Below are 71,735 nucleotides of genomic sequence, written 5' to 3' on the forward strand. Positions count from 1 at the left end.
CCCCTTTTTTGTTTTGCTGAATGTACTGGTAGAAGACAGAGGGAGGCAGCGAACTTTCTGCTTTGGAATATCGGATTCTGTGAGTTGGATTTACTGCTCCAGTTCCGATTTTACAAGCTATGAAAAAAAAAAAAAAAAAAAAAAAGAGGAATGGTTAGTTATCTGGAATGTGTAGAGTGTGAGTACACTCCAACAATTGCTCAGCTTCATCATCATCCCCCAGGTTATTCCCTGGGCCATTTGGGTCCAGGGACGGTGCATCATTTGGGGCTGTGGAGTCTCCAGGCCCAAATTCTTTATTTCTGGAAGAGGATTGGTCCCATGCTGTGCCATGGCAGGGTTTAATCTGGCCAGCTGGAATCCACAGTGTCTTATGGGGGTAGAAACGCACGCATACCCTCTCCCCCATGTTAATAATTCCTTACAAACTTTCCCATCAAGTCTTGTGTGCTCCCCAACAGGTTATGAGTCAGTTGTATTTTTAAGTTTAGAGGAAACTCCATACTGACACTTGTACTTTGTGCCTTTATTGATGGCTAGAGGCCCAGTGCCTGAAAATTGGCGGGTGGGGGGTGGGCCTCAGCCCAGCCTGCCCTCTCTCACAGTCTGGGAGCCCTCAGGGGCGGGAGCTAATCCAGCGATCAGGGGAAGGCGACGCCCCCATCACACTTCTGCTGCTGCCACTGCCAGCAGCTCAAACCTCAGCCAGCTCTGCTTACCTGAGCCTTGGGAGGCCCTGGGCGGCTGGGTAGCTGCCATGCAAGGCTTGCCTGTGCCTTGGTCCGGCCCTGGGCAGCTGGGAAGCTGACATTTGATGCTTGCCTGCAACTCAAGCATCGGCTGGGCAGCCACCATCCAAGGTTTGCCTGCGCCTAGGGTCATCCCTGTGTGACTGGGCAGCCAACATCTGTGGCTTGCCTGCGCCTCGGGCCAGCCCTAGGCGGCTGGGGGGCTGAGAGGACTGGGGTACTCTGGAGGCAGGCATTGCCTGGCTGGGCTTGCTCCCCAGACCCGCTTGGGGGTGGGTCTGGCTGTGCTGCATGCCTGCTGCCCCAGCTGGGATGAGGGGGCTGGGCACCGCCATATTGTGGCTGTGGGTGCTGCCATCTTTGAGGGCATGGTAGTCAATTAGCATATTCCCTCTTTATTAGCTAGGATAGCCATTCTGACAAGTTTGAAGTGATTTTTCAGTGTGGGTTTAATTTCATTTTTCATATGTGTATTGGCCATCTGTATGTCCTCTTTGGGGAAGTATCTGTTCTGGTCCTTTGCCCATTTTTCTTTTTCTTTTTAAAATATATTTTATTGATTGTTTACAGAGAGGAAGGGAGAGGGATATAGAGCTAAAAACATGGATGAGAGAGAAACATCGATCAGTTGCCTCCTGCACACCCCCCACCAGGGATATGCCCGCAACCAAGGTACATGCCCTTGACCAAAATCGAACCTGGGACCTTTAAGTCCGCAGGCCGATGCTCTATCCACTGACCCAAACTGGTTAGTGCTGCCCATTTTTGTTTTTATATAAGCTGTTTTCTTTGCTGTTTTTTATTTCATGTTTTTAAATCAGCACTGTTGGGTATGTTTTTTACTGATTTTGGAGAGATAGATAGGGGAGGAGAGAGAGGTAGAGAAAAACATCTATTGGTTGACTCCCATTCACACCCCAGTTGGGAATCAAACATAAAAACTGGCCATGCGCCCTGATCAGGAACTTAACCCACCACCTTTTTAAAATTATTTTTTTAGTGTTCAATTGTATAAATTCTTTTTCTAAAATAAATCTTTATTGTTCAGATTATTACAGGTGTTCCTCTTCCCACCCCCATAGCTCCCCTCCACCCAATTCCCCACCTCACCGCATGCCCTTACCCCCCACTACTGTCTTTATCAATAGGTGGAAGACTTTTGTCCAATCTCTTCCCACACCCCTCAGACCCCCTTCCCCCTGATAATTGTTAGTCCACTCCCTTTCTGTGTCCCTGATTCCATTATATTCACCAGTCCATTCTGTTCTTCAGACTTTTTATTCACTTGATTTTTAGAGTCACTTGTTGGTAGGTATGTATTTGATGTCTTTTTGTTGTTCATAATTTTTTCTTTACCTTTTTCTTCTTCTTCCTCTTCTTAAAGAATATCCTTCAGCATTTCATGTAATCCTGGTTTAGTGGTGATGAACTCCTTTAGCTTTTTCTTGTCGGTGAAGCTCTTTGTCTGACCTTCAATTCTGAATGATACCTTTGCTGTGTAGAGCAATCTTGGTTGTAGGTTCTTGCTGTTCATCACTTTGAAGATTTCTTGCCACTCCCTTCTGACCTGCATAGTTTCTGTTGAGAAATCAGCTGACATTCGTATGGGTACTCCCTTGTAGGTAACTAACTGTTTTTCTCTTGCTGCTTTCAAGATTCCTTCTTTGTCTTTTGCCCTTGGCATTTTAATTATGATGTGTCTTGGTGTGGTCCTCTTTGGATTCCTCTTGTTTGGGGTTCTGTGCGCTTCCTGAACTTGTAAGTATATTTCTTTCACCAGGTGGGGAAAGTTTTCTGTCATTATTTCTTCTAATAGGTTTTCAATATTTTGCTTTCTCTCTTCTTCTGGCACCCCAAAAATTCGGATGTTGGTACGCTTAAAGTTGTCCCAGAGGCTCCTTACATTATCTTCATATTTTTGGATCCTTTTTTCTTTTTGTTTTTCTGGTTGGGTGTTTTTTGTTTTCTCATATTTCAGATCTTTGGTTTTATTCTTGGGGTACATTGATCTACAATTGAGTTTCTGAATATTCTTTATTTCAGACAGTGTATGCTTAATTTCTGACTGGTCCTTTTCCATTTTTTTTGGCATTCTCATTAAGGTCCTTGAAGGTCTCATCAAGTTTCTCAGCAGTTTTTAGAAGATTCTTGAGTAACCTTATAAATGTGGTCCTGAACTTCATGTTGTCCCACAGTTTGCTTTCCTCCATTGCCCCCTTTCACGACATGCCTCTGTGTCTCCACATTTTGGCTGCTTCCCTGTGTTGATGGAGCGGCTTTGTGTGGTAGGTGACCCACAGGGGCCAGTAGCTCAGCCTCCCCAATTACCCGAGGTGGACGGTCTTGGTACACCCCTTTGTTGGCTGAGTGCAAAGTCTTGGTTTAGTTAAGCCTTGATTGTTGTTGGTACCCTGGGAGGAATTGTCCTCCAGGCCAGTTGGCTCTGGGAACCCGCTGTGTTTATAATGGAAGAACTGCTGCGCTGGAGACAGGCTTATGGTGCAGGACTTGTTTCAGTGGGGCTTTGGTGCTCATTGAGTCTGCCTCGTGAATGTGTCACTTATGGATGTGAGGAGTTGAAATATGTGTCTCACACTGACCACTAGGTACACTGGCTCTGGATCTCCAATGGGGTGCAGGTCAGCTACTGTCTGAGGTCACTCTGCAGGAGCTACAGCAAGAACTACAGTCCTCTCCTCCCTGCTTGGGATTTGTAGATTATGGAGCTGTCTGAACCGGTTTGCAAGTTAGCAGCGATAGTGAAGGCCATTCATATGCAAAAGCCACTGCTTGGAGCTTGGGTGAGTTTGTAGGTTGTGTGGGGCAGGATCTGAGGGCGTCACTAGGCTAGGGCATGGCAAACAGCTATGGCTGGCAGCCAGCCGTCCAGCACCTACGACAGCGTCCCTGCATCTTGCGCCCCAGCGCAGCAAACAATTATTCCTCCACGCAGCTCTACAAGCAAGCTACCCTCACTTTCCAACCCTATGGCAGCCAGTCCAGCTTCTCACCGTAGGAGTTTGGGTCTCGCGCGTCTCCCCTTCGGGTTGAAGAAAGCAACCCCTGCTGCCAGCCGGGATCTGCTGCTAGCCAGTATCGCGTGCGCGCCACCATACCTCAGCTTTTCAGCATTTGTGCACTGAATGCTCCCCTCTCTTTCCGACTAGTTGTAGAACTTCCACTCAGCCAGCCCTCCCGTGCTCTGGGTGATAGGTGTTTTGTCTTTTAGTTGTAGTTTTGAAAGTGTTGTGCACGGCCACAGTTTAGGTGTGTTTACCTATGCTGCCATCTTGGGTTCCCTGTATAAATTCTTTATAAGTTTTGGGTAATAACCCCTTACCAGAGGTTTCATTGGTGAATATGTTCTCCCACTGGGTTGTTTGCCTTTTTATTTTGTTGACTGTTTCCTTTTAGTTTGATGCAGTCCCATTTGTTTATTTTTTCTTTTGTTTCTCTTTCCTGGGGAGACATATCAGAAAAAGTATTGATAGGAGTAATGTCCACAACTTTATTGCCAGTTTTTATCAGCTAGGATATTTATTGTTTTGAGTCTTACATTTAAGTATTTTTAGTTTATTCTTGTGTATGGTGTAAGAAACTGTTCTAGTTTCCTTTTTTTTTTTTTTTTTTGGCATTTTCCCCGCATCATTGATTGGATGTGTTATATTTACTTTATTGTGTATTCTTGCCTCCTTTGTCAAGTATTCCGTGACCATAAAGGCATGGGATTATTTCTGGGCTCTCTGTTCCATTCCACTGATTTATATGCTGCTGTTATGCCAGGACCATGCTGTTTTAATTACTATAGCCTTGTAGTATAGTTGGATATTAGGTAGTGTGATTCATCCACATTTGTGCTTCTATCTCAAGATTGCTGTTGCTATTCGGGGTGTTTTGTGGTCCCATATAATATTTTTGAATATTTGCTCTAGTTATGTGAGATTCAGCATTGGTATCTTTTTAAAAAATATATTTTTATTGATTTCAGAGAGCAAGGGAGAGGGAGAGATAGAAACATCAATGATGAGAGAGAATCATTGATCGGCTGCCTCCTGCATGCCCCCTTCTGGGGATCGAGCCCACAACCCAGGCACATGCCCTTGACCGGAATCAAATGTGGGACCTTTCAGTCCACAGGTCATGGTCTATCCACTGAGCTGAGCCAGCTAGGGCCAGCATTGGTATCTTGATAGGAATTGGATTGAAGCTATAGATTGCTTTGGGTAGTGTGGACATTTTAATGATATTAATTTTTTTCTATCCATAAACACCACATATGCTTGCATTTATAGTTTACATTCCAATTACAGTTTACATTTAATTTTATTTTGTATTAGTTTCAGGAGTAGAACATAGTGTTGAGACAAATTTTACAGAGTTTTCTACCTGATATTTTCATTACCCCCCTGACCTCTTATGCACTTTGTAAGCATGTGCCATTTCAACATGAAAATATTCCAGGCTTCAATAAAGACCCTGTACATGCCAAGTGTTAAATTGTTCCTGAAGGTCCAGGCCACAGTTACCGTGTTACAATTCTGCTAGAATTTTGAGTGTGATCTTATGATTTCAATATACGTGTCTATGTGTCCTAAAAATCAATATGAAATAACCCTCAGGTTCATGAGTAGAGGACTTCTGTAGAGGGCTAAGTTTCCCTGTCTTGCTCATGCCTGAGCTCTAACTCTAACTTCTTATTTCCATGAAATGAGAGATGCAAAAATAAGTCAACCTGAGTTACTAACAAATATTATAAAAACAAATGACCATTCATACTCCTCCACAAGAATATTTTCATTCATTCAGGTGTATCTCCCTACTTCTAATAATCTGGAGTACTTCAGGACAATATGGCCACGTACATTTTGTTCTCATTGGAATTTCCACACGCTGACTGGCCTCTCCTGTTTGGTGATGAGAATAGAAGAGAAAGCTACCAGGCCTTTATTGTAGTTACTAAAACTTTATGCAGATGTGACAGTATGCTTCATGGACTGCTGCATCCAATGGTGGTTATAGTAGAGATGAATTTTCTCACAGAAAATTGATGGGCTTAAAATAGAAGTATTGTAATTTATTAATATAGAAGTTGTTCAAGGTTCTCTTTACCCTGACATTAGAGAGCAAAGAAGACTTGAAGTTATCACAGTAAAATCATATCAATAAATTTCATGTGTTCTTGAGAAAATGAGTGCAGCAAATTAATAATAGTCTTACAGTCAAGTCATAGAGTGAATGTTGGGGACCACGTGTCCTATGTGGACTTCCTATGAATTATGTATAGGTCCCCAGTTCTGTCTGTCTAACCCATTCTCCTATATGTGCATGTGGGATGTTTTAGGACTCGGTGGCCTTTGAGGATGTTAATATTGAGTTCACCATGGAGGAGTGGGCTTTCCTGAATCCCACCCAGAAGAAACTCTACGCAGATGTGATGCTGGAAACCTTCTGGAACCTGGCATCAGTAGGTAGGTTTCACAAATTTTTTTGTTTTAAATATGTGTTTATTGATTTTAGAGAGGAAGGAGTTGGGGAGAATGCTAGCATAATCAATGATGAGAGAGAATCACTGATTGGCTACCTCCTGTGCGCCTCACACTGGGGACCTAGCCTACAAATGGGTCCCACTGAGAATTGACCTTTCCTCCCAGTTCATACTGGTCCATAGGTTGATGGTCAACCACAGAGTGACTCTGGCCTACACCAACTTGTTACTTATTTAATCAATTAGAAAAGTACTATTGCTTGCTAATCAATGCTGTTTCAAGAACTGAAATACAGAAAGGGAATACATTGGTAATTAAACTAGGAATATCACAGCTCATTGTGTACCTAAAATCTAACCATTTTTTATATTCCATAACACATTAAGCTCCCAGCCTGTTTTGTCTTCCAGACGAAAAGTATAGTGTCACTCACTGGTGACTGACTGGGTGCTTAACGTGTTAATAGTTTACAATGCTTTTTCTAGCATGTATTTTAGAAGAAAAAGGTGAAGACCATGACACTGAAGATAAGTATGAATATCATGGGATGAATCTTAGGTGAGTCACTTTGACATGAGAAAGCATTAAGAGCATCTTTGTTTTTTTAAATAGGTTTTTATATATTTTATTTACTTATTCATTTAATTTAAATTTATTTCAGAGAGGTAGGGAGAGGCAGAAAGAGAGAGAAACATCAATAATGAGAGAGAATTATGAAGGCTGCCTACTGCATACCCCACACTCGGTATTAAGACCAGAACCTTGGCATTTGCCCTGACCGGGAATTGATCTGTGACCTTGTTCAGAGGTCTGTGCTCAACCACTTGGCCATGCAGGTGGTGAGAATATATCTTTTTATTGATTTTAGAGTGTGGAGGTGTGAGGGAGATGTAGAAAAATCAATAGGCTGCCTCCCGCGTGCCCTGTACTGGGGTTAATAAGTCTGCAGTCTTTCCATGTTCCCTTTTGGGGAATTGAACTGGCAACCCCCTGGTGGATGGGTCCATGCTAAATCACTGAGCCACAAAACAATCTTAAAAACAGGTAATCAAAAAAAAAAACCAAAAACAAACAAACAGGTAATTCAATTGTATCAGCCCAGTTTTAAATTTATTGTCTCTTAGAATAATCTCATCAAAATGTTTTTTCTGAAATGTGACCTAAAGTTTAGTGTATAAAAACTAATTATACTTGGAAACAATATACAGATGTTCCATTAGTGAATATAAGTGTTTTCATAATGTCTATGATCCAGCCTATATCAGAGGTTTTAGAATATGCAATTTCAAAAATCAGACTGTACAGAAATCCTGAACTTTTCTTGAAAACGGTAAAAATGTCATCATCATACTATTAATAAATATTAAAATATTAACAGAGTATTAATAATATGCTTTTGATTTTTACAGCAGTCATACGGTAGAGAGAGTCTGTACCAGGAAGGATGGTATTCGATGCAGAGAAAACTTCAGCCAGATTCCAAGTCATAATGAAAAGAGGGAAACTCCCACTGAAATAAAGCAACCTAAAGTCACCTTGTGTAGGCAAATATTCATGCTTTACTTATCCTTGAATAATCACCTGAGCTCTCATATTGGACCCAACCTATACCTGTGTCAAGAATATGACGAAAACCCTTATGAAGGTAAGGAAGCTGAAGAAGCTTTCAGGCATCCCCACAATATTCGAAGCAATGAAGGCAGCCCCTGTGGGAAAGCTTTCTACTATTCAACCTCCCTTAGAAATCATGAAAGAACTCATACTGGGGAAAGACACTATGAATGTAAAGTTTGTGGTAAAGTTTTCTCTTATTCAACTTCCCTCCAAAATCATAAAAGAACTCATACTGGGGAAAAACCGTATGATTGTAAACAATGTGGAAAAGACTTCTTTACTCTGCGTACCTTCCGATACCATGAAAGAATTCATACTGGGGTAAAACCCTATGAATGTAAGCAATGTGGGAAAGCTTTCATGGTTCTAAGTACCCTCCAACGTCACGAAATAATTCATACTGGGGAAAAACCCTATAAATGTAAGCATTGTGGCAAAGCTTTCTCTTATCCCACTTACCTCCAATGTCATGAAAGAACTCATACGGGGGAAAAACCTTATAAATGTAACCATTGTGGTAAAGCTTTCTCTTATGCATCTTCTCTCCGATGTCATGAAAAAATTCATACTGGGACAAAACCCTATGAATGTAAGCAATGTGGGAAAGCTTTCTTTGCTCTAGGTGCCCTCCAACGTCATGAAAGAATTCATACAGGGGAAAAACCCTATGAATGTAAACATTGTGGCAAAACTTTCGCTAATGTATCTTCTGTCCATTGTCATGAAAGAATTCATACTGGGGAAAAACCCTATGAATGTCAGCAATGTGGGAAAGCTTTCATTGCTCTAGGTAACCTCCGACATCATGAAAGAAGTCATACTGGGGAAAAACCCTATAAATGTAAGCATTGTGGCAAATCTTTCGCTAATGTAACTTCCCTTCGATGTCATGTAGGAATTCATACTGGGGAAGAACCCTATAAATGTAAGTATTGTGGTAAAGCTTTCTCTTCTGTAACTTACCTCCAATGTCATGAAAAAATTCATACTGGGGAAAAACCCTATGAATGTCAGCAATGTGGAGAGGCTTTTTGTCTTTCCCAATCTCTTAGAAGTCATAAAAAAATGCATACTGGGGGGAAATTCTATGAATGTAAGCAATGTGGGAAAGCTTTCGTTGCTCTAGATACCCTCCAACAACATGAAAGAACTCATACTGGGGAAAATCCCTATGAATGTCAGCAGTGTGGGAAAGATTTCAGTTGTGCCTCACATCTTCGAAGACATAAAAGAACTCACAATGGAAAGAAGACTCATGAATAAGAAATGAGTTAAACTGTTTTGCCAACCCTTTTCTCTTAGATACCATGGAATGCATACTTGGAAGAAACCCTAAAAATGCAAGCAATGTGAGAAAGCCAATTGTCATTCCAGTTCCTTATTAATGCACAAAAATTCTCATAGTGGAGAGAAACCACATCAATGCAAGGAATGTGGTAAAACCTTCAGCTTCCCAACTGGTTTTTACAGACATGTGAAAATAAAATGTATTGGTAAACACTGTTAATGTAAAGAATAGCCAAGAGCCTTCATTCATCTCTCAGCTGTGCCATCATGTATGATTTTCCATATTGGGGATGGACCCTAGAAATGTAAGAGTGTTAGAAAGCATTTGTTTCTTACATTTTATTGTAAAGGATGAAAGAACTCACTGAAGAGAAGGCCTGTCATGTAAAGATTGTAGAAGAGCCTTTGGCTATCCTAGTTCTTTACCAAATCATGAAGGGACTCACACCCAACAATAAGTGTACAAACATAAGGAATGTCGCTGAGCCTTTCTTGGACATGTGAGAATGCACCTGGAGAAATAGTGTATATGTAGAGAGAAGGTGGGAAAGCCTTCAGCTGTCCTTTTTCCTTGGAAAGATCATTAAAAAAACCTCAAAGTTGAGAACTGTATTTAATGTAAAAATGTAGGAAAACCTTCATGTTGCCTTATTGCCCCTGCAATAATACAATGTGAAAATATACATTGGATAGATACTGTATAATTTCCTATTTTTAAAAATAACTTTAAATTTTAACAAATACTTTCAGAGTATCTTGAAAATTTCACGGGAAGGAAATCCTATTAGTGTAACTAACTGGTACATGTAAGCCTGTTCCAAATTAAGTCATATACTTCCCAAAACTCACAGCATTGAAGTTTTATGAACTTTGACAAATTTGGTCATTATTAGTACTCATTGCTTTTTTGTTAGTTTCTTTAAATTGATGCTTTAGAGTGAGGAAGGCAGAGGGAGAAATGGAGGGAAACATCGATGTGAGAGAGAAACATCAATGGGTTGCCTTCCCATGTGCCCTGACCAGTAATGCTCCCAGATGGGTATTGAATGACTAGGCCCTACACACATAAATATTCTTTTTTAATATTCAGTTGCTCTTGAAATTCACTATTCTTTTAGTCAGTAAGTATTTGCCATATATTTGTACATATTACTGTTCACTGTAGAGTCCCCCTGTGTAATATTGTCATGTATTTTTGTGTGTGTTGCTTTTTGCTGGGAATTGTGCTATGGAGTTCACATTAAGAAGATAATATTTTAGTTTGTTATTTTCAATCTTTGCCCTGCCAGCCAAGAATATCCTCAAAACTGCCAGCCACTGCTTTACTTCCATTGATGTCGGGTGTAAACTTTACAGATGTTCACAATTCAACATTAAAGATCCAGCATAGGTTGGCTTTTCCTGCAAGCCCATAGGTGTCCACCAAGTAACAAATGTGGACTGTCATGGTTGAGGCTGTTTTTGTACGCACTGTTCTCTAGATTACATTTGCTTGAGGTCTAATTTGACTGGTAATCATCTTGTCTTGTTGATACTACTACTGACTGTGATTCAGATCCCACGGTGACAGCTACAATGGTGCAGTGCCAAGGAGCCTTGTGATAGTTGTTCTTGTTCCACCCTCTGCAGTGAGGATCTGAGCCAGTCCTTCCATGTGAAAATCGGCACTTTCCTCATTTCAGGTAGACTCTGATGTGTGCTGTCACTCAGAGCTGAGCCTAATCTCTCAGTGTTTTCAGTTACCTTGGGTTGTATGTGATTAAAATTATGTGCATTTTTTCCTAATAAATGCTTCTGTAATTTTTAAAAATATTTTTAATTGATTTCAGAGAGCAAGGGAGAGAGAGAGAAAGAAAGATAGAAACATCAATGATAAGAACCATTGATCAGCTGCCTCCTGCACGCTGCCTGCTGGGGATTGAGCCTGGAACCTGGGATCCTTCAGTGTGCAGGCTTACACTATCCACTGAGCAAAACCATCTAGGGCAATGCTTCTGTAATTTTTAATGAAAAATTAACTGTTTGCCAACCACTCTTATGCTAAGCTTACTTACCCTACTGACTGTATCTTAAAGATAAACTTTATCTCAAACTGTTGTTACAATAAAAGCCTGAAGAGGCAGGCAATCGGGGATGTCTGGTTTCTTTAGCCAGGCAGTCCCTTAGTCCTCCCTTTCACAGCAATCCTGTGTCACAGCAATCATACCTCTGTCACTCTGGGCCTGCTAGTCAGCACCGGCAGATTTGGGCTTTATTTGTTGTTGTTTTTCAAGTTTCTGTATGTGTAAGGTTAGATTTTTTTCTTCTTCTTCTAAGGTTAGATTTTTAAATTGAGATTAACTTGTTTATTAGCTTTGCCTATAGTGCTGTAAATTTTTTTTCTATTAGAACTGCTCTGGCTGTGTCCCATAGATTTGGGGTCCTTGTCTTTTCATTTGCCTTAAGGTATCTTTTGATTTTTCCCCCCTTGATCTCTTTGTTAACCCTTCATTGTTTAGAGTACTACTTAACCTTCATGTGTTTGTGGTTTTCAGTTTTTTTTTCTTGTAATTGATTTCTACTTTTATCCCATTGTCATTGTTGAACATTCTTGATGTGATTTCAAATTTTGTAAATTTATGGAGACTTCTTTTGTGACCCAACAGGTGGTGTGTCCTGGAACATGTTCCATGTGCACATGAAAAAATGTATATTCTGTTGCTTTAGGGTAAAATGTTCTATGTAAATCAATTAAAATTATGGGATCTCTTGTGTCATTTAAGACTTCTGTTTCCCTGTTGATTTTCTGTCTGGGTGATTTATCCATTGACTTCAATAGAATGTAAAGTACCTTACTAATACTGTCTTACTGTCAATATCTCAATTTATGCCCCACTTCTATACTTGCTTTCTATAGCATTTAGGTGCTTCTATGTTAGATGCATAAAAGTTTCCAAGGGTTATATTTTCTTGTTGGATTGATCACTTTATCATTATGAAATGTCATTCTTTGTCTTGTTGTAAAATTGATTTTGTCTGATATAAGTATTACTGGACCAGTTTTTCTTTCATCTCCAGTTGCATAAAATATCTTTTTTCATCTTCTTACTTTTAGGTAGTGTGTGTTTCTTTCAATCTCAAGTGGTTCTCTTGTAGGTGGCATATATATATGTATATATATATAATCAATTTAGCCATCCTATGTCTCTTGATTGGAGCATTCAAACCATTTACATTTAAAGTAACTATTGATAAGAATGTTGTTATTATCCAGCAAAGCTATCATTTAGAATTGAAGGTCAGATAAAGAGCTTCACAGACAAGAAAAAGCTAAAGGAGTTCATCACCACCAAACCAGGATTATATGAAACGCTGAAAGGTATTATTTAAGAAGAGGAAGAAGAAGGAAAATGTAAAGATAAAAATTATGAACAACAAAGTGACAACAAATACATACCTATCAACAAATAATCTAAAAATTAAGTCAATAAAAAAATCTGATGAACAGAATAAACTGCTGAATATAATAGAATCAGGGGCATAGAAAGGGAGTGGACTGACAATTCTTGGGGGGAAGGAGGTGTGAAGGGTGCGGGAAGAGATTGGACAAAAATCTTACACCTATGGATGAAGACAGTGGCAGGGAGTAAAGGCATGGGGTGGGTGGGGAATCAGGTGGAGGGGAGCTATGCGGGGGGAGAGGAACATCTGTAATAATCTGAACAATAAAGATTTATTTTTTTTTAAAAAAAGAATCCACCTGAGCCCTAACTGGTTTGGCTCAGTGGATAGAGCGTCGGCCTGCAGACTGAAGGGTCCCAGGTTCGATTCCGGTCAAGGGCATGTACCTTGGTTGTGGGCACATCCTCAGTAGAAGGTGTGCAGGAGACAGCTGATCAATGTTTCTCTCTCCAGTGTTTCTAACTATCCCTCTCCCTTCCTCTCTGTAAAAAAATCAATAAAATATATTTAAAAAAAGAATCCAGCTGATATATATATATTTTTAATATATTTTATTGATTTTTTACAGAGAAGAAGGGAGAGGGACAGAGAGTTAGAAACATCGATCAGCTGCCTCCTGCACACCCCCCCACTGGGTATGTGCCCGCAACCAAGGTACATGCCCTTGACTGGAATTGAATCTGGGACCCTTCAGTCCGCAGGCCGAAGCTCTATCCACTGAGCCAAACCGGTTTCGGCTCCAGCTGATTTTTTTTTTTTTTTGTCCTAAGAAAACCAGCAAATGACAATTTATTTTTTATTTATTTATTTTTTTAAATTACTTTATTGATTAAGGTATCACATATTTGTCATCAACCCCCTCCTCCCGTTCCCCTCCCCCTGTTGTCCGTGATCATTGGTTAGGCTCATATGCAAGCACACAAGTCCCTTGGTTGATCTATCTCCACACCCCCCACTGGGGATGTGCCTGCAACCAAGGTACATGCCCTTGACTGGAATTGAATCTGGGACCCTTCAGTCCGCAGGCCGAAGCTCTATCCACTGAGCCAAACCGGTTTCGGCTCCAGCTGATTTTTTTTTTTTTTTTTTTGTCCTAAGAAAACCAGCAAATGACAATTTATTTTTTATTTATTTATTTTTTTTAAATTACTTTATTGATTAAGGTATCACATATTTGTCATCAATCCCCTCCTCCCGTTCCCCTCCCCCTGTTGTCCGTGATCATTGGTTAGGCTCATATGCAAGCACACAAGTCCCTTGGTTGATCTATCTCCACACCCCCCACTGGGGATGTGCCCGCAACCAAGGTACATGCCCTTGACTGGAATTGAATCTGGGACCCTTCAGTCCGCAGGCCGAAGCTCTATCCACTGAGCCAAACCGGTTTCGGCTCCAGCTGATTTTTTTTTTTTTTTGTCCTAAGAAAACCAGCAAATGACAATTTATTTTTTATTTATTTTTTTTTAAATTACTTTATTGATTAAGGTATCACATATTTGTCATCAACCCCCTCCTCCCGTTCCCCTCCCCCTGTTGTCCGTGATCATTGGTTAGGCTCATATGCAAGCACACAAGTCCCTTGGTTGATCTATCTCCCTTGTCCCCACCCTCCCCTACTTTCCCTCTGAGGTCCGACAGTCCGATCATTGCTGTTCTTGTTCCTCAGTCTATGCTGTTCATCATTTCCCCTAGATGAGTGAGCTCATGTGATACTAGGAATACACTTATAGGGACTGAAAACGAGACAAGCAATAATAGTTATGCTGAGAGGCAAATGAATCAGTCTGTAGTGAGCCTCCCTCTGGGCCAACAGTTCTTTTGAGTCCCGGTTTCCATGTCCAGCAGTTGTTAATGTGTTCATAACAGCAATGATATTGCAGCTCTGGATGGTGGACAAACGGTGGTATTGCAGGTCCGACCCTCTCTGGTTTGGTCCTGGGCAATCTGCAGTGACGCTTATCTGCTGACTGCTAGTATGGTAAGGCATGGTCAGCGTCTTCCATCTCTGGACTGTTTCTCTTCTGACTTCATGGCTGGAGCACTCCTGTTAATTCCTCTCTGTTGCAGGAATCCACATGTCTCGGAGTTGTTTTCTGAAAATATACAAACATATTCTCGACCAAAAGTTAATAAAGGAATATTTTCTATAAATTTGACTTGCGATCCTTTTTCATTTTTTTGCCCAAACGATTTTCCTTTGGCTTGTTTTGATACCATGTATGTTTTACCTGGGTGACTTGCTGTTAGCATTACAAATGAAAGTTAATTTTCTAAAGTAAAAATTTTCTAGATGTAATTTATTTGCAGGATATTTTTCCTTACATGATATTCTTCTACTATCCCCCCTTTTTTGGTTTAAATATTGGGAGGCTTTTGGAAATTTTATGCTGTAATCTTGATAGCTTTTAAATTTTACTTTGTTGCACTAAAATGTGACTGCTTTAGGTTCATTATATGTTACGCAATTTTACCATGAGATGAACTACCAATAAAAATTTTAGTTAACACTTTAGTAACAGCTTTTTTGTCCAGTACAATTGATTTTTCTAGAGTATTTGCTTATTTTGATTGGCCAATTTAAATAAGTCTGAAAACTTGACTACTATTGCAAATGACATTTTATTAGTCCAATCACCAATTACACTGCCATGATATCTCCTGTCATCGTCCAGCTGATGTTTTAATGGGATTTCCCTTGTATGTAACCAGCTGGTTTTCTCTTACTGTCTCTAAGATTATCTTTGATCTGTGGCAATTTAATTATGATATGTCTTAAAATAGGCTTTTGGTTCATCTTGTTTGGGACTGTCTGTACTTCCTGGACTTGTGCCTCTTTTCTTTTGCGAGATTATGGAAGTTTTGAGTAATTATTATTTTTAAAAGTGTTCCAATTCTTTGCTTCCTTTCTTCTCTTCTGCTGTCCCTATGACACAAATGTTGTTTTGCCTGATGTCATCGTACAGCTCCCTTAAACTATTTTCACTTTTCAAATATTGATTTTAAAGAGAGAAAGACAACATTGATTTGTTATTTCACTCATCTATGCATTCATTGATTGCCTCTTGCATGTTGGGGCTCTCACCTGCAACCTTGGAATAGCGCGACAACTCTAACTAGCTGAGCTACTTGATGAGGGCTACATGTAAATTTTTCTAATAAAGGAACGCTTTTCCTGTTTTATAAAAATATTTTATTGCCCTAGCTGGATTGCTCAGTGGATAGAGCATGGGCTGAAGACTGAAGGGTCCCTGCTTAAGGGCACATGCATGGTTTGAGGACGAAAGGGGCCACATGCTAATCTGACAAGCTCAGGGGAGGCCTGTATGGCAGTCTTGCAAACTCAGAGACCTAAAGTAACCACAAAGGATGGTCTGAAATTAAACTTTAACTACAAGCAGTTATGGTGGGTAGTTATATCCTAGGCCGGTATCTTCACTGACAAGGTCAACCTTTACCTTAACTGAGCCTATCTGTCTTTTTGCATCTATGATAACAAACCCTTTGAAATGTCTGGGTAACTAGTAACTTCCCTTTTCCTGGACCCCTTGAGACACAACCTAATGTGGTGGGCACCAGGACAGATTACCACAAATTCCTTCATTATCATGTTAATTGTTCCTGCACCCACCTAAGTATGTGTCTATCATTTTACTTTCTATCCAACCCCAGGGGGTTCCCCACTTTGCTTTCTCCTGACTCTCTAGTCCAGTGATGGGCAACCTTTTGAGCTTGGTGTGTCAAACTTCGCCAAAAAACTGAGCATAACTCGGGTAGTGTGTCACTTTGAGGAAAAAACATTATTTCGCAAATGTTTCATCCTCAGGAGCAGCAAATGTTTCATCCTCGGCATGCGGCCGCCTCAGCGGCCACGTGTCATTAGAAATGGCTATGCGTGTCAGTGCTGACACACGTGTCATAGGTTCGCCATCACTGCTCTAGTCTATCACCAGTGGATTTCCTGTAACCCACCTATGTCCCTTTCCTTTTATTACAATGTATAAATACAGATGTAACCTGCCATTCTCCGGAGCATTATCTAAATTCATTGAGGTTCTGCTTCCCAACATATGTCGACAGTTTGGCTCAAATAAACTCACAAAAATTCTTTACAGGTTTCAATGGTTTTTTTCATTAACAGGTTGTGGGGTCAATCCCTAGTGCGGGGCATGCAGGAAGCAGCTGATCAATGATTCTCTGTCATCATTGATGTCTCTATCTCTCTCCCTCTCCCTGCATCTCTGAAATCAATAAAAATATATTAAATAGGATATTTTATTAACTTTTACTAAGCCATAATGGTAACATATTGTGTTTTCACACGAGGAGAGGATATATAAAATAATCCATTCTAATATGGCTTTTCAGATAAACATTGTTGTTACCCTTATTTAATTATACATTCTGAATCATTATTATCATGAACATATAAGATTCAATATATTTTTCTTCAACCAAATTTTATTTTTTATATTTTTTCTAGATGATTTTTTAAATTACATACGAGTATTTATTCCAATACTAGAGGCCCGATGCACAAAATTCATGCAAGAGTAGGCCTTCCTTTCCCTGGATGCCAGCACCATCTTCCCTCTGGCACCCAGGACCCGGGCTTCCCTCGCAGTGCCATCTTCATCTGGAAGGTTGTCCGGAAGGACATCCGGTCTAATTAGCATATTATGCTTTTATTATTCTAGATTGCCAGCAGTATGGGAGAGCAGCAGGTCAGCCACAAAAAATCTGCTCTGCAGCCCCTCACAAGCCAGCTGCTTATATAGGGTAAGACAAAGATTATACCCGGAAATATGGATTATAGGCATTGGGAATTAGAGATTACAGGCATGGGGAAGTAGGAGGCTGGGGTGGGACTCCATTGTTTGGGCAACAAGGTTGTTAATCCATCCATGGGAATGGACCACATTCTTTTGGAACAAATGGACCACATTCACATGGAACAAATCTTTTCATGTGAAAAACATTTTCTGAAGGTAACCATTCTAAATACACAGAAGTCACTTTTCCCGCTGGACACGATGGCTTGTTTCTGGTTTCAATGCTCTTTTTGGGAATCTGGCTGTAGTTCTGGAAGGACACCACCCTAAGGCATCCCTGGTCCCTGAGCCTGTGCACCTTTTTGGCAAATGCACACGGCAGACTCCAGTTGTCAACAAAGATCAAAATGGAGCCAGATTCATTAGGTGCCTTTTCAGTGTGTGTGTTTGCAAGGAAGGACCACTGTTCCCTGGGGACTCTCAGCCCTGCCTCTCAGTGCAAACGTCCCTGGACAGGAGTTGTGGCTGCTTTGGGCTCAGGCCTGTGCACCTCAGGCGCCAGAGGGCGATGTCTGCGAAGTGTCTGTCATCTGAGTAGTGGGGGCGGGGGGTGGTGGTGGGTGGGGCTACGCTCTGCTTCCACCCTTTTGTTCCTCTCCCTTCAGCTGCGCTGGGATCTCTCTCCCTTGTTCTGTCCTCATCTGTGGAGCTGTGATCTGTAAGGTGGTGGGAGCCGCAGGCGGGACTCAGGGGGCCCAGGAAACCAGAAATGGTGAGTGTGCGGCCGGGCGCGGAGACGGGAGGAGGGGCGGGTGGAGCCGCCGGGGCGGGACCGTCTCTCCTCGGTCAGGTCCGGGGCCTGCGGACCCCAGGCGCCCGGGGGCTCCGCTGAAACCGCAGGCCCCTCGGGCTCGCAGTGTGGGCCCAGCCGGGACCCGGGGTCCGGTTTGTCCCCGCGGCAGGGCCTTCGGCTGCGGAGCGAGTCTGGGCAGCTCTGCACCCACGTCCCCGCGGCTCCGCAGTTGGTGCGGTGACCACGGGGAGGGTCAGTGGGGACAATGGTGACCCGGTCTCCGCGGTTCGTGCCTGGGAGGAGCTGTGGTCTGTGGGGCCCCTGTCCCTCCTTTCTCCCCAGAAGGATCCCGTTTTCTCCTGGGTTTTGATGTTTGTGGAGCAGGCTCTCAAGTCCACCCCCTGTCCCCCAGGCCCTGCTCTGCAGCCAATGCCTGCATTTCCAGTCTCTCCCCCGGATCCTAAACCCCATCTTCCCTTCTCTGAGTCACAGCATCTTTATCAGCTATTTGTTTTGTGGTGCTTTTCAAACCGTTAAAAACAAAATTCAGCTGAGTAAGTTAGAAGATTTAAGTGGCTTGATTCCCATTCACGAAAGGGGCCGCATCCCATCTAGTAAATAGAATCTGAGGAGCTGTTCAAAATGGAAGGCGTTTACAATAGGCAGAAAGAAGTGGCTTTGAGAGGTTATTAGCAAAAGAAAAGAGGGGATTTCCATTGGCCGGGTCACCTTCCTTAGGGGAAGGAACAGCAGGAGGCTTTTAGACAGATTAGTGTTGAACAGCAAGTTGCAGAGTGACTGGGTTAGAATTCTACTCCTGGGAGAGGTGAAACTGCAGGTACATTCAGGCATGCACCCCTGAACCTGGGGAGTCCATCTTGAGGCAGTTTTGTTGTTTTCAGTTCTCTTACACACACCTGCATGGTGTTTCCTACTACACACCTAGGCCATATGGTGTAGCCTGTGGGTCCTAGGCAGCAAACCTGTACAACATGCTGCTGTACTGAATACTGTAGGCAATTGTAATGCAGTGGTAGTAAGCATTTATGAAAAGGTGCAGTAAAAATGCGGTGTGCAAGGTAGAAAATGGTACATCCGTGTGGGCACTGACCCTGAATGGGCTACAGGACTGGAGGCTGCTCTGCAGGAGTCAGTGATTGGTGAGTGAATATGAAGGCCTAGGACGTTACTGTGCACGACTGTAGACTTTATCACACTGTACACTTAGGCCAGGAAATGTACAAAAAACAGGTTCAATCAAGCCCAGGAGGCAGTGATGCAATCAAAAGGCACAGTCAGCACAAGACCTCTGAGGCTGCTGCCCGCATCAAACAGCATACTGCTTCACAGCAAAGTTTTCTTTCACTAAGTAGAAAGCTCACAAAGATAAAGAGGATAGTATAGCAAATACAGGAACCAGCTCATCATCATCAGGTTTCTATGTAGTGAGCGTAACTGTATGTGCTGGACTTTCACAGGACTGGCCGCACAGGAAGCTTGTTTACACCAGCATCATCATAAGCATCTGAGCAATGCATTTCCCGATGACATTGTGATGGGTATGACATCACTAGGTGACTGCAGTTTTTCAAATTCACTGTAATATTTTTGTTTTATAGAAGGGATTTTATTTTTCATTAAGTTACAATTGACATACAGTATATTAGTTTAAGGTGTACAGCATAATTATTTGATATGTGTATGTATTGTGAAGTGATCATGGCAATAAGTCTAGTTAACATCTGTCATCATACAGACTTACAGAATATTTTTATCTTGAAAAGAGAACTTTTAAGATTTACTCTTACCAACATTAAAATCTGAAATATGGTATTACTAACTGCAGTCTCTGTGCTGTAAGCTGCATTTCCATGACTTACTTTATTACTGGAAGTTTGTACCTTTTGACACCTTTCATCCATTTGACCCCCACCACATCCCCGCACACCACTCCTGCAACCTCTAGCAACCATTAAGTCTGTGCTCTATCTATGGAGTTGTTTTTTTAAAGGTTCCACAGATAATTGAGAACACGTGGTATTTCTCTTTTTCTGACTTATTTCACAAAGCATCCTGCCCTCAAGGTCCATGAATGTGTTGTTACAAGTGGCAGCATTTATTTTTCTGATGGCTGAACAATACAATAATATTCTTCTGTGTGTGTGTGTGTGTGTGTGTGTGTGCACCATTTTCTTTAAATTTTTATTTTTATTTTTCATTGGTTTTTGGAGACAGTGGAAGAGAAAGGGAAAGACAGAGAGAAATATCGATGTGAGAGAAACACATCACTGGTGGCCTCCTGCACATACCCCGACCCGGGCTCAGGCCAGTGAGGGACAGTTGCATCCAAGGTGCGTGCCCTTGACCGGAATCAAACCTGGGACCCTTTAGTCCACAGGCTGATGCTAATATTTTGTTGAGAATTTTTAGCATCCATGTTCATCAGGGATATTGGCCTGTAATTCTCCTTCTTTATAGTGTCTTTGTTTGATTTTGGAATTAGAATAATGCTGGCCTCATAAAACGAGTTTGGAAGTGTTCCTTTCTCTTGGAGTTTCTGAAATAGTTTGAGGAGTAAAGGTGTATGTTCTTCTTTGAATGAAGAAGAACTCGCCTGTGAAGCTGTTCCGACCTGGGCTTTTATTAGCTGGGAGTTTTTTAATTACTGCTTCTCTTTCATCGGTTGTTATTGGCCTATTCAGGTTTTCTGATTCAGTTTTAGGAAGTGGTATTTTTCTAGGAATTTGTCCATTTCATCCACATTGTCCAGCTCGTTGGCATATAGTTGTTCATAGTGTTTTCTTACAATCCTTTGTATTTCTGTGGTGTTGGTAGTTACTTCTCCACTTTTGTTTTGGTTTTACTTATTTGGGACCTCTCTCTTTGTTTCTTAATAAGTGTGACTAACAGTTTATCATTTTTTTTTTTATCCTTTCAAAGAACCAGATCTTGGTTTCATTTGATTTTTTTGTGTATTGTTTTTTTAGTCTCCATGTTATTTCTGCTGTAATCTTTTATTATTTCCTTCCTTCTACTTACTCTGTTCTCTTTCTAGTTCTTTAAATTGTAGGGTTAAATAATTTATTGTTGATTTTCCTTGTATTTTGAGATACTCCTGTAATGCTATGAATCTTCCTCTCAGAACTGCTTTTGATGTGTCCCAGAGATTTTGGGTTGTTGTGTGTTCATTTTCATTTGTTTCCAGGAATTTTTTGATGTCTTTCTGGATCTCTTTGGTAACCCCTTCATTCTTTGATATGCTCTTTAGCCTCCATGTGTTTAAATGTTTTGGATATGTTTTCTGTAGTTGATTTCTAATTTCATTCTACTGTGATCTGAGAAGATGCTTGATATGATTTCAATCTTCCTGACATTCTAGAGACTTGTTTTGTTTCCTAATGTTGTCTATCTTTGTGAATGATCTGTGTGCACTTGAGAAGAATGTATATTCTGCTGCTTTGGGCTCAAATGTTCTATAAATATCAATTAAATCCATCTGATCCAGTGAGTCCTTTAGAGTCACTGTCTCCTTATTAAGTTTTTGTCTGAAAGATCTATCCATTGAAGTCAGCGGGTTGTTGAAGTCTCCGACTATGATTGTATTGTTGTCTATCTCTCCGTTAAAGTTCTCTAGAAGTTATATAATGTATTTAGGTGCTCATATATTGGGTTCATATGTGTTTAGCAGGGTTATATCCCCTTGTTGGATCGATCCCTTTGTTGTCTCTAGTGATGGTCTTAATTTTAAAGTCTATTTTGTTGGGTATGAGTATTGATACTCCAGGTGTGTGTGTGTGTGTGTGTGTGTGTGTGTGTGTGTGTGTGTTTTCCATTTGCATGGAAAAATTGATTCCATCCCGTCACTCTCATCATGTGTGTGTCTTTTGTTTTGAGGTGGGTCTCTTGTAGACAGCATATAGTTGGGTAATATTTTTTATCCATTCAGCTACCCAGTGCTTTTAGATTGCAGCATTAAACTCATTTACATTTAGGGTTATTATTGGTAGGTAGTTATTGCCATTTTAATTCTGTATGCCTAGGTTTCTCTGTTTCTTTTCATTACAGCAGTCCCTTTAGCATTTATTTTTTTTAATTTAAATTCTTTATTGTTTAAAGTATTACATATATCTCCTTTTTGCCCCATTGATTTCTCCCCAGCTACTTCCACCCCCAGCACATGCCCTCACCCACTCCTCCCTCTGTCCATTGGTTATGCTTATATGCATGGATACAAGTCCTTTGGTTGACCTTTTATCCTGCCTTCCTCCCCTGCCTTCCCTCTGAGGTTTGATGGTCTGTTTGATGCTTCTATGTCTATGAATCTATTTTTATTGATCAGTTTATTATATTCCACAATGAGTGAGGTAATATGATATTTATCTTTTTCCAACTGGCTTATTTCGCTTAGCATCATGCTCTCCAGGTCCATCCATTCTGATGCAAATGGTAGGAATTCTTTCTTTTTTTATAGCAGCATAGTATTCCATTGTATAGATGTACCACAGGTTTTTAATCCACTCATCTGCTGATGGACATTTAGGCTGTTTCTAACTCTTAGCTATTGTAAATTATTCTACTATGAACATAGAGGTGTATATATCCTTTTTGATTGGTGTTTCTGATTTCTTGGGATATGTTCCTATAAGTGGGATTACTAGGTCAAATGGGAGTTCCATTTTTAAAAATATATATATACTAGAGGCCAGGTGCACAAAATTTGTGCACTGTGGGGTGTTGTCCCTCAGCCTAGCCTGCCCCCTCTCCAATCTGGGACCCCTCGGGGGACTGCTGGTTTAGGCCCGATCCCTGTGGGACATTCCTCTCACAATCTGAAACTGCTGGCTCCCAACTGCTTGCCTGCCTGATTGCCCCTAATCACTTCTGCCTGCCAGTCTGATCACCCACTAACTGCTCCCCTGCCAACCTGATAGACGCATAACTGCGCCCCTGCTGGCCCGATTGTCCCCAACTGCCCTCCCCTGCTGGCCCGATCGCCCCCAACTGCCCTCCCCTGCTGGCCTGGTCTCCCCCAACTACCCTCCCCTGCTGGCATGGTCGCTCCTAACTGCCTTCTCCTGCTGGCCTGGTCGCCCCCAACTGCCCTCCCCTCCAGGCCTGGTTGTCCCTAACTGCCCTCTCCTGCAGGCCTGGTCATCCCCAACTGCCCTCCCCTGAAGACCTGGTCCCCCCAACTGCCCTTTCCTGCCAGCCTGGTCACCCCTAACTGCCCTCCCCTGCCGGCCTGCTTGCTCCTAACTTCCCTCCCCTGAAGGCCTGGTTGCCCCTAACTGCCTTCCCCTGCCGGCCCGGTCACCCCTAACTGCCCTCCCCTGCTGGCTTGGTCACCCCTAACTGCCCTTCCCTGCTGACCTGATCACCCACAACTACCCTCCCCTGCCAGTCATCTTGTGGTGGCCATCTTAGACCACATGTGGACGGCGATCTTTGACAACATGGGGGCCACCATCTTGTGTGAGGGTCAATTTGCATATTACCTCTTTATTATATAAGATTTTATTGATTTTTTACAGAGAGGCAGAGAGAGGGATAGAGAGTTAGAAACATCGGATGAGAGAGAAACATCGATCAGCTGCATCCTGCACACCCACTACTGGGGATGTGCCCGTAACCAAGGTACATGGCCTTGACCAGAATTGAACCTGGGACCCTTTAGTCCACAGGCCAACGCTCTATCCACTGAGCCAGACCGGTTTCTTTATCCACTTGACTATTAATTGGCCCTTTGGTTGCTTCCATATATTGGTTATTATAAATAATGCTGCAATGAACATATATTCTTTTGAATTAGTGTCTTGGGTTTCTTCAGATATTTACCCCTAAGTGGAATTGCTATGTCATAAGGCAGTTCCATTTTTAATTTTTGAAGGAACCTCTATACTGTTTTCCCATAGTAGCTGCACAAATCTTCGTTCTCACCAATAGTGCATGAAGGTTCCTTTTCCTCCACATCCTCCTCAGCACTTGTTTGTTGATTTATTGATAATAGCCATTCTGACAGGTGTCAAATGATAGCTCATTTTTGTTCCCCTTGTAATCCTCAACCAAGGATTTGTTTATTGATTTGAAAGAGAGAAAGAAACTAATCAGGTGCCTCCCATACCATCAACTGGGGATTGAACCCACAACCACGGTATGTGCCCTGACCATAATTGAACCTGCATCCTTTTGTGAATGATGATCCAACCAATGGAAACAATTGTAGTTTCAATTTGTATTTTTTGGATGAATAGTGACACTGAACATCTTTTCATATGTCTGTTGGCCATCTGAAATCTTTGGAGATGTAGCTATTCAGGTCCTCTGCCCTTTTTAATTGGATTGTTTGTTTTGTTGGTGCTGACTTGTATGAATTCTTTATAAATTTTGGATATTAACCCCTTATCAGATGTACCATTGCCGAATATGTTTTCCCATTGTGGAGGATGTCTTTTCATTTTGTGGATGGTTTCCTTTGCCCAGCAAAATTTTTTTAGTTGAGGTGGTCTCATTTGTTTATTTTTTTCTTTTGTTTGCCTTGCTCAGGGAGACATGTCAGAAAAATATTAAGAGAAATGTTAAGAGATTTTACTGTAGAAGGTTTTTTTTAAAATATATTTTATTGATTTTTTACAGAGAGGAAGGAAGAGGGATAGAGAGTTAGAAACATCGATGAGAGAGAGACATCGATCAGCTGCCTCCTGCACACCTCCCACTGGGGATGTGCCCACAACCAAGGTACATGCCCTTGACCGGAATCGAACCTGGGACCCTTGAGTCCACAGGCCGACACTCTATCCACTGAGCCAAACCAGTCTCGGCTTTACTGTAAAAGTTTTACATTTAAATCTTTAATCCATTTGAGTTAATTCTTGTACTAGTATATGGTATAAGAATGTGGTCTAGGTTTCATTCTTTTGCGTGCATTTTCCAATTTTCCCAACACCATTTATTTAATAGACTGTCTTTACTCCCTTGTATACACTTGTCTTCTTTGTCATATATTAATTTACCATGTAAGTGTGGATTTATTTGGTCTCTGTTCTCTTCCATTGGTCTATATGTCTGTTTTTATGCTGGTACCATGCTAGTTTGATTACTATAGCTTTGTAGTATAGTTTGATATCAGGTAATGTGGTATCTCTGACTTTGTTCTTCTTCGTCAAGATAGATATGGCTATTTGGGATCTTTGGTAGATTCACATGAAATGTTGGATTACTTGTTCTAGTCCTGTGAAAATTCCTCAGGTGGCTGCTCAGGTGTCCCTCCTCTGCTCCCTTAGGGACTGTGACACTCCAGGGGTTCTGTCTCAGCCGGGAGAGTCTAGAATGTGGAACCTTCTGAAAGTGGCTTTCCTCTGTCCTGTGGGAAGCAGGCTGCTCATCTGAGCTGAATCCAATGTATGTGGTTCTTTCCTTCAGAGCCTTTATGCATCACCTAGGGAAGCCCTTTCACTCTAGTTTCCCTGAGAATGAAAATGTCCATTGATTGAATGTGCCAGGTAGGAAAAAAAAAGAGAAGAGTAATACAACCCAGCAGGGTGGTTCAGTGGGTGAACATCAACCTTCAAACCAGGAGGTCAGTGTTCCATTCCGGTCAGGGCATGTGCCCTAGTTGCAGTCTTGATCCCCAGTAAGGGGGCATGCAGGAGGCAGCCAATCAATGATTCTCTCATCACTGATGTTTCTCTCTATGTCTCTCTACTTTCCTCTCTGAAATATACTTAAAAATATATTTACTATATATACTTCATTGACACTTCCAAAAATACTGAATATTGAATTCACTTCATTGTACTGATGGGGTGGTCATAATAATCTGGCCGGTCATAATAATCTGGCCACTCAGTATGTATATATGTATGTATGTATGTATGTGTGTATATATATATATATGTGTGTGTGTGTGTGTGTGTGTGTGTGTGTGTGTGTGTGTGTGTGAGAGAGAGAGAGAGAGAGAGAGAGAGAGAGAGAGATACAGCCCTAGCCGGTTTTCCTCAGTGGATAGAGAGTCTGCCTGTGAATTGATGTGTTCCAGGTTCAATTCTGAACAAGGGCACATCCTTGGTTGCAGGCTCCTCCCTGGCCCTGATCTGGCCATGTGCAGGAGGCAACTAATTGATGTTTTTCTCTCACGTTGATATTTATCTCTGTCTTACCCTCTCTCTTCCACTATCACTAAAAATCAGTGGAAAAATATACTCAGGTGAGCATTAAAAAAAAGAGAGAGAGATACAGATGAAAAAAGCAAGGAAATTTGTGAAAGGAAACAGATTTTTCTTTTGCCTTTTATACAAGAGAAACTCCAAATGTGAAATGAATGTATTTAAGTTTTCAGGCACTTTTGTTTGTTTGTTTGTTTTTAGTTTTCTAAACATATTTTTATTGATTTCAGAGAGGAAAGAGATGACAGACAGAAACATCAATGATGAGAGAGAATCATGGATTGGCTGCCTCCTGAATGCCCCCTACTGGGAATCCAGCCCAAAAGCGCAGGCTTGTCCCTGACTGAGACTCTAACAATGATCTCCTGGTTCATGGGTCAACACTCCACCACTGAGCCACACCTACAGGGCACATTTTTTATTTTTAGATCCCTGTTTATATGTCTTGTCTCTAGAGTAAGCATGTGAAACTCGCAGCCTGCTGGCTGCATGTGACCCACAATGAATATTTTTGTGGCCCAACCAATATAATGGTATGTAAGACACGTTCTAATAAAAGTTTTGTAACTTAATTTTTACATTACCCTGTTATATATAATCCTATATATAACAAGAGCTAATATGCAAATGGTCATCACGCCCTCTCGCCCTCCAATAGGAATTGCTCAGACACTCACCACTGGGGAGAGAGGAATGGAGACCAGCCAGGCACAAATGAGCTCCTGATAGAGGAATGGGGACCAGCCAGGCTGCGGCCTGGGTGAGGGACAAGCCACACACCCCATGCTTCTGGGTGCCTGCGGCTGGCCAGTGGGAGGGAAGTCGGGTCCCGGGTGCCTGTGACCAGCCAGAAGAGAGAATCCTGGATCCCGGGTGCTGGTCAAGGCATAGGCTGTTAGGGGTTATCAGGCCAGTAGGGGAGCAGTTAGGGGCAATCGGGCAGGCAGGCAGAGGTGGTTAGGGGCAATCTGGCAGGTAAAGGGGTTATGGGCAATCAGGCAGGCAGGCATGTGAGCAGTTAGGAGTCAGCAGTCCCGGATTGCGAGAGGCAGTCGAACATCCCCCGATGGGTCCTAGATTGGATAGGGTGCAGGCCAGGCTGAGGGACCCCCTTCCCCCCGACCATGAATTTCCTGCACCCGGCCTCTACTCTTATATAATAAAAGGCTAATATGTAAATTATTCCCTGGGGAGTTCGACTGACCAGTTCAACCACTCGCTATGACATGTACTGACCACCAGGGGCTAGTGTGGAATGAAGGAAGGCCCTGGCCAGCTCTGATCGCCCGCCAGGCCTAGGGACCCTACCCGTTCACCAATTTCGTGCACTGGGCCTCTAGTTATTAATAACGTTCTCTAATGACTGATTACTTAAATCATTTTGGATTCATTTCCCTTAAGCTCAGGTGTACCATTTCTCTCCACTAATACTAGCAGCGAATGTTTTAGCAGCCAATTGCCTCATGAAGTCTTGGACTGAATTGTTTGGTATGTGCAACAGGAAATATTTCGCTTTTGGAAAACAAGAAAAATAGGTTCATTTGTGTTACATTTATTAATTTGTGCAGTTATTCAGTGTCTGCTAAGTTAATGTCCAAGAAAAAATACTTCTTGATGAACAGAATATTTTTATTTTATGTTAACAATTACTCATTTATTTTAGTCCTTTGTATTCAGCATGTCTATCAAATTAAACCTACATTTCTATGAAAATTGAAGCTTTTCTTTTTTGTGGCCCACATAAACTTAAACCTTGTTTATTCGGCCCGAGTTAGCCTTTGAGTTTGACATGCTTGCTCTAGAGAACCTTAAAAATGGTTACATCATTGAATTTTTATTGTAGTTGAACTGTATGTAACTAGTAGAACAATATGCAAATTTCTGAAAATTCATTACATTTCAGAGTTAAACTTATTATTTAAAGGAATTAAATTATAGAATGGTTAAAAATAGAGCATGTAAATTTCTGCGTGTATTTGCAGCACACCTGTGAAATAGAAAAGTGCCACTTTAGACTCACTGCCCACATATGCTGGTCCCTCCAGCACTGTTTCTCCTGTTACCGCCATATACAGTGTTCATCATTTCTTAACAAATGTCCCACGGTATACGAAGTCTAGCCACTACCGCTGGATGCTCACATACATTTGTGGTGGGGCAGAGCCTCAGGAAGTACTCAGGGTGAGGAAAGCAGAGTTTATCAGATTCAAACAGACCAAAATTTGGCCATGTGAAGGAGGGCTCTGTACAGGTGGTGCCTGGAAAGGAAAACAGCCCCAGACCTAGAGCCACACAGCTCAGTCTGTGCCAGATTCTCCAGGAACCTGATCTCTGCAGGACAGGCCCACTAAGTGTGAGGGAGGTGGGGCTCAGGGTCTCCCATGAGGGGGAGCTGCCTGTCAGGCTTGGGGGAAGGTGGGTGGAGTGGCACGCAGCCTTGACCACCCAACTCAGTCTGTCCTGGACTGTGCCCACATCTCAGCATGGTGGAGCCACCAGGAGGGGCGTGCTGCTGGGAGTCCAGAGGTGGGACTAGGGCATCTCTCTTGAGGGGGAGGCACCAGTCAGGTTCACAGAAAACGTTGGGGAATGACCCCTTCCCTGGAGGCACACAACTCAGTCACTGACACCTTAGAGCAAGCATCCTCAAACTACGGCCCACGGGCCACATGTGGGTGTTTTTGCTGTTTTGTTTTTTTACTTCAAAATAAGATATGTGCAGTGTGCATAGGAATTTGTTCATAGTTTTTTTTTTAAACTATAGTCTGGCCCTCCAACTGTCTGAGGGACAGTGAACTGGCCCCCTGCTTAAAAAGTTTGAGGACCCCTGCCTTAGAGTCTGCCCACACCCAGGCCCAGGCAGCTGACTCCTCAGCAGAGCACAATAGACAAGGGTTTTTCTTGCCTTGTAATTAGCACTCAGACTATTCATAAAATATATATCTTTATTGATTTCAGAGAGGAAGAGAGAGGGAGGGAGAGAGAGATAAAAACATGAATAATTAGAATATTTTATTGGCTGCCTCCTTCATGCTCCTCCCACCCCCACTAGGGATCAACCCTGCAACCTGGGCATGTGACCTGAACAGGGATGGAACTATGACCTCCTGGTTCATAGGTGGATGCTCAAGCATTGAGCCATGTGGTTCGGGCAAACTCTGCATTTTTTTATGGTTACCTGCTGACAGCTTGAGCCTCAGTCCGCTCTTGTCCCTATTGCCTCCCACTTGAACAAGCTGATAAGAAAGCCTGGGTGGTGTCTCCTATACAGCAGGCAGGTGATTCAAACCACAGAATCCCTGTCTGTGCAGAACTCTTGCCCAGGACCCATCTTCGAAGCCCCACATGACCACACCAGGCTCCATTTCTGGCTCTGAAGCCAGGTCTCAGCTGCTTGAGAGGCCAGCCCGGCCCTCCTTTGAGACCTCTATGTGAGTCCTAAGGCGTTTGCTGCTCTCTTGGTGTGGGTGTGAGGGGTGACACACCAGCATCACTCTCATCCACTCCTCTGCAGGTGACCATAACACTTGAACTTGCTGCCAGGAACAGCACATCCCAACATCCAGCCATGTGGGTCTGTCTTCTGTTTCTCAGACTTGCTCACCTGTGGCCGCTGGGAGCCGGGTGGATGGTGCTGGGAGCTGTGCTGCCCCATGTGGCATTGCTGAGCCTGTTGAGCCTCACTTCTATGTACCAGAGTGGGAGCTTTCATGCATTTCTAGGCAATTGGCAGACAGAGTATGGTATTGGGCCCACTTTAAATGGTCCTGGAATCATTTGCTCTGGCTCTGCCAGTTCAATAAATGTGTCACCACATATAGCAGGCTAGTTTTTAAGTTGATGATATTGTATGGCCCATGAATGATGTTATAACTGTCCAGATGGCCCATGGCAGAAAAAAGGTTCCCAACCCCTGCTCTGTAGAAAAAAATAATTAGGGTTCCACTGGGAGCTTGTCTTACTCCTTACTCTCCCTGGACCTAAGACAAGAGAGGTTTCCCTATTTGGTCGTTGCTCTACTGAATAGATCATTGGGTTTTCTGGCATCACAAGTGGTGAGTGGGAACCTTTTCTGTTCCCTACACATAGACATCAGTTGTTATTGATATCTTTCTGGCAGCAGCATTTACGGGAATTATGCTGTGGGCAGGTCCTATGCCTGGGATAGACTGTCCTGCTGCTGGAACTCACAGGAGAGCTCAGAAATGAGTTGGGAGAAGAGCCCCTAGAGTAGCATCAAGTTTTTGGAGAAAATCACTTTTTGATAATTTTTATGTTTTCAGATTGAAAAATTTTTAACATATTGGGATTTTTCCACATTTGTTCTTCTTCCTCAAGATTGCTGTTGCTATTTAGGGTGTTTTTGGTCCCATATAAAATTTTTGTATATTTGTCCTAGTTATGTGAAATACACTATTGATAGCATGATAGGAATTGCATTTTACTGGCTATTAAAATTATATAAATTTCAATTGTACAATTGTATAATACATCACCTGTATATTTTATTGTGTGTTCCCCACCCAAAGTCTCCTTCCATCACCATTTAATCCTCCCCTTTTCTACCTCATCACAGCCCCGTCCCCTCTGGTACCCCATGCTGTTGTCTGAGTCTAAGAGTTTGTTTGTGTTGCTTAATCCCTCCCCCTTTTTTCATCCAGTCTCCCAACCCCCTGGCCCTCTGACAGCTGTTAGTGTGTTCTGTGTATCTATGAGTCACTGTAGACTTTGTTAGTTTCACTTCTTTACATTCCAAATAAAAATTAAATCATGTGATATTTGTGTTTTTCTTACTGGTTTACTTCACTCAGCATAATGCTCTCCAGGCACATCTGTTCTGTCATGGAGGATACGATTTCCTTCATTTTTATAGCTGAGTAATATTCAATTGAGTTGTACCAAGGCTTTTTTATCCACTCACCTACTGATGGGCACTTGAGCTTCCTCCAAGGCAGGGCTGTTGTAAATAATGCTACAATGAAAGCAAGGGTGCATATTTTCTTTTGTATTAGTATTTTGAGTTTTTCAGATATATTCCCCGAAGTGATATTGCTGGGTCATTGTCGGGGCTGAACTGCAGACCCTGAATGACGGAAGAATGGATTTGTCCAACACAACATTTGCAGTGAAAGAAAGGGCTAAGGGAATACCTGGCTAAAGGAACCAGGCAGCCTTGATTGCCTGCCTTGTTAGGCTTTTATTGTAACAGCAGTTTGAGATAAAGTTTATCTTTCAGATAAAATCAGTAGGGTCAGTAATTTTGGAGGACACGTGTGTTTGTAATGTCCTTTAAGTGAGGACACCCGAAGATTAAGTATAAGGATTCCATTAAACAGCCAGGGGTCTGCAAGTGCACAGACTTGTTTGGAAAGATCAAGGAATAATTAGGGGCACAGCCTTCAGCACTCCCCTAAGTTGAAATTCTGATAAACAGGGCAGGCAGCCATCCACACACTTTCTTTTTGTTGGGATGTCCTCCTTACAAACAAGTCTTGTGTGCTCCCCAACAGGTCATGAGTCAGTTATATTTTTAAATTTAGAGGAATCTCCATACTGACACTTGTCCTTTGTGCCTTACTGATAATAGCCATTCTGACAGGTTTGAGGTGATTTTTCAGTGTGGTTTTAATTTCATTTTTCACATGTGTATTGGCTATCTGTATGTCCCTTTGGGGAAGTATCTATTCAGGTCCTTTGCCTTTTTTTCTTTTATAAGCTGTTTCCTTTGCTGTTTTTTATTTCATGTTTTTAAATCCTCACCGGCAGATATGTTTTTTATTGACTTTAGAAGATAGCAAGGGAGCAGAGAGAAATAGGAAAAAACATCTATTGTCTACCTCCCTTTCACACCCCAGTTGGGAATCAAACACAAACCTGGGGCATATGCCTTGATCAGGAACTGAACTCATGACCTACTTTTTGTTGTTGTTGTTTTTTCTTGTGTGTGTGTTTGATTGTATAAATTCTTTATAAACTTTGGGTAATAACCCCTTACCAGATGTTTCCTTGGTGAATATGTTCTGCATTTGGGTTGTTTGCCTTTTTATTTTGTTGATGATTTCCTTTTAGTTTGATGTAGTCCCATTTTTTTTTTATTTTTTATTTTGTTTCTCTTTCCCGGAGAGATATATTAGAAAAAGTATTGCTTGGAGAAATGTCCATGATTTTATTGCCAGTTTTTTCAGGTAGGATTTTTATGGGTTTGCGTCTTACATTTAAGTCTTTTATGTATTTTTAGTTTATTCTTGTGTATGGTGTAAGAAGCTATTCTGGTTTCTTTTTTTCTTTTTCTTTCTTTTTTTTTTTTTTTTTTTGGCATTTTCCCAGCATCATTGATTGAATATATAACCTTTACTTTATTGTGTATTCTTGCCTCCTTTGTCAAATATTCCGTGACCATAAAGGCATTGGTTTATTTCTGGGCTCTCTGTTTCATTCCACTGATTTATATGCTGTTTTTAGGCCAGGACCATGCTGTTTTGATTACTATAGCCTTGTAGTATAGTTGGATATTAGGTAGTATGATTCATCCACATTTGTTCTTCTTCCTCAAGATTGCTGTTGCTATTCAGGGTGTTTTTTGGTTCCATATAAAATTTTTGTGTATTTTTTCTAGTTATATGAAACACATGATTGGTATCTTGATAGGAATTGCATTGAATCTATAGATTGCTTTGGGTAGTATGGACACTTTAATGATATTAATTTTTCATGTCAATAAACACTATATATACTTCCATTTATAGTTTAAATTCCAATTACATTGACATTTAATTTTATTTTGTGTTAGTTTCCGGTGTAGAACATAGTGTTTATTCAAGTTTTACAGAGTTTTCTCCCATATATTTTCAGTACTCACAAGACACCTTATGTGTTTTGGAATCATGTGCCACGTCAACATGAAAATATTGCAGATTTCAATAAAGGGCCTTGTACATGCCAAGTCTTAAATTGTTCCTCAAGGTCCAGGCCCCAGTTAGAGTGTCACAATTCTGCCAGAAAGACTTCTTTTGAGTGTGATCTTATGATTTCAATATACGTGTCTATGTGTCCTAAAAATCAGTATGAAGTAACTCTCAGGCTCATAAATAAAGGACTTCTGTAGAGGGCTAAGTTGCCCTGTCTTGCTCATGCCTGAACTCTTAACTCTCATGTCCTATCTCCATGAAATGAGAGAGGCAAAAGTTCAAACTGAGTTACTAATAAATATTATAAAAACAAATGATCATTCATACTCCTCCATAAGAATATTTTCATCCATTCAGGTGTATCTAACTACTTCTAATAATCTGGAGTACTTCAGGACAATATGGTCAAGTACATTTTGTTCCAAGTTAAATATCCATACACCGCCTAGTCTCTCCTGTTTGGTGATAAGTATGGAAGAGAAAGCTACAAGGCCCTTATTGTATTCATAGTCATTAAAACTTTATGCAGACATGACAGTATGTTTCATGGACTGCTCCATCAAATGGTGGTTATAATGGAGATGACTTTTCTCATAAAATAGAAGTATTTTAATTTATTAATATAGAAGTTGTTCAAGGTGCTTTTTACCCTGACATTTGAGAGCAATAAAGACTTGAAGTGATTACAGTAAAATCAAATCATTAAATCCCATGTGTTCTAGAGAAAGTGAGTGTAGCAAATTAATAATAGTCTTATTATTATTATTTTTTTTTTTAGAGAGGAACAGAGAGGGAAAGAGAGTTAGAAACATCTATGAGAGAGAAACATTGATCAGCTGCTTCCTGCACACCTCCTACTGGGGATGTGCCCGCAACCAAGGTACATGCCCTGGACCAGAATCGAACCTGGGACCTTTTAGTCTGCAGGCCGACGCTCTATCCACTGAGCCAAACCGGTCAGGACTAATAATAGTCTTACAATCAAGTCATACACTGAATGTTGGGGACAAGGTGGCCTATGTGAACTTCTTGTGAATTATATATAAATCCCCAGTGCAGAATGTCTCACCCATTCTCCTCTATGCATATGTGGGATGTTTTAGGACTCAGTGGCCTTTGAGGATGTTAATGTGGAGTTCACCATGGAGGAGTGGGCTTTCCTGGATCCCACCCAGAAGAAACTCTACACAGATGTGATGCTGGAAACCTTCTGGAAGTTGGCATCAGTAGGTAGTTATGACAATTTCCTTTTTTTAAAAAAATTATTTTAGAGAGGAAGGAGTTGGGAGAGAACAAGAGAAAAATCAATGATGAGAAAGAATCACTGATTGGCTACCTCCTCCTCGCCTCACTGGGGATCTAGCCTGCAAACCAGTCCTACTGGGAATTGACCTGCGACCTCCCAGTTCATAGGTTGACAGGCAACCACAGAGTGACTCTGGCCTGCAACAACTTGTTACTTATTTAGTCAATTGGAAAACTAGTATTGCTTGCTTATTAATGCTGTTTCAGAAATTGAAATATGGAAAGGGAATACATTGGTAATTAAACTAGGAATGATCACAGCTCATTGTGTACTTAAAATCTAACCATTTTTTATATTCTTTAATAGTTTATAATGCTTTTTCTAGCATGTATTTTAGAAGAAAAATGTGAAGACTGTGACAGTGAAGATCAGTATGAACATCATGGGATGAATCTTAGGTGAGTCACATTGACATGAGAAAGGATTAAGAGCATCTTTGTTTTTCCCCAAAATATGATTTTATATATTTACAGAGGCCCAATGTATGAAATTTGTGCATGGGGGGGGGGGATTCCCTCAGCCTGACCTGTGCCCTTTCACAATTCGTGACCCCTTATGGGATGTTTCACTGCTGGTATAGGCCCAAGCAGACCTATGTTGACAGTCAGACATCCGTCTTGCAATCCGAATCCCTTGTTCCTAACTACCCACCTGCTCACTCCTTATCACTTGCCACGCTGCTCCTTAGTGCTGTCATGAAGCGGGAGAAGCTCTAGCCACAGCTGCTGCTCTCGCAAGCCATGAACCTGGTTTCAGCCTGAGCAGCACTCCAGCTGTAGGTGCACACTGATCACCAGGGGGCAGCTCCTGCATTGAGTGTCTACCCCCTGGTGGTCACTGCACATCATAGCAAACAGTTGAGCAGCCTTACCATATCATTAGCATATTATGCTTTGATTGGTTGAATGACAGACCGGACAACCAGACACTTAGCATAGTAGGCTTTTATTATATAGGATATTTCCCTTTTTGTTTTTTATTTCAGAGAGCTATGGAGAGGAAGAAAGAGAGAGAAACATCAATGATGAGAGATAATTATTGACGGCTGCCTCCCGAATGCCCCACACTCGAAATCCAGTCCAGAACCTGGGCATATGCTCTGACTGGGAATTGAACTGTGACCTCCTAGTTCAGAGGTCAGCTCTCAATCAATGAGCCTCGCTGGTGGTGGGCAAATATGTTTTTATTGATTTCAGTGTGTAGAGGTGAGAGGGAGAGATAGAAAAATTGATTGGCTGCCTCTTGCATGCCTGTACTGGAGTTAATAAGTCTGAATTCTTGCAATGTTGCCTTTCGGGGAATTGAACCAGCTACCCCCTGGTGTGTGGGTCCATGCTGAACCACTGAACCATATGGGCTCATTCCACAACATAATATTAAAAACAGGTAATCCAATTATATTGGCCCAGTTTTAAATTTGATTCTTTGAATAATCTCATCAAAATGTTTTTTCTTAAATATGAGATAGATGTTTAGTGTATAAAAAATAATTACACTTGGAAACAATATACAGAAGTATGATTAATGACTAAGTGTTTTCTAAATATCCACAATGCAACCTATTTCAGAGATTTTAGGATATGCATTTTTAAAAATTGGAATGTACACACCTAACCAGTTTTGCTCAGTAGATAGAGCGTCGGCCTGTAGACTCAAGGGTCCCAGGTTCGATTCTGGTTAAGGGCATGTACCTTGGTTGCGGGCACATCCCCAGTAGGCGGTGTGCAGGAGGCATCTGATTGATGTTTCTCTCTCATCGATGTTTCTAACTCTCCCTCTCCCTTCTTCTCTGTAAAAAATCAATAAAATATATTAAAAATAAATAAATAAAAATTGGAATGTACAGAAACTTGACCCTTTCTCTGAAAATGGTAAAAATGTCATTGTCATATTATTAATCAATATTAAATAGTTAACAGAGTATTAATAATATGCTTCTAATTTATACAGCAGTGATATGGTAGAGAGAGTCTGTACAAGGAAGGATGATGGTCAATGCAGAGAAAACCTCAGCCAGATTCCAAATCATAATGAAAAGAAGGAAACTCCTACTGAAAAAAAAAAATCTAAATCCAGGTTGTGTAGGCAAATCTTCATGCGTTACTTATCCTTGAATAGCCACCTGAGTTCTCACATTGGACCCAAACTATACCTGTGTCAGGAATATGAAGAAAGCCCTTATAAATGTAAGGAACCTGAGAAAGCTTTAAAGCTTCACCAACATATTCGAAGACATGAAGGCAGCCCCAGTGGGAAAGCTTTCCACTATTCAACTTCCCTTAGAAATGAAAGTACGCATATTCCTGGGAAACAGTATGAGTGCAAGCAATGTGGGAAAGGCTTTAGTCGTCTCATTTCCTTTAAACGTCACAAAAACACTCATAGTGGAGAGAAACCATATCAAAGTAAGCAATGTGGCAAAGCTTTCAGTTCTCCCAAGTACTCTGGAGAAAATGAAAGAACACACACTGGAGAAAAGCCCTATCAATGTAAGAAATCTGGTAAAGCTTTCAGTTCCACTTCTCTTAGAAATGGTGAAAGAACACATACTGACAAGAAACATGAATGTAAGCAATGTGGGAAGGTCTTCAATTGGCTCAGCTCTCTTAGAAAACATAAAAGAAGTCATGATGAAAAGAAGCCTCATGAATGTAAGGAATGTGGTAAAACATTTCTTCGTCGCTACTCTCTTAGAGATCATGAAAGGACCCATACTGGGCAAAAACCCTATGAATGTAAGCATTGTGGCAAAGGTTTCTATTCTCTACCTGCCCTCCAACGTCATGAAATAACTCATACTGGGGTAAAATGCTATAAATGTAAGCATTGTGGTAAAGGTTTCTATTATCATACTTCTCTCCAAGATCATGAAAGAACTCATACTGGGGAAAAACCCTATGAATGTAAGCTTTGTGGTAAAGTTTTCTCTTATTCAACTTCCCTCCAATATCATAAAAGAACTCATACTGGGGAAAAACCCTATGAATGTAAGCAATGTGGGAAAGCCTTCAGTTCCAGCAGCTCTCTTGCAAATCATAAAAGAAGTCACGATGAAAAGAAGCCTCATGAATGTAAGGAATGTGGTAAAACATTCCATCATCACTATTCCCTTAGAAATCATGAAAATACTCATACTGGGACAAAACCCTATGAATGTAAGCAATGTGGGAAAGTCTTCAGTTGGCTTAGCTCTCTTGGAAAACATAAAAGAAGTCATGATGGAAAGAAGCCTCATGAATGTAAGAAATGTCTTAAAACATTCCCTGATCAATATCACTTCCGAATTCATGAAAGTATTCATACTGGGGAAAAACCTTATGAATGTAGCCATTGTGGTAAAGCTTTCTCTTATCCAACTTCCCTTCAACGTCATGAAAGAACTCATAATAAGGAAAAAAACCTATGAATGTAAGTAATGGGAGAAAGCCTTTATTCATCCCAGTTCCCTTCAAATCCACAAAAACACTCATTGTTGAGAGAAATCATAATAAATAAAAGAATTCACACTGAAAATAAGCCCTATTATGTAAAGATTGTAGAAAAGCCTTTGACCATCCTAATTCTTTTTTTTTTTTTTTAATATATATCCTCACCTAAGGATATTTTTCCATTGAGAGAGTGGAAATCAGAGAGAAGGATAGACAGCATTATGGATGTGAGAGAAACACATCAATTGTTTGCCTCCTGCATGCGCCCAGACATGAAAACACACACAGTGGAGAAAAGCTCTAAGAATGTAAAGAATTAGGTAAAACTTTAAGTTTCTCCAAGTCTCTTAGAAGACATGGAAGAACACATACTGGGAAAAATTGTCATAGTGGAGAGAAACCATATCAATTTAAGGAATGTGGTAAAGCCTTCAGCTTCCCAACTGGATTTTACAGACATGTGAAAACAAAATCTATTGATAAACACTGTTGATGTAAAGAATAGCGAAGAGCCTTCATTTTTTTGCTCAGCTGTGCCATCATGTATGATTATCCATATTGGGGATGGAACCTAGAAACGTAAAAGTGTTAGAAAGCATTCATTTCTTCCAGTTTATTGAAAGGATGAAGGAACTCACTGAACAGAAGCCCTGTCATGTAAAGATGGTAGAAGAGCCTTTGGCCATCCTAGTTCTTTACATCATGAAGGGACTCACACCCAAGAATAAGTGTATGAACATAAGGAATGTGGGAGAGCCTTTCTTGGACGTGTGAGAATGCACCTGGAGAAATAGTGTAAACATATAGAGAAGGAGGGAAAGCCTTCAGCTGTCCCTTTTCCTTGGAAAGGTCATGAAAAAACAAAGTGGATAGTTGTATTGAATGTAAAAAGGTAGGAAAAACTTCATCTTTTCTAATATCCCTACAATACCATGTGAGAATGTACACTGTATAATTGACAACTAAAAAAAAAAACAAACACTTTAAACTTTAACAAATACTTTTAGAGTAGCTTGAAAACTGCACTGGTAGGAAATCTTGTTAGTGTAATTAACTGGTACATGTAAACCTGTTGCAAATTAAGTCATATACTCCCCAAAACTCATAGCATTAAAGAAGTTCTATAAACTTTTGACATATTTGGTCATTATTAGTACTCATTCTTATTTTTGTTCATTTCTTTAAATTGATGCTTTAGAGTGAGGAAGGCAGAGAGAAGTAGAGGGAAACATCAATGTGAGAGAGAAACATTGATGGGTTGTCTTGCCATGTTCCCTGACAGGTATTGAATGAATAGGCCCTACACACATACATATATATTCTTTTTAATTTTTCAATAGCACTTGAAATTCACTATTTCAGTCAATAAGTATTGCCATATATTCATACATACTTACTGTTCACTGTAGAGTACACCTGTGTATTGTTTTCATGTGTGTGTGTGTGTGTGTTGCTTTTGGCTGGGAATTGTGTTATGGTGTTGACATTAAGAAGAGAATATTTTAGTTTATTTTTCTCAATCTTTGCCCTGCCAGCCAAGACTTTCCTCAAAACAGCCAGCCACTGCTTCATTTCCCTTGATGTCAGGTGTAAATAAGCTTACAGTTGTTCAGAATTCAACATTTAAAATCCAGCATAGGTTGGCTTTTCCTGCAAGCCCATAGGTGTCCACCAGGCAACAATGTAGACTGTCATGGTTGAGACTGTTTTCAGAAGCGTACACACTGTGTTCTACATTGCATTTGCATGAGGTCTAATTTGACTAGTAATCATATTGTCCTGTTGATACTACTACTGTCTGTGATTCAGATCCCACTGTGACAACTGCAATGGTGCAGTGCCAAGGAGCCCCATGACAGTTTGTTCTTTTTTTTTTTTTTTTTGACAGTTTGTTCTTGTACCACCCTCTGCAGTGAGGGCTCTGAGCCAGTCCTTCCATGTGAGAATCAGCACTTTCCTCATTTCAGGCAGACTCTGATGTGTGCTGTCACTCAGAACTGAGCCTAATATCTCAAGGTTTTCAGTTATCTTTGGTTGTATGTGATTAAAGTTATGTGCATTTTTCCCTAATAAATGCATCTATACTTTTTTTAAAAATTTTTTTTATTGATTTCAGAGAACAAGGGAGAGGGAGAGAGAGATAGAAATATCAATGATGAGAATCATTGATCAGCTGCCTCCCACACGCCCTCACTGGGGATCAAGTCTGGAACACAGGCATGTACCCTTGACCAGAATCAACCCAGGATCCTTCAGTTCACAGGCTTACGCTCTATCCACTGAGCCAAACCATCTAGGACAATGCTTCCGCAATTTTTAATGAAATGTTAACTGTTTCCCAAACATTTATGCTAAGACATCTTACGGTGTTTTGGTATTTCCTGAGGATGTATTTAATTATCCCATAGTAATTATGTATTTTCAGATCAATTTGTCACTTTTTTCCATTTAATCATTATACATTCTGAGTCACAAGTATCATGTGTGTACAAATTCCAACATGGTTTCCTCAGGGAAAACATATTTTTTTCTTATCTGTATACTTACAGTGCTTAGCACAGACTAGTTTCTTATTTGTTCAAAGTATTAAAGCTTTAGTCATGTATTTTTTAGTCCCCTACAACCAAAAACCAACACATTCTCATTTGTAGTAAAAGAGAAATGAGATGGAATGAATTGAAATAATAAGCATGATCAAAAACCATAAATGCCTGAGATGTAACAGTAGCAGCAGCCTTCAAAGAATTTTTTGTTATATTGTTCCTTGTGATAGACAATTTGATTTCCATTCAAGGAAGCAATACATTTTTCTGCATTGAATTCTGGGTGGAAATGAACTTCATTCTATCTTGCATAATGAAAATCATTTTTCTTCAGAAAGCAGAAAAATTAATGCTAAACCAAAATTGTAAGAAGCCCAAATCATAGTCGTGAGAAAAGCAATATTTGTTATTTTTGTTCCTTTAAAACCTTTTCTTCTTGATCACATGTGCAGACATGAATGCCTTTGCTTTTGTGTTGATTCATTGTGGTCATGGAGTAGCTCTGTGTGATGATGGACGTGTGACATTTTCTTTTCTTTTTTTTTAAAATATATTTTATTGATTTTTTACAGAGAGGAAGAGAGAGGGATAGAGAGCTAGAAACATCGATGATAGAGAAACATTGATCAGCTGCCTCTTGCACAACCCCTACTGGGGATGTGCCCGCAACCAAGGTACATGCCTTTGACCGGAATCGAACCTGGGACCCTTGAGTCCGCAGGCCGACGCTCTATCCACTGAGCCAAACTGGTTTCAGCTGACATTTTCTTTTCAACAGGGAGTACAAGGCCAGCAACCAGTTGTCAAACAGTGTTTGCCTTTCTTGTCACCTAAATACTGAAATATTTACTTTGCTGTATTGAGCACATTTCCAAAAAGTACCTCAGTTAAGTATATATATTACGTACATCTTGATATAAAAGCACATACTTCTTAACAAGATATGTAACTTGTTAACTCCTTTATGAGTCAACTGAGGTTTATAAATTTAGGAATATTGTCAAAGAACACAAACCAGCAAGAAAACAAAGTTAGGGTCTCTCTTCCAAGAAGCTGTTCTTGCTGACAGAATTTCACTTTTTCCCCCCACCTTTTAAAAAAAGGTGATTTGAGAGACTGAAATAGAGAAACATCTATCTGTTTATGTAATCACTAGAGACCCGGTGCATGAAATTCGTGCACAGGGGGTTGGGGAGTGTGTCCCTCAGCCCAGCCTGCATGCTCTCCAATCTGGGATCCCTCTCACAATCCAGGACTACTGGCTCCCAACTGCTCGCCTGCCTGCCTTCCTAATTGCCCCTAACCGCTTCTGCCTGCCAGCCTGATCACCCCCTAACTACTCCCCTGCCAGCCTGATTGCCCCTAACTGCCCTCCCCTGCAGGCCTGGTCACCTCAACTGCTCTCCCCTGCAGGTCTGGGTCCTCCCCAACTGCCCTTCCCTGCAGGCCTGGTTGTCCCCAACTTCCCTCCTCTGCCAGCCTGGTCACCCCTAACTGCCCTCCCTTGCAGGCCTGGTCCCTCCCCTGCCGGCCATCTTGTGTCCACCTGGGGGCAGCCATCTTGTTGGAGTGATGGTCAATTTGCATATTACTCTTATTAGATAGGATTGGCTGCTTCTAGTGTATGACCTGTGAATGAACCCACAAGACTGGCATATTGGGCCAACTCTTCAATCAACTGAGTTACCTGGCCAATGTGAAAGTATGATCATGATGATAATGTCAATGTTCTGTATGTGCCAGGCAATTTACATGGAAAACATGCCCAATTTAGCACACCTGTCCAAGTCATGATATATAGGAATGAAAGAAAAATTTTCTTGTTTTGTTGGTACTTATGTTTTTGTGGGAAAGGAGATGATGGTTAAATAAAGCTTTGCTGTCTTAGAAAATGAAGTTGTTGCCAGGTGAGTGTGGCTCTGTAGTTGAGCATCAGCCCATAAACCAGGAGGTCATGGTTTGATTGATGGACAGGGCACATGCCCAGGTTGGGGGCTCAGTCCCCAGTGAGCTGTGTGCTGGAGGCACCTGATGTATGTTCATTCTCATTGATGTTTCTGTCTCACTGTCCATCTTGAAACACAAAAAAAGAGATACTTTTAAAAGAAAAGAAAAAAAGTTGAAAGTAAGCGCAAACACTGACAGGTGAGATAATTGTGAACTGAGGTGGATTATATATCTTCATTATGGAGGGTAGGGGCCTCAGTAAATGGGAGTGTCATCATTGATCATCTTTCCTCCCATGTAATGCTTCTTAAAGTCTTGTGGATCTGCTAGAATGTGGATTTAAACAATGGACAAACACCCCCAAAGTTCTGCCTTCCTGGGATTCACAGCAATGGGTTTCCAGAAAGCTCTAGACATGGTTCTAAGTTTCAGAGCATGTGCTACTTAATTAAGAATATGGACATGGGTATGTGACATGAGGGACTTCTCACTACTGTAGGCCATGGTGTTTCTATTTAAAACCAATGGAAATAATTTGAAAGTCACTTCTGAAATGGCATATCATTTTGCCGCTATTCAAACGGAGTGACACTATTTGTGTGTGTACCTTTTGAAACTTTTGAGTTCCTCCCAGTTGAAGAAAGTTCTGGTCATCTGCACAGTTGTATCTGTCATGGGTTTTCTGTAAGTAGAGTGAAACCTGTGCTTCACTGGTTCAAGGTGGTTTTCTGGTTGAAACACCAGGAATCCATTGATGTTTAGAGGACAAATTGTTCTCTGGAAAAATTGAGGTGAACTGCAGACAGAGTATTAGCAAAGCAGGTACATTTGATATCATGGAAGTGGGACACTTTCTGTGCCTTTGATAACAAGAGTAGCCTGGGGTTTTTGTTTCAGCAGAAGGTACCAAGCCATCCTGCTCATTTTTGCTGTTTTCAGGGATCATTTCCATGTTTACCCTTCCAGGAGATGTTATGAAACATGGGGGAAAGGTGTTGCTTTTATTTCTTTGAAGAACCAAGGATGTCCAGACTTGGTCCCTCTTCCCCTTTCAGTGTTTTCTTAGCGGTGTAGATATTTTGTGATTTTACTAGGAGCCTAGCACGTGAATACACATGGCCCTGCCCACCCACCTGCAGCCCTGCCTTGACACCCAAACCTGTCCACACAGAGCTGCAGCATGCCTTGCCCAGCCCCCATACCTTCTGGCCTTCTCTGGCCACTTCAAGCCCCGCCCTCAGTCGCCTCCCTGCTTCCGTCCCATCTCCAGAGCAATGCAGCAGCTCTGCACCTTCATGGCACTGGAGGAGAGCGTGGAAGCCTCCTGCCTGCTGTGCTGTGCTTCTTCCCCTGGCAGGTGGGCCATGGGGCACTCAGAGTGTGAGCAGTGGTTGGCAAAGGACTGATGAGGGGGAGGTGTTATGGGCTCTCACCCCTGCCCTCCCTGGCATGTGATGGTCCCGCCACCTCTGGGCGCCTCCCCACTCCCGCCCCGCCTCCGGAGCAACGCCCCAGCTAATATACTAATGACCTGGTCATTACCCGTTATGGTGTCCTGACCATTAGCATATTAGCTGTTTATTAGTATAGATAATCATTGGTATCTCCTATGACGCCTGCCTCCATCATTCCTCCCACCATGCAAATGAAGAAAGGCAAGCAAAAATCCTGTCCCGATTTACATAAGTCTTAATAGTAGAATCTCCATTTTGAAGTCCTGATGTGTGCCGTATTGTCCAAAGTCAAAAACTTGAACTCAGAAGAACGCTGCTAGACTTGTATAATTTTGTGCCATTGCAAATGCAGTGTCAAAGTTTCTAAACAGGACTTAAAAGACAACATGGTGATTCACTGCATGACATTCCGGAAAAGGTCCAGGGTTTGGAGGACTGTGTTCCTTTGGGTTGATGAGGTGTTTTCCGTCCTGATGGTGGTGTAACTGCATTTGTGGAAACTCATAACTGCTCTTGAAACAGTAAGTGTCAATATTAAAAACAATATGAAACAACAAAAATGGTAAGCTTGTTCTGCATGTGTAACACCTCCTTCCACCATCTTGGCATCCTTCTGATGAAGAACTGAGAGGTCTGGAGAAGAACACAGGCCACAACAAGATATTCTTGATACTGAGTTTGACTTTAGGAAACACCCTTTCAGGCAACCTCTGCCCTCATTCACACAACTGCTGAGACAGGGATAGGGCTCCTGGCACCCACCTTTGAGGTGACGTCAGGGTTCTCGAGTCCTTTTCAGGAAATGCTATGATCTGAAATGGGGAATCTAACTGGTCTGCACAAGGGAGGTCAGCCTGGGAATGTCCTAACCTAATCCTTGGGCATCAGTCTCATGTCTTCCCAGGGCATGTCTCCAAAGGCCTCAAGACTCTTCCAATCCTTACATTTCCCAACTCAAGCCAACTCTGTGCCTGCTCTCTGGGAAATGTTTAAATGCAACACTTATATCACTTTGTCAATTTTCTGCTATGGGATCAGTTAGGTGGAAATAGCCAAATCTAATGTAAAAATAAACACAGGTGGTCCCTTTAGTTTAATATTCATCCTTTTTCCTAAGTGGAAAGAATCGGAGTTGGCAAAATGTAGCCCCAGTGACTGAGGTGAAGCAGGGACAGACCCCAGAGCCCATGTCATGAAGAACACGCCCCTGAAACAACCCCACTGTCCCATGAACACCCCTCTGTGCCAGGAAGCACATTTCACAACAGTCTCCAGTCCTCCAGCAATGTCAAAGGGGATGCCCTGCCTTTTCCTAGCCTCTAGGAGTCCCCCAGGAGCCTACCGGTCCCTAAAGAGCCTTCCCTGAGTCCTGTGCACACTCCCTGTGTTTTCACAAGTGCATGTGCTGACCGCACTGGGCCTCCACAGCGCAGCCCATGCACCAGAGCTGGTGCCTTCTGTGGAATAACACTACAGGATTCCATCTCCTTGGCTGGTGGCAAATGACATCTCAGCACCCCTGGGGTCACTCTCACCTCACTTGTCTCCCAGAATGCAGTGCAACACCACACCTCACTAAGCGGCTCAAAATGCTAGTGATTTCCCCTTCCCTGGAGTGCACAGGTGAGGGAGGTGGTGCCCTGTCCCCTTGTTGGAGCCACGCCCCCTGTACTTGAAGAGTCAGAAATGAGCCACACCTCCTCCCATAATCTTGCAACAGCTTCCACTGTTTTCTTGGGTCACCAAGGTGACCTGTCTGTGATTCAAGGTCCCTAGGCTGCCCCCCTTTTTAAGGAACATTTAGTGAACAGAAACAGATAATCAAATTAATGAGTTATGGTTGAAAGGACACCATCAACACTATTTGGAACCTGGTGTGCTACTCCTGGGTATATGCTATTTTGTCATGGTATGAAAAACAAGATAGTAATTACTTAAAAATTCCAAACTGATGAGCAGTTCTAATTCTCAGACTAGAAGTAGAATAGAAGGCTGGGACATAAACAGATTGCAGGTGACGCTCTATCCACTGAGCCAAACCAGCTAAGGCACAATCTAATTTTTCAAAATGAAATAAATCTAAATATCCTAAAGTATCTGTGTATCCATTTTGCCAAAGAAGATATGCAAATGGTCAAGAGCATATGAAGAAATGCTGGACATCATTAGTCACCAAGGAAATAGAAATCAAAACAGTGAGACATCCCTTTCAATTTTAACACATTGCACAATTTAGAAAATTGCTGTCACCCCAGTGGAAAATGGTCAGAGATTTCCTACGCCCAGGCCTTTTCACCTCCAGTCTCCACCCTCTCTGTCATTCCTGCTCTACATATCAGATTCTTCTCCTTCACACAAAACATCATACCCTAACACTTCTGATTCTGAATCCACTTTGGACCCAGCAGACCACCGACCTTCACCCCCTTAAACATCCCCTCCATCACCTACAGTAGATTCCTGTGAGGAATCTCCGAAAGGTCAGGAGGACCTTGCCAAAGGCAGCATTCTCTGCCTTGACTTTTCCAAACAAGTGTAATCCTCTGGATGTTTTAATGGAATCTATGCTTAATCTTTAGGTACCCTTGCTTAAAGGTCACTGTAGACACATGTGTCCTCCCAAGATTACTTACCCTACTGACTATCTAAAAGTTAAACTTTATGTCAAACTGCTGTTACAATAAAAGCCTGAAGAGGCAGGCGGTCTAGGCTGTCTGGTTCCTGTAGCCAGGCAGTCCTTAGTCCTCCCTTTCACAGCAATCCTGTGTCACAGTAATCATACCTCTGTCACTCTGGTTCTGCTAGTCAGCCCCGGCAGATTCCCAGAAACCCAGACCCTCCTAACCAACAACCAATTTTCCCCTAGCCCCTGAGATTCCAAATCCCACGAAGAAAAACAGCCTTTTCCCACCTAACAGGCTCTCAGGCCACCCAAAGATCACCCTCCTCACAGCTTCTTCTATTCCCATGTCCATTCTACCGCTGAGGGAGTAGGAGGAACTGAGGGTATTATCCGGGTACACATCCCATTGTCCATGTATGACATCACACAGATTGAGAGCATCTCAGGTCTTTTTCCACTGACCCGATCACCTTTACTAAGGAATTTGACAAACTTAATAAAATCACTCAGGGCCCTGACGAAAACCCCAGCTGTCTTCCTCTACCGCCTCATGGAGGCCTTACAGATATTTACCACCTTATACTCCACCTCCCCAGAGGGATCCCTTCTTCTGAACACCCATTTTATATCCCAACATACGCCACAAATTTCGAAAAATAGACACAGGTCCATAAATCCCTCCAAAAGACCTCGTTAACCTGACCATTAAGGGCTTTAATAATAGAGACGAGGAGACGCAAATCCAAAAACAGGTGAGATCAAGCCAAGGCTGAGGCCCAGAAGGAGGCCTTTGAGCTCCTAGCCACCACTCTCATGAACCCCAAACAAAATGCCGGTCCTCCAACGGAGGGTAAGTCAGGGCCTAAAACTACTCCGGGCCCATGATTCAAATGCAACAAGGGAGGACACTGCACCAAGTCCTGCTCAAACCCTAGACCCCAATGTGCAAAAGGGAAGGCCATTGGAAATGAGACTGTAGTCTGGCCCCACCAGGTTGGACCTTAGCAAGTCCGCCCTCTGGATCCAGTATGGGGATCCCATACCTCCTGGGACTGGCCACTGAACACTGAAGCTGCCAAAGCCCTGACAAGGCCCCACAGACTTACATCACCAGGACACAGCCTCAGGAAGGATTGTGGCAGCAGGTAAGCCAATCTCCTTTTAATTGACACTGGAGCCACTTGTCCCTGCCTCAGTCTCTATTATCGGGGTTGACAGACTAATCTCACAGCCATAGCCACCTTACTCTACACTGCATCTTAGTAAAGACCCCCTTTATTGATTCTTTTCTCATCGTAGCTCAGTGCCCAACCAGGGCTACCTGGCATCCCCTCATAAAGCCCAGTATCCCTAACAACAGTCACCTACCTCAGTTTCAATCTCACCCCACAAAGCCGAGTCATTACTGTGGACCCTAAACGTCTTATCTCCTCCATGACTGTCCCCTCCTCTAGATAAGAAATATTCTCCTTTCTTGGGCTGGTTGGGAACTCTCCCCTCTGGTTCCCAACTTTACTCATCTCACAAATCCCTTCTAATGACGCAGCGAAGGGATCCCTCACTGAGCCATTAGATCGCAAGGCCAGCATTCTCACCCCCTTAAATGCTCTGAAAACTGCTCTCACCTCAGCACCTCCTCACAACACCACCCCCTTCCCAAAGAGCACCTTTCTTTACTGCAAAACTGCACTTAGTTAACACTCGTGCTTCTATCAGAAGCTGAACTCATTATCACCCGAACCTTAGCATGTTATCTCTAAGGAAACATGTGGCAGTTTTAAATCCAAGCTGCTAGAGGCCTGGAAACAGGCTGCTGAGCCGGCTCCCTCCCCGCACCACACACACCTTTTCTCCAGCCTCATATGCCTGTGCATAATTTTCCAAAGTCTTCGGTAACTTAAAGACTTTGAAGCATTGCTGGGCTAAATGACAAACATCTAAATATTTTTAAATAGCATAAAATGCTGAAACATTCATTGCTAGATAAGCTTTAATTCACTGCTCTTACTTTTTATTACAGAAGGTCTCTTGTACTTTGATAAATATTTATTTTCTTGACAGTAAGACTGTATTTAAAGTGTTTTTTTTATTTTGTTTTGTTTTTTGGTGGTATAGCAAAGGTGGAAATTTATTGAAGAACAAGTACAGACTCGCGCGTGGGGAGAGGGAAAGAATCTCACAGCATAGACTCCCACGTGGGGAGGGGGAAAGAGTCCCCTAAAGTGTGTTCTTAAATGTAAATGCTGGTTGCTTACTTTTTTTGCTATAGCTGGTTATTTATGAACTAGGAGCCCGTTGCACGAAGTTTTGTGCAATAGACTTTTCCTTCACCTGGCTGCCGGCACCAGTTATCCGCCAGCAGCAGTTTTCCTCTGGCCACCCGCCGATCAGAGCGCCTCCCGCCAGCATGATCGGCCACCCCGAGAGGAACTCCGATCGGAAGGCGCTCCGATCGGGCGGGTGGCCAGAGGAAAACTGCTGCTGGCGGAAAACTGGTGCCAGCAGCCACGAAATCGGCCACCCAGCATCTTCCGCAGCACCAGCCTAAGCAGCGCCGGCCGTTTAAGCCTGCGGGAGGAGCGGGGGGCGGGGACTCGCGAGTCCCCGCCCCCCGCTCCTACTGCCAGCCAATCGGCCACCCTGAGTCCCACCACCTGCGCCTCCAGCCGGCCCAATCGTGGGCATAGCAGAGTGATGGTAATTTGCATATTACCATTTTATTAGGTATGATGGGTAGAAGTTTTGTGTTGTCCAGTGAGCCAGAACTTGATCACCCTTGATGTCCAAAGGGACCCCTTCTCTCCTAGGAAGCTAAAGCAGTTCCAGCAGGCTCTCTCCTGTTGCTTAAGACCTTATATCTGAGCCTATACTTTATTTCCACCGCTCATTCACAGGACTTGACACTATCATTGAAACCTCAACAGGTCTTCCTGCTTGGTATTCAGGCACTTCTCTCCCCTTTTCTAGCCTTCTTAAAAGTCATACACTGCAGCCCTAACCGGTTTTGCTCAGTGGATAGAGTGTCAGCCTGCAGACTGAAGGGTCCCAGGTTCGCTTCTGGTCAAGGGCATGTACCAGGTTGTGGGCACATCCACAGTAGTGGGTGTGCAGGAGGCAGCTGATCTATGTTTCTCTCTCGTGGATGTTTCTAACTCTGTATCTCTCTCCCTTCCTCTCTGTAAAAAATCAATAAAAAATATTTTTAAAAAGTCATACACTGTAAAGGACACCAAGTCAGGAATGATCCCATAATACAGGGAAATTACGAAGCAGACCAGGAGGCCAAGGCAGTGGCTCAGAGGAAGCCTCTATCTCCCCAACCCTTAGCTATACCCCATCTAACACCCTAATACACTCCAGAGGAACCTCAGTCTCTACTAGATCTTGGGGCTCCTCAGGAATATTCAGGGTTAAAATTTCAGGGACAATATATCCTTCCCCAGGGATAGGCCCTTGATACCTTATGGGCTATCTACAATTCCCTACTTATAGGATACATTTAAAACTCCTAAAACCCCGCATCACATGTCCTAGCCTACTGCAAGGTATCACCAAAACCTGTTCTACTTGTTACTCGGTATCTCCCCAAGGACAGGTTAGGTTAGACCTACTTTCCCCACTCATTAGTCAAGGGGCCAAATCCCTGGACCAGACTGGCAGATTGACTTCACTCACAGGCCCCCTATTAAAAAAACCCAAATATCTCTTAACCTTAGTAGATACATCTCAGGCTGGGTAGAAGCATTCCCCTCACTAGGTCTGAAAAGTCCTCCGAGGTCACTCAAACTCTCATTCAGCATATCATTCCCAGATTCAGCCTACCCACCTCATTACAATCAGATAATGGGCCGGCTTTCCTATCTCCAATGACTCAACAGGACTCCTCCACTCTAAACATCTAGTGGAACTTACACACCCGCCCCCCTCCCACCCAGCCCGAATCTTCAGGCAAGGGACAACAAATTCCTTAATTAAGTCTCAACTAACTAAATTAACTCTCCAAACTAAAGAACCTTAAACTACTCTCCTACCTCTAGCCTTTATGTACTTCAGGTCAATGCCCCACGCACACTCCTTTCTTAGTCTGTTTGAACTCATGTATGAAAGACCCTTCTCATTAGGAAACTTCCCTTCCACAGGGACCCCTCTAGGAGAATGTGTCCCCATTTTTTTTTTTAATTATTTATTGATTTTTACAGAGAGGAAGGGAGAGGGATAGAGAGCTAGAAACATCGATGAGAGAGAATCATCGACCAGCTGCCTCCTGCACACCCCCTACCAGGGATGTGCCCGCAGCCAATGTACATGCCCTTGACCGGAATCGAACCTGGGACCTTTCAGTCTGCAGGCCGACGCTCTATCCATTGAGCCAAACCGGTTTCGGCCCATTTTTTAAAAATATATTTTTATTGATTTCAGAGAGGAAGGGAGAGGGGAGAGAGAGCTAGAAACATCAATGATGAAAGAGAATCATGGATCAGCTGCCTCCTGCAGGCCCCCGACTGGGGATTGAACTGGCAACCCGGGCATGTGCCCTTGACCAGAATTGAACCTGGGACCATTCAGTCCACAGGCTAAAGCTCTATCCACTGAGCCAAACCAGCTAGGGCTGTGTCCCCATTTTAAATCTCATCTGACAATTCCTGAGAGAGTGTGCTGATCAGGTCGTCCCTCGACCTTTTACAGGAGACAGTCCACCTGCTCCTCTACAGCCAGGGGACTGGGACCTCCTAAAGGAAATCCATCCATCAGTAATTTACAGCCCTGATGGCAAGGCCTTTATCAGGAACTCTTAACTGCCCCAGTTGCAGCTAAACTTATCAGGGCATACCTCCTTTCCCAGATCACCTCCATCCCCTAAGTATTACAGCCACCAGATTGGGCCCAGCAAACTACATCTTACCGACATCCCAGAGGAAGAGGACAAATGAGTGAGCACCCCTGAACTTGCCCCCTATGTACTGACCCTACCAACCCTGACTTCCCGGGAAGCCCACCTCCTCTTCCAATACAAATCCTACAGGTCCTAGCTACTGCTCCTCTCCCTTTGCATCAGGATTCTCTCCTTTCTATGGGACACCCCTCTACAAGGGGACTTAGATTATCATGAGATGAGATTTCCTTCTTTCTAGGTCCCGAACATACCCTTTCTCCTCTTTGGGACAATCCATGCCCTGGAAGTGGGGATTAGCTCTCCTTCTCATCCTATTCCAACCCTCCTCTCCTACTCCCTTAAGGAAATTTCTCACCTCCACTCATCTCCAATGAACACTTACCCATCCCCTCCTAAACCAGACCAATCCAACCTTTGCCAGGGTTTGCTGGCTCTGCCTTTCCCTCTCCTCTTCAGTGTATACCACCACCCCTATCCCAATCAAAAGATGGAATCAGGCAAAAATCACTCTAGCTTATCAGAAGGAAAAGGAAACTATATTTCTCAAAAAGGCAGACACCCTTCTAGGTAATTATCCTACAGCCCAGGCAAATCAGGCCTCCCTTCTTTTCCATACTTATATTCTATCTCTTACTAAGGTAGCTCCTTCCTCCTTCCCAGTCACAGGTCCTATCACTCCACACACCCCACTAATCGCCCAAGCCCCTATATGCTTTACAAGGCAGTATAACAATAGGCCATCTCCCATCATCAGCTTGCAACATCACAGTTAACCTACAACTACCAAACGGCCATGGGTCCCAGTGGGTTGACTAACAGGTCTCCCTGGAAGCCAATGGTTATTTCCTATACCCGGACTGTTTTACTTCTTATCCAACCTTCCAGGCCACAGGCTTCTAACTGCTCCTTTCCTTCCCTTTCCCTTTTCCCTTGGATAACAGCCCATTCTAGCATTCCTGCCACTTTCACTGCAATAGACTCAACCACTCACCTGTCACCCTTTGTTGGTTATGCCCTGGCGACTACCCTCTCAGCTTGGTACTCAGAACTGGGAAAAGGAACCTCATATCCTTTAGTCCACCTCTTCTCTCTATACCTTTCAGCTTGTCTCCATGATCAGGGATTTCTCTTCCTCTGTGGGGAAAACACACACATACATCTGCCTCCTGATCAACTGGACAGGAACCTGTACTCTCCTCTATCTCTCACCCAATGTGGATGTGGCCCCCAATAATCAGTCTGTAGCCCATTATATCTGACACAAAAGGGCAGCCCAGTTAATTCCTCTCCTCCTAACCCTCGGCATCACAGCAGGGGCTGGAACTGCCATAGGGAGCTTAACCACTGCTCTACCTATTTTGAAATCTTGTCTCAGGACCTACCAGAAAGCCGTGGATGCACAGCAAGGGGCAAAACTGGGAAAACAAGAACCTCGCCCCCAGGGTAACCTATCCTCCCCTTTCATATCACTAGTCAGGCAACTTAGTCCCCTGAGCTTTCCCTCCCTAAAGATAACATTTAGGCCTCAGTTGTATTTCAGCTCCAGGCCCAGAAGCAGCCAAACCAGACAAGTGAGGCTGTGGCAACCCCAGGACCAGCTTTTTCCTCCCAAGTCACTCAACAGGACCATTTTGAGCCTTCAAACTACTCATCAGTTTGGATTTTTTTTTTTTTAGGCATTTTCAAGATGTGTCTTTTTTTCTTTTTAAATTACTTTATTGATTAAGGTATCACATATTTGTCATCACCTCCCCCCCCCCATTCCCATCCCAAACCCCCCCACACACGAAGTTTGGAATTTTTTACCGTTTTTGGGCAGCTTGGGATTTGGGATGGAGGTGATCTGGGAAAGGTGGTATACATTGAAGAGGAGAGGGAATCATTGACCAGTCATTGACCAGTATCTCAGGGAAATCATGCTACTGTAACCCCTCGTCCAGCCAATGCCTATCTAAGTCCATTCCCCTGTGATCTCGATGTCCCCCCTCAGCAGGAAGTCAAAACGGAAGATAAGACCTCCCTCCCTATTCCATAAAACAAAAAGGCTGGAATGTTAAGTCTGATAAAAAAATTGAATCAATACCCTCTCCCCTGATTACTGACCTTTAGGCCACGTCACACTGGGCCTTCCACTTGCTTAGACCACATTACACTTGCTAAGACCATTATCTCTCCCCTCCAGAGTTTCCCCGAATCTGTACTGAACAGAGAATTCTCCACCCAAAAAAGCCCACCTAGAGTCCTTTAAAAACCTCTGACTCCCCGTCTTTTAGGGCTGGTGCCATTTGGGGGCTCAGGCCATTCGGTCTCCAGATGATCTTATCCTATCTAATAAAAGAGTAATATGCAAATTGACCATCACTCCAACACACAAGATGGCTGCCCCATGTGGTCAAATATAGCTGCCCCATGTGGACACAAGATGGCCACCACAAGATGACCAGCAGGGGAGGGCGGTTGGGAAGGACCAGGCCTGCAAGGGAGGGCAGTTGTGTGTGATCAGGCCAAAAGGGTAGGGCAGTTGGGAGGAACCAGGCCTGCAAGGGATGGCAGTTGGGGGCGATCAAGCCTGCAGGGGAAGGCAGTTAGGGGTGACCAGGCTGGCAGATGAGGGAAGTTGGGAGCGACTGGTTCTGCAGGGAAGGGCAGTTGGGGGGGACCCAGGCCAGCAGGGAAGAGCAGTGGGGGGGACCAGGCCTGAATGGGAGGGCAGTTGGGGGGGCCCCCAGACCTGCAGGGGAGGGCATTTGGGGGGAGGGACCCAGGCCTGCAGGGAGGGCAGTTGGAGGGGGACCAGACCAGCAGGGGAGAGCAGTTAGGAGTGATGAGGCTGGCAGGGAAGGACAGTTAGGGGTGACAGGGTTGGCAAGGGAGGGTAGTTGGGGTGGACCAGGCCTCCAGGGGAGGGCATTTGGGGGCAACCAAGCTGGCAGCGGAGGGCAGTTAGGGGTGACCTGGCCGGCAGGGAAGGGCAGTTAGCGGCTATCGGGCTTGCAGGGGAACAGTTAGGCATCAATGAGGCTGGCAGGAGAGTGGTTAGGGGGTGATCAGGCTGGCAGGCAGAAGCAATTAGGGGCAATCAGGAAGGTAGGCAGGTAAGTAATTGGGAGCCAGCAGTCCTGGATTGTGAGAGGGATGTCCCAGATTGAAGAGGGTGCAGGCTGGGCTGAGGGACACCCTCCCTGTACACAAATTTCGTGCACTGGGCCTCTAGTCTGTCTATCTATCTATCTATCTATCTATCTATCTATCTATGGCTAAGCAACCATCGCATCCAAAACCACCAAACGGATGACCAAATAGGCTGCGTGGGGCGACCTGGCCAGCAGGGGGTTAGTGAGGGGCAACCAGACCAGCAGGGAGTGCAGTCGGGGGCAACCAGGCTGGCAGGGGGGGCAGTAGGGAGTAACCAAGCGGGCGGGGGTGCATTTCAGGGCAACCTGGCTGGCAGGGGCGGGCAGTGAGAGGTGACCACGCCAGCAGAGGGGGGCAGTGAGGGGCAACCAGACCAGCAGGGGGGCAGTCGGGGGCAATCAGCCCAGCAGGAGGGCAGTTAGGGGTAATCAGGCTGGCAGGCAGAGGCAGTTAGGGTTGATCAGGCTGGCAGGGGGGGCAGTTAGGGGCCATCAGGTGAGGCGTGCAGGTGAGCATTTAGGAGCTAGCAGTCCCAGATTGTGAGGGGGATGTCCGATTGCCGGTTTCGGCCCGATTGGGTTGAAACCGGCAGTCGGACATCCCCCGAGGGGTCCCGGATTGAGAGGGTGCAGGCTGGGCTGAGGGGACTCCCTCCCGCCATGCACGAATTTCATGCACCGGGCCTCTAGTAAATTTATAATCCCTTACCACTTTGGCCTCATGTGTTCCTCCTTCGGCAACCCTAACATGTTGTCTCCCAGAAACAGGCCTACCTTAGCATCTCTGTCATGTTTGGCCGCTGAGCTGTGAAAGCAGCAAGGCCTTGGCACAGGTGCAGGGCTGCACTTCAGAGCACAGCAGCTGGGCTCCTGGGTCAATTAAGCTCCTTGTTGTGCGGGTCGTGAGGTGCAGTCTCAGAGCCACCTCATCACCCAGCCAGGGGCAGAGCTGGAATTCAGACAGGTCCTTTGGCTCCAGAGACTAGAGCACAACCACTGCACTAAGAAGGCATCTCTCAGGGCTGCAGAGGCTGCAGCAAGTGCTCCTCTCTCATGTGGGCGATTGATATGGAGGTTGGCCAGACGGGTAAGAGCCAACAGGCTCCTCTAAGGAGCGGGCTCTTCCTTCTCCAGCAAGTAGTGTTCAGTAAACACACTGCAGTGACGGAGTCTGCTTTTCTGGCTACGGCAGGCACAGGCAGCTTTGAAACCATCATCCATGTTTTCAAACAAGAATAAGAAAACAACTGCTTGACTTTGGGTGGTTTGTGGGGACCAAGGCCTTTCTTGCCGCCCCTCTTTGGTCCGAGTTTCCAGGGGCCCTAGACCTCCCCCACCGGGGCCTCCACCACTGGCTCCAGCAGAGTTGGGGCTGTTCCCAGCCTCAGGGACAAAGGTAGAGGCACTTTGAGGTCCCAGACCCGCTCCTGGGGCCTGCCCTACCTGTGGACCCTCACCTGCTGCCTTCCCCTACCCTGCTCGCCCCCTGACCCTCCCTGCTTCTCCCGCCCCGTGCCCTGGAAGCCCAGGTCCCGGGCCCCACCGGGCAGCAGCACAGCAGGGAAACTGTCTCTCCTCTTTTGCAAAAAACTTAAATAATTAATTCATTTGTCATAGGTTTGTTATATATGGCTCTTATTAGGTTCATGTACATTCCCTCTAATCCCACTTCGCTGTTAATTTTATTCATAAATGAATGCTGAATTTTGTCAATTGCTTTTTTTGTATTCATTGTGATGATTGTGGGATTTTTTTTGTTATTGTTCATGTGGTGTATCAGGTGATTGATTTGAGAATATTGAACCTATCTTGCACCTGGGAATAAATCCCAGTTGACCATGATATATGATATTTTTAATATATTGCTGGATTGGTTTGTTACTATTTTGTTGACAATTTTAGCATTTATGTTCATTAGAGATATTGGCCTATTTTGCAATCAGGGTAATGCTGACCTCATAAATGGAGTTTGGGATCGATCCATCCATTCTCTTGAATTTTATGGAATAGTTTGAGAAGGATAGGTATTAATTCTTTTTTTATTTTTTAAAAATATATTTTATTGATTTTTCACAGAGAAGAAGGGAGAGGGACAAGAGTTAGAAACATTGATGGGAGAGAAACATCGATCAGCTGCCTCCTGCACGCCCCCCACTGGGGATGTGCCCGCAACCAAGGTACATGCCCTTGACCGGAATCGAACCTGGGACCCTTCAGTCCGCAGGCCAACGCCCCATCCACTGAGCCCCATCCAAAAAAGACTTAATTATTTTCTTAAATTTGGTGACTTTACCTGTGAAGCCATTCAGTCCAGGGCTTTTGTTTGTTGGGACTTTTTAAAAATATATATTTTTATTGATTTGTTATAGAGAGGAAAGGAGAGGGAGAGGGATAGAGAGTTAGAAACATCAATGAGAGAGAAACATAGATTCAGCTGCCTCCTACACACTCCCTACTGGGGATGTGCCTGCAACCAAGATACATGCCCTTGACCGGAATCGAACCTGGGACCCTTCAGTCTGCAGGCCAACACTCTATCTACTAAGCCAAACCGGTTAGGGCTGTTGGGACTTTTTGATTACTGATTCAATTTTATTAGTAATTATATGTCTATTCTGATTTCATGTTTCTTCTTACTCAGTCTTGTAAGATTGTATGTTTCTTGGAATTTATCCTTTTTTTCTAATTTTCAAATTTGTTGGCATATCATTATTCATGGTATTTTCTTATAAAATTTTTTGTATTTCTGCGGCTTCATTGACACTTATCTTCTTTCATTTCTGATTTTATGTATTTGGGTCCTATCCTTTTTTTTTTTTACTGTGGTTAAAATTTCATTAATTTTGTGTATGTTTTTCCCCAAAGACCTAGCTCTTGGTTTCATTGATCTTTTTAAAAAAATATTTTCTTCTTCTTTTTTTATTTTTTAAAGTATGTTTTTTATTGATTTCAGAGAAGGAGAGAGAGATAGAAACATCAATGATAAGCCTTAGCCGGTTGGGCTCAGTGGATAGAGCATCGGACTGTGGACCAAAGGGTCCGGGGTTCGATTCTGGTCAGGGGCACATACCTTGGTTACAGGCTACTCCCCAGCCCAGGCCCTGGTCAGAGCTTGTGCAGGAGGCAACCAATTAATATGTTTCTCTCTCATTGATATTTCTGTCTTTCACTCTCTTTTCCACTCTCCCTAAAAATCAAGGGAAAGATATCTTCAGGTGAAGATTGAAAAAACAAGGCAAAAAATGGGACACATGTAATACTTTCAACAACAAAGAATTACTATTATTTAAAAAAAAAGAAAACATCAATGATGAGAGAGAATCATTGATTGGCTGCCTCCTGCATGCCCCCTACTGGGAATCAAGCCTGCAACCTAGGCATGTGCCCTTGTTCGGAATCTTACCTGGGACCCTTTAGTCCTCAGGCTGACAGTCTACCAACTGAGCAAAATCGGCTAGAATTCATTGACCTTTTATATTTTTTTAGACCCTCTTTTATTGTTCCTTATTTATTTATTTATTTATTTATTTATTTATTATTTAAAATATATTTTTATTGATTTTAGAAAGAAGGGAGAGGGAGAGATTGAAACATCAATGATGAGTGAGAATCATTGACCGGCTGCCTCCTGCACCCCCCTGCTCCAGATCGAGCCCATAACCCATGTATGTGCCCTTGACCAGAATCAATCCTGGGACCCTTCAGTCCCCACGCCAACGCTCTATCCACTGAGCCAAACCGGCTAAGACGCTCATTTATTTTTTAAAGTAAGATTTATTGAGGAAGAGATAGGGGAAGAGAGAGAGGGAGAAACATAGATCTGCTGCCTCGTGCATGCCCCTGCTTGGGTTCAAGACCCAGCAACCTGGCATGTGCCCTGATTGGGAATCGAACCAGGGACCTCTTGGTATATGGATTGATGCTTAAACATTGAGTCACAGTGGCTGGGCTACTCATTTCTTTACTATGTCCTTTAATTGTGCTTAATTTGTTGTTATTTTTCTAGTTTCTTTAGGTGTAAGGTTAGATTTTTAAACTGAGATTTACTTGTTTATTAGCTTTGCCTATAGTGCTGTAAATTTTTCTATTAGAACTGCTTTGGCTGTATCCCCTAGATATGGTGGTCATTGTCTTCTCATTTTCATTTGCCTTAAGGTGTCTTTTGATTTTTTCCCTTGATCTCTGTGTTAACCCTTCATTGTTTAGTAGAGTACTATTTAGCCTTCATGTGTTTGTTGTTTTCAGTTTTTTTTTCTTGTAGTTGATTTCTACTTTTATCCCATTGTCATTTGTGAACATTCTTGATATGATTTCAAATTTTGTAAATTTATGAAGACTTATTTTGTGGCCCAACAGGTGGTATGTCCTGGAACATGTTCCATGTGCCCGTGAAAAGAATGTGTACTCTGTTGCTTTGGGGTAAAATGTTCTATGTAAACCAATTAAAACTATCGCATCTATTGTGTCATTTAAGATCTCTGTTTCCCTGTTTACTTTCTGTCTGGGTGATTTATCCATTGATTTCAATGGAATGTAAAGCACCTTACTAATACTGTCTTACTGTCAATATCTCAATTTATGCGCCCCCCCCCCATACTCGCTTTCTATAGTATTTAGGTGCTTCTATGTTAGCTGCATAAAAGTTTCCAAGGGTTATATTTTTTTGTTGTTGGATTGATCACTTTATCATTATGAAATGTCATTCTTGGTCTCTTGTGGTAAAATCTATTTTGTCTGATATAAGTATTACTATCCTTTTCCATCTCTACTTTTAGGTAGTGTGTTTCTTTCAATCTCAAGTGAGTCTCTTGTAGGTAGCATATATATGTTTTTTTAAAAATTCATTTAGCCATCCTATGCCTTTTGATAGGAGCATTCAAAACATTTACATTTAAAGTAATTATTGATAGGAATGTTGTTATTACCATTTTGTTATTCATATTTTTATTTTTTAAAGGAAGTCCCTTTGAAGCATAGTGGACCCTCCTTTGGAAAAACTGCTTTTTGTTTTTTTTTGTGTGTGTGTTTTTTTTGTCCTTTTTTTTTTTTAATTTCTTTATTGATTAAGGTGTCACATATTTGTCCTCATCCCCCCATTCCCATCCCACACCCCTCCCCACGGATGCCCCAACCCCCTGTTGAACTTAACCGTTGGGTAGGCTCATATGCATGCACACAAGTCCTTTGGTTGATCTCTCCCCCCTCCCCCCAACCTCCCCTATCCTCCCTCTGAGGCCCGATAGTCCGATCGATGCCTCCTTGCTTCTGGTTCTGTTCTTGTTCCTCAGTCTATGTTGTTCATCATTTCCCCTAGATGAGCGAGATCATATGTCACTAGAGATATACTTATAAGAACTGAATGTGAGACGAGCAATAATAGTTATGCTGACAGGCAAATGAATCAGTCTGTAGTGAGTTTCTTTCTGGACCAACAGTTCTTTTGAGACCCAATTTCAATGTCCACCAGTTCCTTATGTGTACATGTCAGCACTGACCCCTCTGCTCTGGATGGTGGACAAATGGTGGTAACGGAGGTCCGACTCCCTCTGGTTTGGTCTCGGTCAGACCCAGGGGCACGGCTTCACCTGGACTAAGGGGCACGTGGCCTCACCCAGACCCATGAGGCGCGTGGCCTCACCCGGGCCCAGGACCCAGCCTCACCCGGGTGGATCCAGGGGCACACGGCCTCACCCGGACCCAGGATCCGGCTTCACCCATACCCAGGGGCGCAAGGCCTCACCTGGACCCAGGGACCCAGCCTCATCTGGGTCCAGTGGCGCGTGGTCTCACCCGGACCCAGAGGCGCGTGGCCTCACCCGGGCCCAGGGACCCAGCCTCACCTGGGTCCAGGGGCGCAAGGCCTCACCTGGACCCAGGGGCACGTGGCCTCTCCCAGACCCAGGGGCGCGTGGCCTCACCAGGACCTAGGTGCGCGAGGCCTCACCCGGATCCAGGGACACATGGCCTCACCTGGACCTAGGTGCGCGAGGCCTCACCCGGATCCAGGGACACATGGCCTCACCTGGACCCAGGGGCGCGTGGCCTCTCCCAGATCTAGGTGCGCGAGGCCTCACCCGGATCCAGGGACACATGGCCTCACCTGGACCCAGGGGCGCGTGGCCTCACCCGGACCCGGGACCCAGCCTCACCTGGATCCAGGGACACATGGCCTCACCCGGACCCGGGGGTGCGTGGCCTCTCCCAGACCCAGGGGCACGTGGCCTCACCCGGGCCTAGGTGCGCGAGGCCTCACCCGGATAAAAACTGCTTTTTGAACTACTCTGTTATTCTTAGTCTCTTATTCTGTAGGTCAACTCTGTTATTTTTAGGCTATAAAATAACTTCGTTTTTGGCTTGAATAATAGAAAAGATAAACTTGACTATCTGACTTTGCAAGCTAGCCATCTAAAGGGGCTGATACACTGATACTGATAATAATTTTCATATTCTGCCAAGTGTTTGTTCATTCAAGGTTACAGGTGTCTACATAGATATGATATGTACTCAAAGTTACAAGTGGTCTGTATAGATATGACAGGTGTTTGTTAGTTATGATATATACTCAAGGTTACAAGCTGTCATTGATTCTTCCACTACTGCTTCAAACACCATGTCTATATTTCAGTCAGACCACAAGAAAAATATTTTAAGTATAAAAAAATATCTGTTCTTCCACCATTTAAAGGTACTTCATGCTTTCTACCACATAAAGGATCCATTGCTTCCTTATTTTCACTCATATATAAGAGATGCTGGAGTGCAACTTGGGAGTTCTCCAGTAAACACTGAAGGAAAGGGAAAGACCAAAGAAAGAGACACACCACTCCAGATTTTTAAGTGGCCGTTCTACTAAGCAAAGGAACTTGCATACCAGGGAGGTCTTGGGTGGCCATTAGAGCAGTAGACCTCCACACTGCCCCCCAGAATCTTCAAAGTTTACCTAGAAGCCTTCACTGGGTCACCCCGTCAGATGGGGTCAGCAACACATTGTCCTCTCAAACCTCCGTCCTTGAAATGGCCCTTAGTTCTCCATCAGTGGGCAGAACATATATCCCAAGGACAGGGGTGGGAGGAAGGAATCTGATTGCCCAGTTATATCTCATTGGTTGACTAGCTGTGGCATCTTCTCAATGACCCTCCCACAGAGCAGCTGCTTGAACCGTGTGTGACTCTTTCCATTAGGGCCATATGCCAAGGCTACGGGGAAAATCTCTCTATACATACAGGAACTCCTTGTGCCTTTTCAGTGGAGCTCTTTGATGAAAAGATCAAGTTGTAGGGTGCATCTTGAGACCTCATGGTTTCCATGGTGCTTGTGGATGTAGCAACACTAAGTCTATTCTGGCCCTTGTGTTTGCCATGATGGAGACTACAGGAACCACCTCCTCTTACCCCCTAATGTATCACCAATGGATTTCATGTAATCCACTTGGATCTTCTCTTCTGATTGTGATATATAAAACTAGAGGACCGATGCACGAAATTCCTGCAAGAGTAGGCCTTCCTTTCCCCGACTGCCCGCACCAGCTTCCCTCTGCACCCGGGATCTGGGCTTCCCTCTGGTTGCCTGCAGGACCTAGAATCTGGGCTTCCCTCTCAGCCCCAGCTTCCTACTGAAGGACATCTGGTCTAATTAGCATATTACACTTTTATTATTATTACTAATGGCCTGGTTCACGAATTCGTGCGGGGGGGTAGCTTCCTACTGAAGGACATCTGGTCTAATTAGCATATTACACTTTTATTATTATTACTAATGGCCTGGTTCACGAATTCGTGCGGGGGGGTGGGGTGTCCCTCAGCCCAGCCGTCACCCTCTCCAATCTGGGACCCCTTGAAGGATGTCCTACTGCTGGTTTACAGGGATCGGGCCTAAACCGACAGTCAGACATCCCTCTCTCAATCCGGGACTGCTGGCTCCTAACTGTTCACCTGCCTGCCTGCCTGCCTGATTGCCCCTAACCACTCTGCCTGCCAGTCTGCTCACCCTCCCTTGACCCCCCTGACAGCCTGATAACCCACAACTGCCCCCCGTACCAGTGTGCTTGCCTCCAACTGCCTCTCCTCCCAGCCTGCTCACCCCCAACTGCCCCCTCTACTGGCCTGCTTGCCCCCACCTCCCCTCCCCACTTGCCTGCTCACCCCCACATGTCCCCTGCTGTCCTGCTCACTCCAACCTGCCCCCCGCTGTCCTGCTCACCCCCAACTGGCCCCCCTGCTGGTCTGCTTACCCCCAATGGCCCCGACCCCCACCAGCCTGATCACCCACAACTGCCTCCCCTCTTGGCCTCTAACCGCCTCTATCTCAGCCCTGCCACCATGGCTTTGACCAGAAGAACGTCCAGAAGGTCTCCTGGAAGGTCTCCCAGTCTAATTAGCATATTACCCTTTTATTAGTATAGATAGAGGCCTGGTGCACGGGTGGGGCTGGCTGGTTTGCCCTGAGGGTGTCCCAGATCAGGGTTGAGGTTCCCTTGGGGTGTGGGGAGGCCTGGGCGAGGGGCCTGTGGCTGGCTTGCAGGCCAGCCACGCCCCCATGGGTTGAGGGTCCCTGCTGTGGGGGCATGGCCAGCCTGGGTGAGGGGCTGATGGCTGTTTGCAGGCTGGCCATGCCCCCAAGCGACCCAAGCTCCCAAGCTCCCAGCCCTACTTTTTTTTTTTTAAATCATAGCCATTTTTTAAATATATTTTATTGATTTTAGAGAGAAAGGGAGAGGGAGAGATAGAAACATCAATGATGAGAGAGAATCATTGATCGGCTGCCTCCTGCACGCCCCCTACTGGTGATCGAGCCCGCAACCCAGGCATGTGCCCCTGGCTGGAATCGAACCTGGAACCCTTCAGTCCACAGGCCGACGCTCTATCCATTGAGCCAAACCAGCTAGGGCATCCCAGCTCCTACTTTTTTTCAGCACCTCCTTGAGCAGAGGCCAGAGCCAGCTGGAAGCAGCTATCTGGGATTTATTTATCTTCTATAATTGAAACTTTGTAGCCTTGAGCCGAGCGGGAAGTTTGGCTTCCTCCAATTGCTGGGGGCAACCCTCCTGCTTGCTCCAGTTCTGTAGCTGCTGCCATATTTGTTGGGATAATTTGCATACTCGTTCTGATTGGCTGGTGGGCATAGCAGAGGTAGGGTCAATTTGCATGTTTCTCTTTTATTACATAGGATAGATAAGGTACAAAACTGCTATTCTCCAGAACAATATCTCAATGCATTGACATTTTGCTTCCTGACAATAAACTCACAAAAATTCTCTTGAGGTTTGAATGATTCTTACATTGACAGATGGAACCCAGTTTTCTGATGCATCTAATTATTACTGGATTAAACAGTGTAACTGTGGTAGGCAACAGGAATGGCACCAGGTGTCTGACTGGGCTCAGACCAAACGTGAGTTCAGCAGCCTGGGTACTTGGGTTCTGGCTAGGAAAGAATTCTGAGCAAGACCCAAAGTGTAAGAGAACATTTACTGGGTAAATTACAGAGGTGTGAGAAGTAATTCTTAGAAGAAATGGGCTTAGGAAAGGAGTTAAGGAGGTAACGGAAGGGCCCTTGGAGATTGGGAGTGCAACCTAATGGTAACCTGCCTGGGGGAGGAGATGGAAGGGAAGGGAAAGGTACAGTGTGCTCCAGGGAGGGAGAGCCCACTGGGTCCTCCTTCCTAAAGGTTTTAGGGTGGAGATTTCAGGGGAGGTCCCAGGGGAAGACTGAATGGAATATTCTGTAGCTTTCCAGGTGTGTCCATTCAGGGATGTAGTCTCCACTGATGGATTGGCTGGAACCAGAGCAGGGGTCATTATTCAATGCAGCTGGTCCTGATGTCAGCTCTGGCATTTTGTTGCTTATCTGGGCCTGGAGCTAGAGGAGGAAAAGTCACCCTGGGGACAAGGTCCCACCCTACAATTGACTGCCCATTGCTGGACACCTGGGCTCTCCACCCTGGTGACCTCTGTACCTGGCCCATCTCCTTGCTCTGCGTGGGTCTGTGGAACTGCCCACAAGATAACCACAAGTAAGGGGTGGCTCATGACCTCAGAGGACCGTGACTGAATCACCAGTGGGAACACATCTTTTCATGTGAAAAACATTTTCTGAAGGTAACCATTCTAAATACACAGAAGTCACTTTTAGCGCTGGACACGATGGCTTGTTTCTGGTTTCAATGCTCTTTCTGGGAATCTGGCTGTAGTTCTGGAAGGACACCACCCTAAGGCATCCCTGGTCCCTGAGCCTGTGCACCTTTTTGGCAAATGCACACGTCAGACTCCAGTTGTCAACAAAGATCAAAATGGAGCCAGATTCATTAGGTGCCTTTTCAGTGTGTGTGTTTGCAAGGAAGGACCACTGTTCCCTGGGGACTCTCAGCCCTGCCTCTCAGTGCAAACGTCCCTGGACAGGAGTTGTGGCTGCTTTGGGCTCAGGCCTGCGCACCTCAGATGCTAGGCAGAATGTGGTGCGAAGTGTCTGTCTTCTGAGATGGGCGCCAGGTGGGTGGAGCTGCTGAGGGGCCGGTGGGTGGGTCTGGGGTGGGGGTGGGTGGGTGGGGCTATTTGAGGAGCAGGTGGGTGGGGCTACGCTCTGCTAAGGCGTTGAAGTTCCCCGGGATCTCTCTCCCTAGTTCTGTCCTCATCTGTGGAGCTGTGGTCTGTAAGGTGGTGGGAACCGCAGGCGGGACTCAGGGGGCCCAGGAAACCAGAAATGGTGAGTGTGCGGCCGGGCGCGGAGACGGGGAGGAGGGGCGGGTGGAGCCGCCGGGGCGGGACCGTCTCTCCTCGGTCAGGTCCGGGGCCTGCGGACCCCAGGCGCCCGGGGGCTCCGCTGAAACCGCAGGCCCCTCGGGCTCGCAGTGTGGGCCCAGCCGGGACCCGGGGTCCGGTTTGTCCCCGCGGCAGGGCCTTCGGCTGCGGAGCGAGTCTGGGCAGCTCTGCACCCACATCCCGCGGCTCCGCAGTTGGTGCGGTGACCGCGTGGAGGGTCAGTGGGGACAGTGGGGACTCGGTCTCCGCGGTTCGTGCCTGGGAGGAGCTGTGGTCTGTGGGGCCCTGTCCCTCCTTTCTCCCCAGAAGGATCCCGTTTTCTCCTGGGTTTTGATGTTTGTGGAGCAGGCTCTCAAGTCCACCCTCTGTCCCCCAGGCCCTGCTCTGCAGCCAATGCCTGCTTTTCCAGTCTCTCCCGAAATCCTAACCGCCAACTTTCCTTCTGAGTCACAGCATCTTTATCAGCTGTTTGTTTTGTGTTGCTTTTCAAACTTTTAAAAACAAATTCAGCTTTATAAATTGGAAGGTCTTAGTGGCTTGATTCCCTATTCAAGAATTGGGCCCCATCCCATCTAGTAAATAGAATCTCAGAGGAGCTCTTCAAATGGAAGGCGTGTACAATAGGCAGAAAGGAAGTAGCCTTGAGAGGTTATTAGCAAAAGAAAAGAGGGGATTGCTTCAGGCAGGGTCACCTTCCTTAGGGGAAGGAACAGCAGGAGGCTTTTAGACAGATTAGTGCTGAACAGCAAGTTGCAGAGTGACTGGGTTAGAATTTTACTCCTGGGAGAGGTGAAACTGCAGTTACATACAGGCATGCACCCCTGAACCTGGGGAGTCCATCTTGAGGCTGTTTTGTTGTTTTCAGTTCTCTTACACACACCTGCATGGTGTAGCCTACTACACACCTAGGCCATATGGTGTAGCCTGTGGGTCCTAGGCAGCAAACCTGCACAACATGCTACTGTACTGAATACTGTAGGCAATTGTAATGCAGTGGTAGTAAGCATTTATGAGAAGGTGCAGTAAAAATGTGGTGTGCAAGGTAGAAAATGGTACATCCGTGTGGGCACTGACCCTGAATGGGCTACAGGACTGGAGGCTGCTCTGCAGGAGTCAGTGATTGGTGAGTGAATATGAAGGCCTAGGACGTTACTGTGCACAACTGCAGACTTTATCACACTGTACACTTAGGCCAGGAAATGTACAAAAAACAGATTCAGTCAAGCCCAGGAGGCAGTGATGCAATCAAAAGGCACAGTCAGCACAAGACCTCTGAGGCTGCTGCCCGCATCAAACAGCATACTGCTTCACAGCAAAGTTTTCTTTCACTAAGTAGAAAGCTCACAAAGATAAAGAGGATAGTATAGCAAATACAGGAACCAGTTTCTCATCATCAGGTTTCTATGTAGTGACCGTAACTGTATGTGCTGGACTTTCACAGGACTGGCCGCACAGGAAGCTTGTTTACACCAGCATCATCATAAGCATCTGAGCAATGCATTTCCCGATGACATTGTGATGGGTATGACGTCACTAGGTGATTACAGTTTTTCAAATCCACTGTAATCTTTTTTTTATAGAAGGGATTTTATTTTTCATTAAGTTACAATCGTCATATATTAGTTTAAGGTGTACAGCATAATGATTTGATATGTGTATGTATTGTGAAGTGACCATCACAATAAGTCTAGTTATCATCTGTCACCATACAGACTTATAGAATACTTTTTCTTGTAAAGAGAACTTTTAAGTTTTACTGTTAGCAACTTTCACATCTGAAATATGGTATTACTCACTGCAGTCACCGTGCTGTAAGCTGCATTTCCATGACTTATTTTATAACTGGAAGTTTGTACCTTTTGTCACCTTTCATCCATTTGACCCCCACCTCACCCCCGTACACCACACCTGCAACCTCTAGCAACCATCAATCTGCGCTCTATCTATGGAGTTGTTTTTTTAAAGGTTCCACAGATAAGTGAGAACACATGGCATTTCTCTCTTTTTGACTTTTTTCACAAAGCATCCTGCCCTCAAGGTCCATGAATGTGTTGTTACAAGTGGCAGAATTTCTTTTTCTAATGGCTGAATAATACAATAATATTCCTCTGTGTGTGTGTACCATTTTTTTTATTTTTTAAAGTACTATATATATCTCCTTTTTCCCCTATTGACACCCCCCTGCTGCCCACACGAAGAGCCCCCATCACCCCAGTGACCATGTCCATTGGTTATGCTAATATGCATGCATATAAGTCCTTTGGTTGACCTCTTACCCCTCTTCCCCTCCCCTCCCTTCTTTCTGAGGTTGGACTGTCTGTTCAGTGTTTTTTAGTCTCTGGATCTATTTTTGTTCATCAATTTATGTTCATTATATCCCACATATGAGTGAGATCATGTGATATTTATCTTTCTCTGACTGGCTTATTTCACTTAGCATAATGCTCTGCAGGTCCATCCATGCTGTTGTAAATGGCAAAAGTTCCTTCTTTTCTTTTAAAGCAGCGTAGTATTCCATTTTGTAGATGTACCTCAGTTTTTTAATCCACTCATCTACTGATGGGCACTTAGGATATTTCCAAATCATGCACCATTTTCTTAAAAATATTTTTTTTAACTCTCACAGGAGGATACTTTTCCATTGAATTTTGGAGAGAGGGGAAGAGAAAGGGAAAGACAGAAAGAAATATTGACTTGAAAGAAACACATCGACTAGTTATCTCCTGCACTTGCCCCAACCAGGGCCCAGGCTGGGAGGGGTGTTTGCATCCAAGGTGTGTGCCCTTGACTGGAATCAAACTCGGGACCCTTCAGTCCACAGGCTGATACTCTCTCTATTCACTGAGTGATACTGACTAGGGCTTGCACTTTTTTTTTTCAATAAGTTGACACAATACATTAGTTTCAGGTGTCAACATAGTGATTAGACAGTTACATAACTTAATAAGTTGAATACCCATCTGATATCACGCATGGTTAATAGAATATTATTGACTTCATTTCCTATGCTATACCTGACATGCCCCTGACTTTTTTTGTATCTACCATTTTGTGCTTCCTTTCTATTGTTTTTCTTTGTTAATCCTCACTTGAGGATATTTTTCATTGATTTTCTTCAGGGAGAGTGGCAGAGGCAAAGTCAGAGAGAAATATTGATGTGAGAGAGAAACACATGGATTGGTTGCCTCCTGCAGGAGCCCTGACCAGAGACCAGGCCAGGGAGGAGCCTGCAACCAAGGTACATGCCCTTGACCAGAATGGAACCTGGGACCTTTCATCTGCATGCTGATGCTCTATCCACTGAGCCAAACCAGCTAGGGCATGTACTTCCTTTTTAAAAAAAAATTCCTTATTGTTGAAAGTATTACATATATTGCCTTTTTTTCTCCAATTACTCTTCCCCCCCCCTCCTCCCCCCCCCCCGTTCTGCCCCCTACCCTAGGAGTTCAGCACCTCTTTGTCTGTGTCCATGGGTTATGCACACGCAAGGCCTTTAGTTGATTAGCTCCCAACCCACCCACCCTCCCCTGCCTTCCCTCTGAGATTCTGCACTCTCTTCCAGGCTCTCATGTCTCTGGATCCACTCCTTTTATCAGTTGATTTTTTGTTACTTAGATTCCACATATGAGAGAGATCATGTGATACTTGTCTTTTTCTGCCTGATTTATTTCACTTAGCATGATATAGTCCAGGTCCCTTCATGTTGTCTCAAATGGAAAGAGATAGTTCTTTTTTACTGCTGCATAGTATTCTGTGGTATAAACAAACCACAGCTTTCTTATGCACTCATCTGCTGATGGGCACTTGGGCTGTTTGCAGATCTTAGCTATTGTAAATTGTGCTGCTTTGAACATAGGGGTGCATACATTGTTTCTGATTGGTGTTTCAGGTTTTCTTAGCATATATTTCTTGAAGTGGGATCACTGAGTCAAATGACAGATCCGTATTTAATTTTTTAGGAAACTCCATACTGTTTTCCATAATGGTTGCACCAGTCTGCATTCCCACATGCAGTGTACTAGGGTTCCCTTTTCTCCCCATGCTCACCAGCACTTGTCATTTGTTGATTTGTTGATGGCAGCCATTCTGACAAGGTGTGAGGTGATACTTCATTGTCCTATTGATTTTCATCTCTCGAATGATGAGTGACTTTGAGCATATTTTAATCTGTCTCTTGGCCATCTTTTTATATTGGATTGTTTGTCTTCCTTCTGTTAAGTTGTATGAATTTTTTATATATTTTGGATACTAACCCTTTATTAGATGTATTATTGCTAAATATGTTTTCCCATACAGTGGGCTCCCTTTTCGTTTTATTGATGGTTTCTTTGGCTGTGCAGAAGATTTATATTTTGATGTAGTCCCATTTGTTAATTTTTTCATTTGTTTCCTTTGCCTTAGGAGATATGTCTATAAACATTCTGCTATGAGAAATGTCTCAGATTTTGCTGCCTATGGTTTCTTCTAGGATTTCTATGGTTTCACGACTTAACATTGAATTTAAGTCTTTTATCCATTTTGAGTTTATTCTTGTGTATGGTGTAAGTTGGTAGTCTAGTTTCATTTCTTTTGCATGTACCTGTCCAATTTTCCTAACAACATTTATTGAAAAGACTCTCTTGACTCCATTGTATGCTCTGGCCACCTTTGTCAAATATTAATGGAGTGTAATGGCTTGGTTCAATTTCTTGGTTCTCTGTTATGTTATGAGCTTCATCATCATTCCCCAGATTATTCTGGTTGTGGGGAAGGCACATGGTTCGGGGCTGCGGAGTCCCTAGGCCCAAATTTTTCACTTCTGGAAGAGGACTGGTCCCATGCCATGCCATGGCAGGGTTTAATCTGGCGAGTTGGAATCCACAGCGGCCCTGTGGGGCTAGAAACACATGCATATCTTCTCCCCCATGTTAATAATTCATTGGTCCCATCCAGTGTTTAGTGTCTACATCTCCCACCAGACTTGTGGTTTCTGATACGGGGTTATTGAGGTCAAGTACTTGTTAACGAAAAAAAACATTGAAACCTGTAAAGAATTTTAGTGAGTTTATTTGAGCCAAACTGTCCACATATGCCGGGAAGCAGAACCTCAATGAATTGAGATAATGCTCCGAGGAAATGGTGGGTTACATCTGTATTTCTACATTGCCATCAAAGGAGGGACATAGGTCGGCTACATGAAATTCATTGGTGACGGATTAAGGAGGTGGGATAAAGTCAAACGGTGGGAAACCCCTGGGATTGGATAAAGAGTAAAATGATGGACACATACTTAGGTGGGTACAGGAACAATTAACATGATAATGAAGGAATTTAAAGTATCTGTCCTGGCGCCCACCACATTTGGTTGTGCCCCAGGGGCTCCAGCAAAAGAAGGAAGTTACAAGTTACCCAGACATCTCACAGATATGTTATCTTAGAGGCAAAAAGGCAAATGGGCTCAGAAAAGAAGATCTAAGTTGATCTTTGTCAGGGAAGATATCAGCTTAGGAATGACTACCCACTATAACCTGTTTGTAGTTAAATATTTAATTTTCAGACCATCTTTTGTGGTTATTTTAGGCCTCTGAGTTTTCAAGACTGCCACACAGGCCTCCCCTGAGCTTGTCAGGTTAGCAGGTGGCTTCTTTTGTTCACATACTGTTTCACAGAGGATTAAAAATGATCATTCAGATTCAAAAAATTAAGGATAAAGAATGCTTTAGATAGTAGTATAGCAGGGTCCTTCAGTCCCATATTCCCTCTAGCCCCCTTTTTTTACTAACATACCCTTCAGGGTACCGAGGGCACGTTCAATGGTGGCCTGCCCTTGTGGATTGTGAGGGATTCCCGTGGAATGCTGGGTGGACAAAGGTCTGCAAAAGGCAGTGAAGCCAGGGCTGCTATAAGCAGGCCCATTATCAGTTTTCCTTGGTTAATATAGCTACAATTGGAACAGGTCTTATTGAATTCATGCAAAGAACTTTATTGCTACTTAATAAAAATTATCAATTACTGGAGGGACAAGTAGGGAGAGAAATATATAATTTACCAAGTTGCTTTAAAAGTGCTTCCTTATATCTAAAAAACAAAAAGTCTTAAGAATCAGTGATACTTGCAAATGACATGGAATATTGTCCTTTCTACAAAACACAATATTCCTGAATAACAGAGCTATAAATGAAAGCATAATATAGTTATTATTTGACAAAGCTTCTTCCCATGTGCTTTAAGCAGACAATTTTCCTTCATGAGAGAGCAAACAAATACTTGAGGCATTCCAGAGCCAACTGGAGTGATCTAAAGGCAATTCTAGGTCAAGAAAAAGTTTCTTAAAATTCAAACCCTGGAAGGATTGTCAAATTTATTTTACCAAAAGTTCATATATCAAAGTGTATTAAGCACAAACATAGGCTAGCAAACTTAAGTTCCCATGATGAAAAGATGTCTTTAAAAGAAATTC

At 43.5% G+C, this 71,735-nt stretch overlaps 4 protein-coding genes across 4 annotated transcripts in view; all 4 read left to right on the forward strand.

Moving 5' to 3' along the window:
- The window catches only part of LOC103304948 (zinc finger protein 670-like), a 19,146-nt gene extending 9,320 nt beyond the window's left edge, over window positions 1–9,826 (forward strand). Inside the window, exons 2-5 of the mRNA XM_054717399.1 lie at window positions 6,091–6,217; window positions 6,721–6,793; window positions 7,645–7,880; window positions 9,152–9,826. Of these exons, the coding sequence (XP_054573374.1) occupies window positions 6,091–6,217; window positions 6,721–6,793; window positions 7,645–7,880; window positions 9,152–9,234 (519 nt within the window). The 3' untranslated portion in view covers window positions 9,235–9,826. The remainder of the gene's footprint in view (window positions 1–6,090; window positions 6,218–6,720; window positions 6,794–7,644; window positions 7,881–9,151) is intronic.
- Window positions 9,827–18,035: 8,209 nt separating this feature from the next.
- On the forward strand, window positions 18,036–58,961 carry LOC129149567 (zinc finger protein 124-like). The gene is made up of 4 exons (XM_054718339.1): window positions 18,036–18,118; window positions 34,313–34,439; window positions 34,841–34,913; window positions 58,895–58,961. Exons 1-4 carry the CDS (start codon window positions 18,116–18,118, stop codon window positions 58,959–58,961), a joined length of 270 nt encoding a protein of 89 aa, XP_054574314.1. The 5' UTR covers window positions 18,036–18,115.
- LOC129149484 (zinc finger protein 14-like) lies at window positions 36,611–37,921 on the forward strand. The gene is made up of 2 exons (XM_054717884.1): window positions 36,611–37,605; window positions 37,774–37,921. The coding sequence occupies exons 1-2, from the start codon at window positions 36,611–36,613 to the stop codon at window positions 37,919–37,921; spliced, it is 1,143 nt and encodes a 380-aa protein (XP_054573859.1).
- Window positions 58,962–65,209: 6,248 nt separating the features above from the next.
- LOC103304372 (zinc finger protein 14-like) overlaps window positions 65,210–71,735 on the forward strand; it is a 12,875-nt gene continuing 6,349 nt past the window's right edge. Inside the window, exon 1 of the mRNA XM_054718340.1 lies at window positions 65,210–65,240. Coding sequence (XP_054574315.1) covers window positions 65,238–65,240 — 3 coding nt within the window. The 5' untranslated portion in view covers window positions 65,210–65,237. The remainder of the gene's footprint in view (window positions 65,241–71,735) is intronic.

Source organism: Eptesicus fuscus, chromosome 6, assembly GCF_027574615.1.
Source record: "Eptesicus fuscus isolate TK198812 chromosome 6, DD_ASM_mEF_20220401, whole genome shotgun sequence".
NCBI lineage: Eukaryota > Metazoa > Chordata > Mammalia > Chiroptera > Vespertilionidae > Eptesicus > Eptesicus fuscus.

Bases quoted from the DNA above. Each gene is read 5' to 3' on its own strand.
- LOC129149484 (XM_054717884.1), top strand. From the start codon at position 36,611: ATGCGTTACTTATCCTTGAATAGCCACCTGAGTTCTCACATTGGACCC. The intron at 37,606-37,773 runs ATTCCATCATCA...ATGTCTTAAAAC, and splicing joins TGTAAGGAATGTGGTAAAAC to ATTCCCTGATCAATATCACT.
- LOC129149567 (XM_054718339.1), top strand. The intron at 34,440-34,840 runs GTAGTTATGACA...TGCTTTTTCTAG, and splicing joins CTGGAAGTTGGCATCAGTAG to CATGTATTTTAGAAGAAAAA. The intron at 34,914-58,894 runs GTGAGTCACATT...GTGGCCCAACAG, and splicing joins CATCATGGGATGAATCTTAG to GTGGTATGTCCTGGAACATG.